Genomic DNA, 72,089 nt, shown 5'->3' on the forward strand with positions numbered 1-72,089 from the left:
GCACCTGCTAAAGGTAGAACGCGAAGACCGATGGAACCGTCCGAGGGATGTATTTTCAACCCTTTGTAACATCAACTGTAGACCAATGATGGTCACTTCCATTTATTATTTAAGGGAACTTGTGCCCTTGTTCTGGGCACTCCCTGAAGGGCCTTCCCCCCGGTAGATAAAGGGGGGAGCACTTTGTAAGAAAAAAAGAGAGACGAAAGGAGAGGAGCATTGACAACATACTGGACACACAGGAGTAGGGTATTACGTCTCCGCACGGCCTGAACCTGTATAAATTCTTGATGCATTCATTTCTACTAGCTGATGATCCATCCTACCTAAGTCCCACTCGCATTAATCTCGCGTACGAGGTAGTTCCAGGACCAGCCCCCCAGCCGAATCTCAAAGAGGGTCCCTCAGGATCCCTGCTCGCGGTGTTAATCCACCGACAGCTGGCGCGCCAGGTAGGGGGTTGTATCCCTGAATCCACCTCGTTCTTTGCAGAAAAAAATGATGGGTGGACATCGTCGTCAGCGCGCTGATTCGGACTCGAACAAGGAGATGCAAAACGTGGCCCAGGGGGTCCTGGCTCCTGCTCGTCCTTAGCGGCATTGATAGCTGGCTCATACGGCACCTTCTTGCGTCGGGGAGAATGGCGCTGGGCCTAGTAGGGCCGCGACCGCCGCGGGCGGGCCGCCGAACCCGCAGCAAGCAGCGATCGTCCCTGCCGCAAGATCGGCATTTGGACAACGCCGAGCGCCGACACGGTGCAAACTCAACTTTTTGACGCCAGCCCTGGGAGTGCCCTGCTTGCGGCGCAAGCACTCCTTAGGCACCTGCCTGTCCAGGCAGCGAGAGAAACGCCAGAGGGCCGTTGGCTATAGGAGGTAGCCGACTTGGTGGGCACAGCTCATTGGTGAGTACTTGCCCAGAGTTCCCGTACCATCTCCCTCTACGGTATAACTAAGGCTGGAGCATCTTCGGGTGATGGTGGAGCCGACCAGGGGGGCTCCAAACGAAATGCCACTCCTCTGAACACGACGGGAGCTCAAGATCTCCGCTTGCACATTAATGAGCGGAGGGCCAGCGAGGATGCGCGTGTCACCCTCGAGCGCCGCCGGGAGTCCCGTCGCAAGGCTGAGGCGGTGGAGGACCAAGCCTCCTCTATGCCGGCCTGCGACTGCCGGGGTTCCTCGGCGGGCCGGTGTTCACCCCCCAGGGGCACAACCATCGCCGATGTATACGGCACGGGCTGCCAAGCGTTCACCGGTGAGCTCCACCGGGTCAACTGGCCCACGAAGTTCCGGCCTGAACTACCGAAGAAGTACGACAGTTCCATCGACCCCGTCGAGTTCCTCCAGATCTACACCACCGCCGTCCAAGCGGTGGGCAGGAACAAAAAGGTGATGGAAAATTACTTTCACGTGGCCCTGAGGGGCTCTGCCCGCTCTTGGATCATGAACTTACCCCCAGGCTTTATTTGCTCCTGGGATGATCTGTGCCACCAGTTTGTGGCAAACTTTCAGGGCACCTTCGCGCGCCCTGGCCTGGAGTACGACCTCCATGCGGTCAAGCAGCGGGAGGGAGAGACGCTGAGGCAGTTCATACAGCGCTTCAGCCAGGTCCGTAATACCATCCTGCGGATCACCCCCCACGCTATCATCATCGCCTTTCGGCAGGGCGTCCGCGATGAGCGGATGCTCGAGAAGCTAGGCACGCATGTGGTCGAGACCACCGCGAAGCTTTTTGCGCTGGCCGACAAGGGCGCCAAGGTGGCGGAAGCTCGGGTGTGGCATGGTCCGCGCACTGAGCAACCTGCAGCTGACAAAATAGGTCCTTCCCTCTCCAATAAGTGGAAAAAGAAGAAGAGGAAAAAACGCAACGCTACCCTTATCTTGCCGGCAGAAGGCACTGCACGTAGGCCGGCATGCCTAGCGGCTGGCGAGAAAAAGCCCGCTCCCACGAGGCCAAAGGCAGGGAAATGGTGCGAAATCCACCAGACTGACTGGCACGACCTCACCAAGTGCTGGTCGATGAAGGGTCTCGCGGAGCAGCACCAGAAGGAGCGCGAGGAGGTGATCGAGTACCACCTTGCCCTGCACCTAGACGCACGGCCCGTGAGATAGAAGGTTTGCCGATAGGCACCTGAGCGCCAGGAGTTCATTCGGGAGCAAGTCGACAAGCTCCTTGACATCGGCTTCCTCCGAGAAGTCCTTCACCCGGAGTGGCTGGCAAACCCCGTCGTCATCCCAAAGGCCAACGGCAGGCTGAGAATGTACATCGACTACACTAACCTTAATAAGGCATGCCCAAAAGACCCTTTCCCTTTGCCTCGCATAAGATCAGATTGTCGACTCCATTGCGGGGTGTGATCTTTTGAGATTTCTTGATGCAAACTCGGGCTATCACCAAATTCTCATGGCTAAGCAAGATGAAGAAAAAACTTCTTTTATTTCCCCTGTGGGGACTTATTGCTATGTGTCTATGCCCTTTGGCTTGCGCAACGCTGGATCTTCGTTCCAGCGAGCCGTCCGCATTACCCTTAACACACAGGTTGGTCGCAACGTTGAAGCGTATATTGACGACATCGTGGTCAAGTCCCGAGAACGGGCCACCCTGTTGGAAGACTTGGCCGAGACGTTCAACAGTCTCCGCAGCACGCGCCTGAAGCTCAATCCCGAGATGTGCGTATTCGGGGTACCCGCGAGCAAACTCCTCGGCTTCTTGGTCTCCAGTCGCAGAATCAAGACCAATCCCGAGAAGATCCGGGCCATCGAGCAGATGCGTCCCCCAACTCAGCTCAAAGGAGTATAGCGTCTCGCTGGATGCATGGCAGCCTTGGGGTGCTTCATCTCCAAGCTCGGGGAACGGGGGCTCCCACTCTTCAAATAGTTGAAGAAGACCGGTCGATTCGACTGGCCGCTGGAGGCCAAGCAGGCCTTCCAAGACTTAAAAAAGTACCTCACCTTGCCGCCCGTACTAGTGGCCCCCGGCGAGGGCGAACCTCTATTGCTCTACATATCGGCCACTCCTCAGGTCATGAGCATGGTGCTGGTGGTGGAGCGTGATGAGTGCCCGGGGCAAGGTGCTGGGTCCGAGCTCCCGGCCGCCCCCGAGCAGCCTCCAGGACGCGGGACTGGTCCCGACCAGGGAGTTGAGCTTGAGACCTCGACAGGCTCCGAACTCTGCTTTGAGCTCGGGGGTTGTGGCAAGGCCTCAGGCGACGCCGCGGTCGGGGGCCGCCTGATATAGCGATCGGTGTACTTCGTCAGTGAAGTCCTCTGGGATGCCAAGATGAGATACCCTTTGTAACACCCTGATTTTCAGATTTCTCAAATTTCTAAAATCTTCCAAGATTGTTGAATAGCTTCACCAGTAGTATAGGTTTAAAACCTATTTTCATAAACAATCAATCAATATAGGTTATTTTTTTTCTTGTGCATTGCATGTTGAGTTTTGCTAGGAGCCAGGTAAATGCATTAGAGTTCTTTTTCTTTTCTTTCTCTGTGGTGTTTTGAGTGAAAAAGATTTTGAAAAGATTTTTACAAAACTCAGTAGTGAATAAGTTAAGGATCTTAATGGTTGGAATTCAAAATCCTTGAATTCATCATCTATTCAATCCTTGATCATACCTAATCCTTCTCTAGTTAAATTCAAATCTTATTCAAATCCTTGTTTAAAGCCAATCACTCCTCTTTCTCAAATTCACTCCAAACTCAATTCAAATTCAAATCCTATTCAAATTTCTCGGCAAAAGTTTCTTTTCTAAACCTTAGATATACCTAAAGTATTTTTGGGCTCAATCTTGCTCAAGTCCAAACCCTTAGCCAAGTCTTCTAGATGACCCAACAAAGGATCCACGAAATCTGCAAATTTTCGCGGAGTCCTGGACAGCCTCATTTTCTCATAACGTTTCGGAGTTCAAAACGGCCTAAAATATAAATCTTGACAATACCAAAGTTGTAGGTCTCGTCGAGAGCTTCGATTTGAACCTATGTAAGTCACCTTTTAGATAATGGACCTGGGAGTTATGGCCCCCGAAATCAGTGCTGCGCAGAAAAGTCCGAGTTCAAACAGTTTATCTTGTGACGCATTTTTGGAAATCAAGATGGCATTTTCAAAATTTCCAATGACTACCAAAGTTGTAGATATTTTCGAGTACTACAATTTAGAATCAAGAAACGTCCAATTTGAAGTCCGGACGATGGAGATATCATCCTCGGAATACAGAGCTACGAAAAAGGAAACCGTAACCGACTCGAACTCGAATCCAACTCGTGTTCGGTTTGGACTCCACCTCATCCAGCCGTCCCTAGCTCTATATATATGAGTTGCACGCCCTCTCCTACCTCTATTCCACGCCTCCAAGCCCTAGAAGTCGCTGCTTCCCTGCCTGTGCATCGCCGGAGCGCCGCCGTTCGCCAGAGCCGCCGCCGCCGCCGCCCGTGACGCGCTACGTCGTCTTCTCCGCGAATCCTTCTTCCTCGACCACCAAAGCAACATGAGGACCTCTTATTCTCCTCCCTTACTACTGTTTTAGCATCATACTAAGTCCCTAGCCAAGCCCTAACCCCGGCCAAAGCCCAATCTACGCCGCCACGGTCGTTGCCGTCGCGGACAGCCGCAAGACAGCCGCGCTGTAGCCGATTGACATCGATGTTCCTGACCGACTAGTGGTCAAATCACCAAGCCCTTTCACCGGTGCATGCCCCATGATGTTCCCCACGCCCTCACCAACCAGCTCGGCCATTAGAGTAGCCAAACTACCGCAATCAAGGTTGACATACCCGCTGTCCTGTTTCTGCACGTGTTCTGCACGCGCACCGGATTTGCATTCGCGTCCCCCGTCAATCCAAAAGCTGTATGGATGCACCAACTGCGTCACGGCGTGTCCCATGGAGTCTTCTACGTTACTCTAGGATCCCATCCCCTTTTGCGCAGCGACACGACCAGGACGCCAATGCCAACCACAGCATGTCGCAGCCATCACCCATCTCATCTATGCTGATTGTTCTTCCTCTCTATGGATGATTTACCAAAACCCATGCCATAGCATTGTGTTCCTGGGTTATATGAATATCCTTGTTCAAACGGTTCCTCAAAATTCATAGCCAATCTCCTGAAACGCGAGTGTCTTCGTTCCGGCATTTGTTCGCAGTCACCACCAAACCTAGAAGCAGTCATCGCTGTTTTGCCGCTACCTTGGATGATCCCTTCCAAAACCAACCATACCGCTGAGTTAGTCTTTCTGCGTTCGACGCCATGCTTCCCTCGTTTCACTGAAACACCACTGAAGCCGACCTCGATGTTTGTGACCACATGCCCGATCGCCATCTCCGATGAAACCCGAACCACCACCATTACATAGAGTCACCAATAGTATCCTAAACCTAGAAGCATAACCTTCAGCCTTTTTGATCCATCATAGGTGGTTGAGACTAGACCTTAGCGTATCCCTTCTTTAATCCAAGATGATACTTGCATAGTATGCCAAGTCAGCGCCACATTATTCTCCTTAGTCCAGCCAGCGAAGTCTAGTCTGCCTTACACTTCTTGAATCTTGCGCAATAATATTGTCAAGCCTGACACAATGATTGTGCGATAATGCCTTTCCCATAGGAAGATAGTTCCGGAAAATCAGTATTTCCTTTTCAGCCTAATCCATCTCCCGAAAGCTATTCTCTTTTCATCTTAACTTCAATTTAGACGATTCTTACGTCTAAATATTCCTAAAATCATCCCTATCCAACCATAGTGTTTTTAAAGTGTTTTAATGATGTTTGGTATGTTGTTCTTAGTGTTTGCTTTGTGTTATCTGTCGGTAGTTCTCGCGATTAGTCGATAACGATCCGGAGCAGTTCGAGGGACTTCAAGACAAAGATTTTGACAACACTGAGCAGCATTGGGAAAAAGGCAAGTGTCCTTGATCATATTGAACCTATGTTTTAAATGTTTTGTTTTACAAAATTGCATGCAGAGTCAATATGATGGGTAGTCACCTATGTTAGGGTTTTCCCTAGATTTTCCCTTATCATCCCTTGGAACCTAGATGGTTTATGGTTAGGAGTCTTTTATGGGTAGATTGCTTAGCCTTGCTTTTGGGATATTGGAAAGTGTCATAATTTTGACAAATGAACATATGCAGTAATGATGGTTAATATGATGATGTTTTAGCAACATGGAACCTTAGGTCTTCAGCATAGGGATGTTGGTGATAGTTGTCATGGTTATGACGTTGGTTTAGTGTTTGCTCAAGTAACCGAAGTAAGGACCAGTTCGTGGAGCGACAACCCAAGAAGTAACGTACCAACTACGAGGCTGATATGGGTAAAGTGTGACATACTGATTAGAGTCTGTCCAATGTGTGTTGGGTCAGCACAAAAGGGGGCGTGTGTTAAGTGTTTCGCGAACACGGCAACATGAAATTCACTGACTTGTGGGGAAAGTTGGACAACCTCTGCAGAGTGTAAAACTGTTATAACAGCCGTGCTCACGGTTATGAGAGACTTGGATCCTCACATGATTAGTTGGGTTGTGGTTATGAGTTAGGTTGTGGTTTTGGTTATAGTACAAGGAGTACTAGACGGTTATGGTGTGCAAGGTGGGGAGCCTTGTATGCTGGATGCTGAATTGTTTGAGTTACATTCATTTAATAACTGCTTAATGCTTTTGAGTCCAAATATGTTTTCACTACTCGCATTTACGCAAATTTACCATGTATTAGCCTATTCTTGGTATAAGCCTGCATATCATTATTTTCCCCCACTTGCTGAGTACTCTATGTGCTCACACTTGCTATTTTCCCTACACCATACGATATGTATGCTGCTGCTCAGTGAGTGAAGATGTTGAAGACTATCAAGACGAGGTTGTGACGTTCTAGGCGCGGTCTCCCGGTCAGTTGCCTGCGGTGTTGTTGGGCACCAGTGCTTCTGTTCCGTTGCAGATATCTTCATAGAAGACAATATATATCAATTGCTGTAAGAGTTTAACGTTTATTTAATAGAAGTATTGCTTTTGTTACTTCACCTGTGACGTTCTTATGTGTGTTGAACATCCTGGGCACACATAAGCCGCATCTGGTTTTAGCCATTAAAACCGGGTGTGACACCCTTAAGCACGAAAGATGCTCTACACAGTGCTTATCGCTTCCAGGAAGCTGCGACACTACTTCCAGGCGCACAAAGTCTCGGTGATGATCACGTACCCACTAGGACCAATCCTGCCGAACCGAGAAGGTACCGGATGTATCATCAAGTGGGCGGTCGAGCTCGCGGAATTCGATCTGCACTTCATCAGTCGCCATGCGATCAAAAGCCAAGCGTTGTACGACTTCGTGGCGGAGTGGACGCCGGTCCCCGAGATCGACAACGAAGAATTGTCCGTGTACCCTAGGCAAGACGGACCCGAGCACTGGGTCATGCACTTTGACGGCTCCCTCACGCTGAAGGGCGCGAGGGCTGGAGTGGTGCTCACCTCCCCGACAGGTGAAGTACTCCAATATGTCGTGCAGCTGTATTTCTGAGCAACAAACAACATGGCGGAATACGAAAGCCTCATTGCTGGACTCCGAGCAGCGGTGGGTCTCGGGATCCGGCGGCTGCTTGTCAAAGGTGACTCCCAACTGGTAGTCAACCAAGTATCAAAAGAATACCTGTGCGCGGACCCGCAGATGGTGGCGTACGTGGCAGAAGTTAGGAGGTTGGAGCGGCACTTCGACGGCCTGGAGCTGCGGCATATACCCCACTGCGACAACACCATGGCCGATGACCTCTCCCACCTGGCTTCCACCCGGGCACTCGTCCCAATCGGAACCTTTGAAGAAAGGATCACACGGCCATCTGTCCTGTCTGCCGACCAGGATGAAGGGGAACCCTCGAGCTCAGTCGAGGGGACCCAGGCTGCACCTTCAGTGGGAGGTCCCGTCAAGGTGCCGCCGCCCAGCGAGTGCGTTGCACTTGCCGGTAGTCCTCAAGAACCCTCATGGATCAACGAGATCCGAGGGTACTTGAAAGAAAACATCCTTCCCGAGGACGACGCCTCTGCAGAGAGGATTGCACGACAGTCCAAACGCTATGCCTCAGTAGATGGGGATCTCTACCGGCGCGGCATGGACGGTGTCCTCCTGAAATGCATCACCCGGGAAGAAGGCAGTGAGCCTCAATGAGATCCACGAGGGCGAGTGCGGTGGCCATGCATCGTTGCGCACGCTGGTCGGGAAGGCCTTTCGGTAAGGTTTCTACTGGCCAACAACCCTCCTGGACGCTTCCGAGCTGGTTCGGTGCTGCAGGGCGTGCCAGTTCCATGCAAAGCAGATTCACCAGCCAGCTCAGACTCTTCATATCATCCCCCTGTCTTGGCCCTTCGCGGTCTGGGGGCTGGACACCTTGGGTCCATTCCCCCGAGCAGTCAGGGAATATGAGTACCTGTATGTCGCTATCAACAAGTTCACCAAGTGGCCGGAGGCAGTCCCAGTAATCAAGGTCAACAAGAACACGGCGGTCCAATTCATCCGCGGCATCACAAGTCGCTTCGGCGTCCCGAACAGGATCATCACCGACAATAGCACCCAGTTCACAAGTGCCCTGTTCGGGGAATACTGCGAGGACCTCGGGATCAAGATTTGCTTTGCCTCTGTTGCTCATCCCCGTAGTAACGGACAAGTGGAGCGCGCGAATGCTGAGATACTGAAGGGGCTCAAGACCCGGACCTACGACATGCTTGCAAAGCATGGGAAAGGGTGGATCGATGAGCTACCCACTGTGTTATGGGCCAACCGGATGTGAGGAACCGTCCAAATAGTATTCTAATTAATCATCAGGAGGATCATTATTCATAATCACAACCTCGACAATTAACCAGAATACCATTCCGGTAGTCCCGGCACGTGTTTTGTGCCCAGGATCGAAACACATGCCTTCCAACTCAAATATCACAACACAGTTTAATAGAGAGCAAATAATTAAACTGGATTACCATTATTAAACATGCAACTGCTTCCACAATTTACAACAAAAGAGGAACAACAACAACTATGCAGCGGAAGAAAAACCTATACAACAAAAGAGTATGAAGCCGTATGCCCTTAGGCTCCATACCAAAAGCGCCGGAGTTCGGAGTAGAAGGTGCTACTCCTGCCCGCCACCCTGATCGGCAGGCACAAAGTAGCCGAACACCGCCTCTTCCTCGCCAACCTGCGGACCTGAAAACAACTTAAGGGCAGCACCCTTTAGTACGAAGGTACTAGCAAGACTTACACAGTATGAGTATATATATTCTCGACTCCAAGGATCATGCATTTAAAGCTGTAGCAAGGATTAAGACATGTTTAAGTTCATTAAGCAGTAAGCAACCTAGACTCTAGGTGTAAGCAACTGACTTAACTAACCACCGACTCAAACCCTGCCAACCAACTGATCAGAACAGATATATGAACAACAAGTGTATAAAAGCAAACCATTCCCACCAAACCACCAACCACATACCGACCAAACCACCCCAATCCAACCATGCCACAACCCACATCGAAACTCTATGACCAAAACATGGTCGCTCGGTGGAGATAAGCGATAGCGATGCTCATGACCGAGAGCGCGGCAGTTCGAACTGGTTATACACCCTGCAGGGGGATACTCCTGGACCCACACGACACAGGGACCATACGGCTTGTGCCACCCGCTAAGATGCACACAAGGGGGTACCCGTGACAACCTTTCCCAACCAGGCCCAACCATGTGGATCAACCATAGCTCGGCGAGGCGGTATTAGAACTACTCCCCGAGCAAACTAATACCGCTAAAAGCCCGGACTCAAACCGGACTCACACCGTCTATGACGAGGCCCACATGACCACGTCTGCGAAGGTAATCAGCTCGCCTACCATTATATCAGCATGTGGTGAGTAAGGTATGTGCTAAAGCCGACTACACCGATGATCGGTGCTTAACCGGTGCAAGCGGTCTACGGTGTCCGGGTTCCCTCCCCGAACTGCCTGAGGACTCCTCGTGAGCAGATGACACCCCTAACACCGCCCACACCTCGTCTCAACTCACCACTCACCAAACCGACTCATCATCAACACAACCATAAGTGTGAACAAGTAATAAGTCCTAGGCTCGCGACAACGGTGGACGCCGTCGTCGACTTCTACCGGAAAGCCTAAGTACCACTAAGCATAGCGAACTAAAATTAGACCTCGATGACACCACTAGGCTCCTAGGAACAACACATGACATGTGACCGAAATGGGATAATGCATCGGCATAGGTTCTACCCAACTCAGTACCCGACACATGCAATGTATACATAAGCGTAGATAACATATTAAATTTTCAAGTAGACACGGTGCAATATGAACGATGCTTGCCTTGCTGCCCTGGATCAGAAAGGTGGGACGCCTCACGATCGCCCACGGCCTCCGGGATCGACGGATCGGCGTTCACTATAGAGAGCAACGCGTGCAATGTAATGAGCATGTATGAAATGCGACCATATAAGAAAAATATGCTCCACAATACATGACAATACTTTTCCCAGATCACACTATCCAAACCAGAATTTTCCAAGTGGTCTCATAAAGTTTGGAGTTCGTACGAATTAACTACGAATTTTACAAGCTATCAGCTATCAGGAAAGCCTGATAAACCATGCTCGGGGTGCCGGGATGAACAGTACTCGCGGGGTACTCGGGATAAACAGTACCCGGAGTGCTCAGGTGAACAGTACCCGGGGGTGCTCCGGGTGAACGGTACCCTGGGGGGCTCGGGTGAACAGTAACCGGCGGTGCTCGGGTACTGTCACCCGAGGGGCTCGGTGAACAGTACCTGGGAGTGCTCGGCGTGATCGTAAACAGTACCCAGGGGATGAACAGTACCCCCGGGTGCTCGGGTGAACAGTACCCGGGAGTGCTCGGGGGTGAACCGTGCTCGGGTTCTCGGGGTGAACCGTGCTCGGGTGCTCGGGGTGAAGAGTGCTCGGGTGGACAGTGCTTGGGCGCTACAGTAAAATCAGCCTCGTGCAGCTTCAGAATAGCAGCTATTACGAAGGGAAAAACTAGGCTAAACTAACCTGGAAGTCTCTCTAAATCAAAGGTAAAAATGCCTAGAAGGGTGTACAGGGTCTAGACTTTGCTCAACCGTCTAGCAACATGATTCCTAACTCAAATCCACATAAATCCTCATTTGTTCCCAGACTGAAGAACTTTGCAACCCTAGTTCCAGATTCAAGATCTATCCAACCAAAAATGAGCATACTTGCCATGGGAGCCTAGCAGACTCACCCAAGGTCCTTTGCTGAGATTGGTGACCGCCAGTTGAAGGAGGAAACGATGGAAAATGGCTTGGAGAAGAGAGGAAAAACTGCTGCTTCCTTGCTTCACCCAAAGAACACCAAACAAGTTCAGAACCAGCTCGAATTCCTTCGGGGAAACTGAAAACGAATTGGATGGACGAGTAGTCCTTGAGCTGGTGGTCACGTGAGTACCACATACGTACCTTGATCTTGCTCCCAGAGGTAGGGATCCAAAGGGGAAAAAAAAGGAGCCTAAGAGAAAGAGTGAGAGACAGCCAACTCCAACTTGCTTCCTCAAAAAGCCTTATCTGGTGGAGTGGGTGAGTAGTACGTATGGGCAAGCTTTTTAGGGGGAGAGAGAGTGTTGTTGCCTACCTATAGAGAGATATTTTCCACCCAAGTGGGCCCCATTTACCTAGAGGAAAGTCCTGACTTGCTTCTAGCTCTTTTATTTCTCTTAGTTTTTCCTTCTCCCACCTCATTGATTCAAAGTGAGGTGCTCCAGTGACCCAAACTGGAACATGAAGCTGAAATTGCATGTTTTAGAATTAAAACACACAATTACGGATTTCAGGACGTGACACCGGACCACGCCAAGTCGAGCCACCGGGGAGACTCCTTTCTTTCTCGTCTACGGCGCCGAAGCTGTCCTCCCCTCCGAGCTTACGCTCAGCTCACCTCGGGTGAATGCATACTCGGTGGGTGAACAGGAACAGCGAAGACGCGACAACGTCGAGTACTTGGAAGAGCGTTGGCGACGAGCTGCCATCCGAGCCACCAGATATCAACAGAGCCTGAGGCGCTATCATCAGCTTCGTGTCCGGGCCCGGTCGCTCGAGGTTGGGGATTTGGTTCTCCGACGCGCTCAGACGCGCGAAGGAAAGAACAAGCTCTCCCCCATGTGGGAAGGCCCCTTCGTCGTGACCAGTACCCCACGGCAAGGCTCATTTTGATGGGCCACAGAGGACGGGCAGCCTCTCTCAAATGCATGGAACATCGAGCACCTTCACAAATTTTATCCATAGGTAAGCGTGTCTGTGCTCATGCCAACTAGGCCAGGGGTCTTTCCCCTGCCCAAGTTGGCCGGGGGCTGATACCAACGATGTAAGTTATCACTTGCTATTTAAATTTGTCACATCTGTATGAATCATTAATATAAGCCTATATTGCTCTTGTTCCGAGTTTTCCTCTGGAATCCATGTGTTAATCTGATTGATGAGATGCTCGACTCGTGCGCCAAAAACACGCTCTCTCTCATTTTCCCTCGGACAAAAATAGATGCCAGTCGGTATGCGGCACAGGCGGCGATCGCGAACCTAAGTCCTTTGTAGTAGGCTGTGGTGTCCGGCTGCTGTGGCAATACCCCGAGCACTACCGAGCCTCTGGGGTTCTCGGGTAGTTCTACCACTCGAGCATGAGTGGTCGGGACCACCTAGCCCCCGGGGCGGGCTGTCGGTGCTCGGCTTGGTTAGTCCTGGCCCACACACCACCGAACCATGGGATCTCTTGGTCGTATCTCCGTCTATGCACTTCACCGGTCCGGGCATTCGAGAGGTCACGGGTCAAAAACGAGAGCAAGCTATAATGAGTACCGCACCGACAAAGCGCACCAAGCAAAGAAACCTTGCCCATTTGAGCTTGCAGGGAAATGCTCGAGAACCAAGTGACCCAAGTACCAAGGCATCAGTACCCAGGGCGCTGTCGAGCCTCTGGGGTTCTCGGGTAATCCTACCGCTCAGGCATGAGTGGTTGGGACCACCTAGCCCTCGGGAAATGCTTGGGTGCTAAAAGGACGACCTGGGGGCTAAAGTGCTCTGCACAAGGGAATCCACGTTCCCGGGCGCCCTGAGCAACAGGGCATCCACCCTTTCCTGGCCTGGTCGGCTGGGAGGTTGACACCAACTCGGTAAGTTACTACTTGGGGTATCTTCATAAAAAAGTCATGTGAATTTCCGTTCATACATACGTAATAACTATTGTTCCCGAGTTATTCTCGGAACCCTCTTGTGCTAATCTGATCGGCGAGGCGATCTCCTCGCGCACAAAACCCCGCCGTCGTTCGCTTTTCTGGAATGACAAAGACGAACGATAATCGGTGTACCGCACAGGCGGCGATCACTGACCTAAGTCCTTTATGGTAGGTTGTGGTGCCCGGCTGGCATGGCAGTACCCTGAGCAATACCGAGTCTCTAGGGTTCTCGGGTAGTCCTACCGCTCGAGCATGAGTGGTCGGGACCACCTAGTCCCTGGGGTCGAACTGTCGGTGCTCGGCCTGGTCAGTGCTACCCCGGACACCAACGAGCCATGGGACTCTTGGTTGCATTTCCGCTTGTGCGCGTCTCCAGTCTATATGTTTGAGAGGTCGTGAGACAAAAAGCGTTCACGAGTCACGGCAGGTACCGTGCCAGGTGGAATCACTTCCCGAGCAAAAGAGTTTGTGTCTATTCGACTCAGCAGCTGTGTACCCGCAAGCGCTCGGGGGCTGCACGCCCTGAGCACAGGATCCTACGCGCGGGCTTGGGGGCTAGATGCTCAGGAGCTGAGTACCCCGAGCACTACCGAACCCCCGAGGGTCTCGGGTAGTCCTGCTGCTCAAGCATGAGTGGCCGGGGCAACCTTGTTCTCAGGGTAAAACTGCCAATGCTCGGCCTGGTCAGTGCCACCCCGGGCATCAGTACAAACGAAATCAAGGAAGGAGAAGTACAAAACGGAGTACGATTCCAAGGACGGCTTCTACTATATTGAAGGGAGCCAATCAACAAGGAATCACTTCCAGAATTACAACTTTCAAAAAGAAGAGAAACCCTAACTCATTGCGGGCTACAGAGGAGATCACGCGTCATCACCGCTGTCACTGTCTAGGCTCGGCTCCCGCACAAGAAATTCCGCCACTTCGGTGGCAACTTCATGGACGACTGCCCGAGCAGCGGCTTCCTCTACCTCAACCACGCCCTGCCACGCTGGCTCCAGTGGGAAGGCGGGGTCTCGGCTGTGGTAGCAGGCAAGAACGTGCTCGGCCACATCCTGGGCCAGCGCACGCCCCTCCCGGGTCGCCAGTTCCTGGACCGTGGTGGGGAGAGCCTCGAGGCACCGATAGATCTCTGAGAAGCCAAGGGCAACATGACCTAGCGTATCCAGCCCTTGGGAACCCACCGTCATGGACCCGAGCCCAGCCGCCTCCACAGAGCCCTGCGCCTGCTGAAAGACGTCCTGCATCATCACTTTAACATACGTCCGCTCTTCACGGATGGCATTAAGATCCTCCTCAGCTTTCTTTAGCAGAGCTTCAAGACCCTTGTTGCTGGCAGGGACATCCTTCACGGCCCGTGACTCCTGGAGTTGGGCAGCCACCTCGGTGCGGGCCCGCTCTATTTGCTCGGCCTGAGCCTCGATGGCTTGCTCTCGGGCAGTCACGCGTGCCTCCTGGTTGGCGAGGCTCTCCTCCCGGGCGGCGAGCGCTGACGACGCCAGGTCGGCATCCATCTTGCACAACGCAACCTGCTCCTCCCGGTGGAGAACGTCGGTGCGGCCGTGTCCGAGATCTTGGGCTTGGCGACAGAGGTACGTCTCAGCGGATAGCGAGCTTCCTCCCTCTTGCCGACAGCCTCCTCCCGTAAGGCAACCTCCTGCTCGCGTAAAGCAAGCTGGTCCTCATGAGCGGCCAGCTCGCCGACGTGCTCCTTCGACGCCTGGTCGCGCTTCTCCACGAGCTGCCCCAGGCGTTCGGCCTCCTTCTGTGCGGCGATGGCCTCCTCGCGCACCTCCTCCAAGGCCTCCCGCTCCGTGGCCAGCTCCTGTAGGGACCTCTCATAAGCCGTGCAGGCCATGGCCACACGGGTCTCTAGGAGCTTGCGGGCCTCCTCTAGCCGGCCCCTTTCATCAACAAGGGTGGCGCGCTCCTCTTATAGCTCGGTCCTCTCTGTCACGATGGCCGCCTCAAGCCACCCGATGACCTCCCGAGCACTCCCCAGAACCTCAGTGAGGGGTTCTGGGGCCTGGCCAGGGGATGGTCGAGAGTTGGATTCCCTCCGTGCCTTTTCAGCAGAGGCGCTAGGGGACCCCGACAATGGCCACGCCAGCGCCACCCTTGTCGCGACGGCCTCCCCTGAAGCCGGTAGCTCCTCCCCCGTCGTAGTGCTTGGTGTAGAGCCAGCCTGGCCTCTCAATTCAGGGCTGGGGGGAGGCCTCAGTTGCTCGGGAGACGCTTGGCTTCCTGAAGAGCCCTTGGGCGGCCTGAAACGGGAAGACATCAACCCCCAGCCAAAACACGGGCAAAACGAGCTTGAAGAAAAAAGGGGCTTACATGGTTTTTGGCCCACGGTACCGCCATCGGGACAGCGGGATTTGGAACACGGGGGCCTTCGTCCTGGGCTCCGGCCTTCTCCTCTTCGAGGGTGGGCTCTGGCCCCGGGGTCATTGTGAACTGGCCCCAGCATCTACCTCGGGACTTGCTCCCGAGGGCTGGCCAATTCAGCCGCCGATCGTCGTGCGATGGGCTACCGGGGACGCTTCCCCTTGCCCCCCTGGCTCGGTGATCTGCCATTGTTTACGGCAGCACCCCGCCCTCTGTTGTCGTCCGCCCTGGGAATGTGCAGTGCTCCGGGGTCTCGGCACCCCGTGCGGTCTGCCGGCCCCTGAGCGTCGAAGACCGGCATCGACTCCTGCAGAGCCATCCGGCCTGGGTCCGAATAGAGCGCCAGGTCTTCACATGGTAGGACCACCCGGGCGACGTCTTCGACGCCAGTTATCACCTTGAGCAGCGTCGCCAGGGTCCCTTCATCGAGGTTCCCGCCATCGCCTATACACGTCCTTGTCACATCGTTAGACCCGGTGTACATCCAGGCGGGATGGACGCGTTCCCTTAGGGGGGCCAGCCAACGACGCAGGAAGTCGGCGACCACCATCAGCGAGGTGAGCCCCACCCAATGTAGATCTTTGATGCGGTTCAGCACTGGGTGCTGGCGGGCATCCTCCGCGGGAGCGGACTCCCAGACCAGCTTGTTGGACTCCGCCGGCGACCGGGGTAGCAAAAGGCGGTCGTGGGGGCTAACATCGACATAGACCCAGTCCCGGCGCCAGTCGTACCACTTGCCAAGCAACACCTGCTAGATGTAGGTGTCGCCGACACCCTCCAGGAGGCGAAAGTTGCAGCAACCCATGACCTCCGCATCGTCCGACCCTTTCTTCTTCCCAACCGACCGGAGGATGAAGAAGTGCCAAAACAGCGCCACAGACAGTGGCACCCCTATGAACATCTCGCAGAGATGGGTGAAGAGTGCCAGGATCACCACCGAGTTCGGGCTGAGGTGGGCCAACTAGACGCCGTAGGTGTCCAGCACCTGCATGAAGAATGCCGAAAATGGTGGCACTAGACCGGCAGCCACGAAAGAGGCGAAGATGATGATCTGCCCGGGCCCACGCGGGGCGGGTGGATGGGTGGCCGGCGTCACCACCGATGCTCCCCACTGGCCAGCAGGGACCATAAGCCATCACACCTTCTACGCGCCCTCCTCGTTCAAGAGGCGGGATTTTGGCAGAATGGCACCGTCGTTCGACGCTCCCCGACGGTCGCCTCCTGCCCTTGTCATTTTTAGGGGTGGGAAATACGCTGGAAGTGGCTAGAGTCAAGGTGCACTGAAGGCTGAGAGAGGCTCCCAGTGCTCAAGAATGGCGAAGGCAGGAATGGCAATGAAGGAAGGCGACGGTCTGTTGCCTCTCCCCTTTTTTATCGCTGGGAGTTCAAACGCCTTATTCCTTGATGCAGTAAGCGAGGCATGTTTTCCTCGTTCCACGCGGAAGCCTGGGCATCTCCCACCTCATCATCGCCTTCCTCGAAAGTCGAAATGGCGCTTACCCTTTCGGCTCCTCCGTGGGTTTTACCAAGAGCTTGGGCCCAAAAATTGCAAGGCCCGCAAAGATTTCGGCACCAGGCGACAGAAAACCATGTGGCACCAATGCTGTGATCGACCTCGAAGAAATAGGGCCCCACCCTCAGTCTCTAGTCCATCGCCTGCCGATGGGCCCGGGGGCTGCTATCGGTGATATGGGATCCAGGGGTTCCCGAGTCCTGAGGCCAAGACAGCGCGGTATCACATGGCGCCTTCCGTCGGGGAGCACCTCCCCGAGGACCCGAGGGAAGCACGGTCCGGGAGTGGGTGCTCGGGGTCAAGAACAGGTTATCCCCAAGCACCCAGAGAGCCCTGAGCACCCGACAAGCCCCATGCCGGTGGACCCCGCAGGGACTCCACGATGAGGTGTCGGTCGGTGGGAGGCCCGATGCCACATTTAATGGGGAGCGTGGACGGTCACATCCAACCACTCTCCCCCACGCCTGCTGTTCTGAATACGTCAGTCCCTACCGCCGTCTGGCAAAAAAGCGTGGGTACAATTAATACGACAGGTCCCATCGCATGTCCCCTCACGGGGCCCATGAAGAAAGACGGCTTGAAGATATCTTTGATGGGCTTGAGGCTTATCACCCTGTTACATCAGACCACATCAGACCTACTCTGACCAAACGGGCATGAGAGAGTACTCAGAAGCTGGCCGGTGGGCGCCCCAGCGCCTGCTAAAGCTGAAACGCGAAGACCGATGGAACCGTCCGGGGGATGTATTTTCAACCCTCTGTAACATCAACTGTAGACCAATGATGGTCACTTTTCATTTATTGTTTACAGGAACTTGTGTCCTTGTTCTGGGCACTCCCTGAAGTGCCTTCCCCCCAGTAGATAAAGGGGGGGAGCACTTTGTAAGAAGAAAAAAAGAGATGAAAGGAGAGGAGCATTGATAACATATTGGACACACAGGAGTAGGGTATTACACCTCCGCGCGGCCTGAACCTGTCTAAATTCCTGGTGCATTCATTTCTACTAGCTGACGGTCCATCCTGCCTAAGTCCCACTCGCATTAATCTCGCATACGAGGTAGTTCCAGGACTAGCCCCCAGGCCAAATCTCAAAGGGGGTCCCTCAGGATTCCTACTCGCGGTGTTCATCCACCGACAGTCTCCAACTGCCACTGATGACCTCTCCCCCCTGCACGTTTCTCTTGTTTCCTAGTTGTATCCTGGAGCATAGTCATTATTTGGTCGCTATCTTCTCCCTGCAAACAACAGCAATGCATCCATATCCATATCAACAAATACACTTATATAAGAGCTCACTTCATCACAGACACTACGTGAAAAACAGATAAAGGAGATACGAAATTAATGACGGCTTGTAACATGACCGTCACTGATGATAATAGTGATGGGTTGTAGTTGTGACTCCTCACTAATAATGACTCATCAGTGAAAGGTCATCCTAGGTCAGCCATTAATGACGGGTCAAGTTGTGACCCATCACTAATGATGACTCATCAGTGACGACTCGTCCTAGGCCGGTCATTAATGACGGGTCAAGTTGTGACCCATCATTAATGATGACTCATCAGTGACGACTCGTCCTAGGCCAGTCATTAATGACAAGTGACCCGTCACTAATGACATTTTTACAAATATTTTTTTATTGTTTCTTATTTTTCTCACCTCGGCAGCACTACTTAGTGTATAAATGATGTTATCAATAGACTCGTACTTCACATATCTTTTAGTTATATATCGGTTTCTTAGTAATTAGTATTATATTGGTTTCGTGGACTTGGAAGAAATGCATGTATGCTATGGAGATGGTAGCTGAGTCATCACCATAAAGGTGTTTTCATAATTAGCAATGGTATCCATCTTTTACAGTTAGATGCCTCTGGAAGCTCAAGTTGATGTAAACAAACCAAAATCTTGATGTCAATGCCAAGTTGAATGTGCAGCTGAGAAGAGAGAACTGAAACAGAATATATTTTTTATCTTTTATTTTTCTCTTATTTTTTCTCACCTTAGCAGCGAATAGGAACTATTGTACATTTCTGCTTAAATTTGATGTAAGGGGTAACAGCTATGGACACAAACGCACGTTCTGAAAATAGTGTAGAAACTTCGGGGGGGGGGGGGGGACTCAATCTTCTAGACCGAATTTGGCCTCGAAAAAATTGTTCAACCGATAATGTCGGGGAGAAACAGATGTAACTTTACTTGTATATGTCCGTAGAGTAAAAAATATATAACATCTTGAGTTCTAGCATTTTAGACTATAGCAAAATGCACCCCAATTTAAAATTTTCTAATTATTAAACCACATAAAATCAAGAAAATATGTATGAATATATATATATTTGTATGTATATATTCATATATATTATTTTGGCTAAGTATTCCAGAGTGCACTAAATTAAATTCTAAAAAATTTCGTGCATTAATTGATTCATATGCAACGTTTATCATTTTTATGGTTCTTTAAGTGGAGATTTGAATTTGAATGTCTCTCAAATTTAAATCCATTCTTAGTTTCTTTTCGGCTCAAATCCAATTGAATTCAAATCCTCTCCTAGATCTCAAGGTCCAAATTCAAATTATAAATTCAAATACACTTATTTGAATTAATGCCAAGACCAAAGTCAAATCAAAATTCAAATACTCCATTTGAATTTATTCCAAAATCTTTTCGCCTTTTTCCTTTTTCCTTTATCTTTTTCTCCCCAGGCCTAATCCATTCTCTTCTCCTTGTGCATCCCACAAAACCGACCCAGCCAACCCGATTTTCCTTCCGCCTCTGCCCGCATGAGCAGGCCACCGCGACACCTCCCTTGGCCCAGCTCCCACACGAGTCAGTCCATGGCGCTGCATGTGCCCACGCCTGCACCCTCACGCTGGCTGACACGTGGTCCGCACCGACGCCCATCTTCTCCTCCTCCACGCATGCCGTTGCGCTGTCCCGCCACCGCCAACAGCGCCATTAAGATGCCACCAACTTCCATGTCACCTCCGCGCTCTCTCTCTCTCTCCTCTCTCAGCTCCCTCGCACGTAGCCCAAGCTGCCTGACACCCCGTGACTTCGCTACCCACCGCACATGCATGGCCGACGCAAAGTAGCCATGCCGCGCGGTTTATGGTGGTCACCACCTCGCCGTCATCCTGCTCACTCGGGGACTACGCGATGCCACGCCGCACTGCCTCTCTGCTTCTCTCTCTCTACTATAAATAGAGCATCGACTTCCCTTTTCCTTTCTTTCATTTTTCCCCACCTCGCCGTTGCCACTAAAATCTGGTGAGCCCGAGCACAAATCAGCTAAGTCAAGCTACATGAAGCGAGGAGAAGAGTCGCACACGGCTTTCCCACCTGCATTGGTGCATCTTCCCCACCTAATTCGAGCTCGCACCTCCTTCTTCCTCGTCTCCGGCCACCACCCGAACTGGTCGCACGTCGAGCCACCACTACAACACTCCTTTCTACCAAACCACCCCAAGGTGAGCTTCCCCTATCCCGCCTCTCTCTTATGCACGCTTTGTTTTCCCTTTGACCCGACCTTGGCACGCCTATCCGCGGTGGCCGAGCGCCATCGCACCTCCACCGCACACTGTTGGTTGGGCCACGACCAAGCCATCGACCCATGAACCCCACAACTAGACTCCACGCGTCGCGCCACACGTGTAGCAGCCCTTAGCCGACCGAGTCCCCCTCTCATTCCTCCCCTCCGTCCACTACGGAATGACCGCCACCATGGCTGTCTTCTGTCATCGACTATACCCACTTCGGTGGCTGCTTGCCATCGTTGACCCCAAAATGGAACCCCATGCTCGCATAGACCACCGGCCCTAACACCTTTGACCCAAGCCACAATGGTGTCTCCCAACACCTTTGGCCCACATAGACTACTATACAGCCCAGCCCAGGCCCAAAACCAAGACCATCTCAGCCCAATCCGTGTATTGTGCAGTGGACCCCACTAACTACTATTTAGTGGGCCCTATCTGTGCACCCACCCATGAATAGTGCAATTTGGTAATTTCTTGCTTTAATTTTAGATTAAATCTTCCGAGAGTCATAACTTCTCCATTCTGACTCCGATTTCAGTGATTCTTTCGTCTAAAATCACCTAAATTTGAGATCTACCTTTCTATCACAGTGTGATATCCATTAGGGATCATTTGGTTTTCCATTTGGTGTTATTTGATTCTTCTCTAGTATAGTTCGATATTGCTTGTAGTCGCGTTTGCAGAATTGGAAGACTTCATGGAGAGCTCGAAAGATCCTGACTACGACCGAGGTTTAGAGGAAGAATTTGGAGAAGGCAAGTCCTATCTCCTTGATCATATTGAACCTATTTTTTGCAATAATTTAATCGATCAACTTAAAACATGACTTATTATCGCATGTGCTATGTATTGCGCTATTTAAACTGTTTGTAGTAGTTAATCCTATCTAACAATTATCATGCCTTAAATGTCATCATCCAGAATACATATAACTCTAGGATTACCTGTTGTTATCTATATTAACGTCAGACGACGCCTTGATATCTAGCATGCTTAGGATGGAATACGTGTCGCAAAGATGTTGCTATGGGAATGTATCTCTTCAGAGATGTCACTTCACTATTTATCAATTAACTCTATACCATGAATCTTTGATGGTTGTAAAATCCTTGATGTCGTATGGGATATAACGGGTGGTGTGTAAAATGGGTGAAAACTATTTTTACGGAGGCAGGTAGAGTAGTCCTCCGATCGAGGATGCTCTTGGGGGCTTGAGTTACATTTATGGTATTAATTGCTAACGGTAGATGCCTGCCCTGGCCGCTCCGCGCGCAGCAACCAGGGTTCACAAATTCGAATGAGCACCAAAATGCGACCCTCAGCAAATTACCGATATTCGCAAAATGCGAGAAATGCGAGCGAAATTTCAAAAAATTTGAACGAATTCGTGTGGTCAAACCTAGTTGACCGAGGCAAAATTCGCTCAAATCAGGGTCTCGATATTCGATCGGTTTCATCAATATTCAATCGAATTCCACCAATATTTGATAGCATTCTTTGGATTTCAAACCATGTCAAAAACCGATCAAATTCTTCAAAAATTGCTCGCATTCTTCGCATTTTAGTGAAGTTCAACAAAAAAACCAAAAAACAACTCAAACTTGTAAAATAATAACTAATTCATCTGAGCTTCAAATCAAGTAAAACAAATTTGTTGGTTTCCTTGTAACATTTTTGTATACTACAGACGGGTCCATTTTTTCTTAATCGGAGTTCTGGGTATGGGCTTATATGGTTCTAACGAACCAAGATTAGATTTGGAAAGATTGATTAATCAATCATACCCTGCAACATTGGAAATACTACTTTATTTTGGCAAAATTCTTTTATTTTAGATAGAAGAAATGGATCTAGAGGGACCCCCTCGACATAATGGTTGGTGTATATATTTTACAAAAACGTGAAATCAAAGTTGGGGATAAAGTAGCTGGAAGACACGGGAATAAGGGGATCATTTCCAAAATTTTGCCTAGGCAAGATATGCCCTATTTGCAAGATGGAACTCCTGTTGATATGGTCTTCAATCCCTTAGGAGTACCCTCACGAATGAATGTGGGACAAATATTTGAAAGCTCGCTCGGATTAGTAGGGGATCTGCTAAAGAAACATTATAGAATAGCACCCTTTGATGAGAGATATGAGCAAGAGGCTTCAAGAAAACTTGTGTTTTCGGAATTATATGAAGCCAGTAAACAAACAAAAAATCCATGGGTATTTGAACCCGAGTACCCGGGAAAAAGCAGAATATTTGATGGAAGAACAGGGGATCCCTTCGAACAACCTGTTCTAATAGGGAAGTCCTATATCTTAAAATTAATTCATCAAGTTGATGAGAAAATCCATGGACGTTCTACTGGGCCCTACTCACTTGTTACCCAACAACCCGTTAGAGGAAGAGCCAAACAAGGGGGACAACGAGTAGGAGAAATGGAAGTTTGGGCTTTAGAAGGATTTGGTGTTGCTCATATTTTACAAGAGATACTTACTTATAAATCTAATCATTTTATAGCTCGCCAAGAAATACTTAATGCTACGATCTGGGGAAAAAGAGTGCCTAATCACGAGGATCCTCTAGAATATTTTCGGGTGCTTGTTCGAGAACTACGATCTTTGGCTCTAGAACTGAACCATTTCCTTGTATCTGAGAAGAACTTTCAGATTAATAGGGAGGATGTTTGATCGGAATAAATATAAATCTTTTCTTATTTCTATTTTATGATTGACCAATATAAACATAAACAACTTCAAATTGGACTCGTTTCCCCTCAACAAATAAAGGCTTGGGCTAACAAAATCCTACCTAATGGGGAAGTCGTTGGCGAAGTCACAAGGCCCTCCACTTTTCATTATAAAACTGATAAACCAGAAAAAGATGGATTATTTTGCGAAAGAATCTTTGGACCCATAAAAAGCGGAATTTGTGCTTGTGGAAATTCTCGAGTGAGCGTAGCTGAAAACGAAGAGGAAAGATTTTTCCAAAAATGCGGGGTAGAATTTGTTGATTCTCAGATACGAAGATATCAAATGGGATACATCAAATTGGCATGTCCAGTGACTCATGTGTGGTATTTGAAAGGTCTTCCTAGTTATATCGCAAATCTTTTAGATAAACCCCTTAAGAAATTGGAGGGCCTAGTATACGGCGATTTCTCTTTTGCTAGGCCCAGCGCTAAAAAATCTACTTTCTTACGATTACAAGGTTTATTCGAAGATGAAATTTCATCCTGTAACCACAGCATTTCTCCTTTTTTTTCTACCCCAGGCTTTGCAACATTTCAGAATCGGGAAATTGCGACAGGAGCAGGTGCTATTAGAGAACAATTAGCAGATTTGGATTTGCGAATTATTATGGAGAATTCCTTGGTTGAATGGAAAGAATTGGAAGACGAGGGATATAGTGGAGATGAATGGGAAGATAGAAAAAGACGAATAAGAAAAGTTTTTTTTATTAGACGCACGCAATTGGAGAAACATTTTATTCAAACAAATGTAGAACCAGAATGGATGGTTTTGTGCTTATTACCGGTTCTTCCTCCCGAATTGAGACCCATTGTTTATAGGTTTGGGGATAAAGAAGTGACTTCGGATATTAATGAAATTTATAAGGGAGTTATCCGTCGGAACAACAACCTTGCCTATCTATTAACAAGAAGTGAATTAGCTCTAGCAGATTTAGTAATGTGCCAGGAAAAATTGGTACAAGAAGCCGTGGATACACTTCTTGATAGTGGGTCCCGCGGGCAACCGACGAGGGATGGTCACAATAAAGTATACAAGTCACTTTCAGATGTAATTGAGGGTAAAGAGGGGAGGTTTCGCGAGACTCTGCTTGGGAAACGAGTCGATTACTCGGGGAGTTCTGTCATTGTTGTGGGTCCTTCACTTTCCTTACATCAATGTGGATTACCTCTAGAGATAGCAATAAAGCTTTTTCAGCTATTTGTAATTCGCGATTTAATCACGAAACGTGCTACTTCTAATGTCAGGATTGCTAAAAGGAAAATTTGGGAAAAGGAACCTATTGTATGGGAAATACTTCAAGAAGTTATGCGGGGGCATCCTGTACTGTTGAACAGAGCACCTACCCTGCATAGATTAGGCATACAGGCCTTCCAACCCACTTTAGTAGAGGGGTGTACTATTTGTTTACATCCATTAGTGTGTAAGGGTTTCAATGCGGACTTTGATGGGGATCAAATGGTTGTTCATCTACCTTTATCCTTGGAAGCTCAGGCGGAAGCCCGTTTACTTATGTTTTCTCATATGAATCTCCTGTCTCCCGCTATTGGAGATCCTATTTGCGTGCCAACCCAAGACATGCTTATTGGACTTTATGTATTAACGATCGGAAACCGTCGAGGTATTTGTGCAAATAGATATAATAGTTGCGGAAACTATCCAAATAAAAAAGTAAATTACAATAATAATAATTATTATAAGTATATGAAAGATAAAGAACCCCATTTTTCTAGTTCCTATGATGCACTGGGAGCTTATAGACAGAAACGAATCGGTTTAAACAGTCCCTTGTGGCTCTGATGGAAACTAGATCAACGCGTCATTGGGTCAAGAGAAGTTCCGATTGAAGTTCAATATGAAGCTTTTGGGACTTATCATGAGATTTATGCCCACTATTTAATAGTGGGAAATAGAAAAAAAGAAATCCGTTCTATATACATTCGAACCACTCTTGGTCATATTTCTTTTTTTAGAGAAATAGAGGAAGCCATACAAGGATTTAGTCGGGCCTATTCATACACTATCTAAACAAGGAAGTTAGATTCGGCGATGCCCCTTTCGGGGGGCATTCCGATTTCGCTAGTGCCATCTTTTTTGCCGCGCAAATCCAGATTGAGATTAAGGAAAGGGAGTAAATTATGTTTTCGAATCACTGACTCAGGCCCATTGTCGAATCCTACTTAGCAATTGTCGAATCCTACTCAGCCAAAAAAGGGGGTACTTATGTATGGCGGAACGGGCCAACCTGGTCTTTCATAATAAAGAGATAGAAGGAACTGCTATGAAATGACTTATTAGCAGATTAATAGATCATTTCGGAATGGGATATACATCCCATATACTGGATCAAATAAAGACTCTGGGCTTCCATCAAGCCACTACTACATCGATTTCTTTAGGAATCGAGGATCTTTTAACAATACCCTCTAAAGGATGGTTAGTCCAAGACGCGGAACAACAGAGTTTTCTTTTGGAGAAACACTATTATTATGGGGCTGTACACGCGGTAGAAAAATTACGCCAATCCATTGAGATATGGTATGCTACAAGTGAATATTTGAAACAAGAAATGAATTCGAATTTTCGGATAACGGATCCTTCTAATCCAGTCTATCTAATGTCTTTTTCAGGAGCCAGAGGAAATGCATCTCAGGTACACCAATTAGTAGGTATGAGAGGGTTAATGGCAGATCCTCAAGGACAAATGATTGATTTACCTATTCAAAGCAATTTACGTGAGGGACTTTCTTTGACAGAATATATAATTTCCTGCTACGGAGCCCGCAAAGGGGTTGTAGATACTGTTGTACGAACAGCAGATGCTGGATATCTTACACGTAGATTTGTTGAAGTAGTTCAACATATTATTGTGCGTAGAAGAGATTGTGGTACTATCTGAGGTATTTCTGTGAGTCCTCAAAATGGGATGACGGAAAAACTTTTTGTCCAAACACTAATTGGTCGTGTATTAGCAGACGATATATATATGGGTTCACGATGCATTGCTGCTCGAAATCAAGATATTGGAATTGGATTAGTCACTCGATTCATAACTGCCTTTCGAGCACAACCGTTTCAAGCACAACCAATATATATTAGAACCCCCTTTACTTGCCGGAGCACATCTTGGATCTGTCAATTATGTTATGGGCGGAGTCCCACTCATGGCGGTCTGGTCGAATTGGGGGAAGCTGTAGGTATTATTGCGGGTCAATCAATTGGGGAGCCAGGGACTCAACTAACATTAAGAACTTTTCATACAGGTGGAGTATTCATAGGGGGTACTGCCGACCTTGTACGATCCCTCTCGAATGGAAAAATCCAATTCAAAGAAGATTTGGTTCACCCCACACGTACCCATCATGGGCAGCCTGCTTTTCTATGCTATATAGACTTGCATGTAACTATTCAGAGTCAGGATATTCTACATAGTGTGAATATTCCGAGTCAGGATATTCTACATAGTGTGAATATTCCGTTAAAAAGCTTGATTCTAGTGCAAAATAATCAATATGTAGAATCCGAACAAGTAATTGCGGAAATTCGTGTTGGAATGTCCACTTTGCATTTTAAAGAAAAGGTACAAAAGCATATTTATTCCGAATCAGACGGGGAAATGCACTGGAGTACTGATGTTTACCATGCGCCCGAATATCAATATGGTAATCTTCGTCGATTACCAAAAACAAGCCATTTATGGATATTGTCAGTAAGTATGTCCAGATCTAGTATAGCATCTTTTTCGCTCCACAAGGATCAAGATCAAATGAATACTTATTCTTTTTCTGTTGACGGAAGATATATCTTTGACCTCTCAATGCCTAATGATCAAGTAATCCATAGACTGTTGGATACTTTTGGTAAAAAAGATAGGGAAATTCTTGATTATTTAACGCCAGATCGAATCGTGTCCAACAGTCATTGGAATTTTATCTATCCTTCTATTCTTCAAGATAATTCGGATTTGTTGGCGAAAAAGCGAAGAAATAGATTCGTCATTCCATTACAATATCATCAAGAACAAGAGAAAGAGCTAATATCCTGTTTGGGGATTTCGATTGAAATACCCTTTATGGGTGTTTTACGTAGAAATACTATTTTTGCTTATTTTGACGATTCACGATACAGAAAAGATAAAGGGGTTCAGGAATTGTTAAATTTAGATATAGGACCTTAGAGGAAGAATATCGGACCCGAGAGGAAGAGTATAGGACTCGAGAGGAAGACTCAGAGAACGAATATGAAACCCTAGAAGAGGAATATAGGACTCTAGAGGACGAATATGAAACCCTAGAAGACGAATATGGGATCCTAGAAGACGAATATAGGACTCTAGAGAAAGACTCAGAGGAAGAATACGGGAGCCCAGAGAACGAATATAAGACCCTAGAGGACGAATATGGAACTCTAGAGGAAGACTCAGAAGAAGAATATGGGAGCCCTGAAGATGGCTCAGAGAACGAATATGGGACTTTAGAAGAAGACTCAGAGGAAGACTCAGAGGATGAATATGGGAGCCCAGAGGAAGATTCTATCTGAATAAAAGAGGGTTTTATTGAGCATCGAGGAACAAAAGAATTTAGTCTAAAATACCAAAAAGAAGTAGATCGGTTTTTTTTTCATTCTTCAGGAACTGCATATCTTGCCGAGATCCTCATCCCTAAAGGTACTTGACAATAGTATTATTGGAGTGGATACACAACTCACAAAAAATACAAGAAGTCGACTAGGTGGATTGGTCCGAGTGAAGAGAAAAAAAAGCCATACGGAACTCAAAATCTTTTCGGGAGATATTTATTTTCCTGAAGAGGCAGATAAGGTATTAGGTGGCAGTTTGATACCACCAGAAAGAGAAAAAAAGATTATAAGGAATGAAAAAAAAAAGGAAAAATTGGGTTTATGTTCAACGTAAAAAAATTCTCAAAAGCAAGGAAAAGTATTTTGTTTCAATTCGACCTGCAGTCGCATATGAAAGTGACAAAGGGAGAAATTTAGCAACACTTTTCCCGCAAGATCTCCTGCAAGAAGAGGATAATCTCCAACTTCGACTTGTCAATTTTATTTCTCATGAAAATAGCAAGTTAACTCAAAGAATTTATCACATGAATAGTCAATACGTTCGAACTTCCTTAGTAGTGAATTGGGAACAAGAAGAAAAAGAGGGGGCTCGTGCTTCTCTTGTTGAGGTAAGAACAAATGATCTGATTCGCGATTTCCTAAGAATTGAGTTAGTCAAGTCCACTATTTCGTATACACGAAGAAGGTATGATAGGACAAGTGCAGGACCGATTCCCAATAATGGGTTAGATCGCAACAATACCAATTCCTTTTATTCCAAGGCGAAGATTCAATCACTTAGCCAACATCAAGAAGCTATTGGCACCTTGTTGAATCGAAATAAAGAATACCCATCTTTGATGATTTTGTCGGCATCCAACTGTTCTCGAATTGGTTTATTCAAGAATTCCAAATATCCCAATGCAGTAAAAGAATCGAATCCTAGAATTCCTATTCGAGATATTTTTGGGCTCTTAGGCGCTATTGTACCTAGTATATCAAATTTTTCTTCATCTTACTATTTATTAACGCATAATCAGATTTTGTTAAAAAAATACTTGTTCTTTGACAATTTGAAACAAACCTTCCAAGTACTTCACGGACTTAAATACTCCTTAATAGATGAAAATAAAAGGATTTTGAATTTCGACAGTAACATCATGTTGGATCCATTCCATTTGAATTGGCACTTTCTCCATCATGACTCGTGGGAAAAGACATCAGCAATAATTCACCTTGGACCATTTATTTGCGAAAATGTATGTCTATTTAAATCGCACATAAAAAAATGAGGTCAAATTTTCATTGTTAATATGGACTACTTTGTTATAAGAGCAACAAAGCCTTATTTGGCCACTATAGGAGCAACTGTTCATGGTCATTATGGAAAAATCCTTTACAAAGGAGATAGGTTAGTTACTTTTATATATGAAAAATTGAGATCTAGTGATATAACGCAAGGTCTTCCAAAAGTAGAACAAATCTTCGAAGCGCGTTCAATTGATTCACTATCGTCGAATCTCGAAAGGAGAATTGAGGATTGGAATGAGCGTATACCAAGAATTCTTGGGGTTCCCTGGGGATTCTTGATTGGAGCTGAGCTAACCATAGCCCAAAGTCGTATCTCTTTGGTTAATAAGATCCAAAAGGTTTATAGATCCCAAGGGGTACAAATCCATAATAGACATATAGAGATTATTATACGCCAAGTAACATCAAAAGTACGGGTTTCCGAAGATGGAATGTCTAATGTTTTTTTACCTGGGGAATTAACAGGACTATTGCGAGCAGAACGAGCAGGGCGGGCTTTGGATGAATCGATCTATTATCGGGCAATCTTATTGGGAATAACAAGGGCTTCTCTGAATACCCAAAGTTTCATATCTGAAGCAAGTTTTCAAGAAACTGCTCGAGTTTTAGCAAAAGCTGCCCTACGAGGTCGTATTGATTGGTTGAAAGGCCTCAAAGAAAACGTAGTTCTGGGGGGGATTATACCTGTTGGTACCGGATTCCAAAAATTTGTGCATCGTTCCCCACAAGACAAGAACCTTTATTTCGAAATTCAAAAAAAAATCTATTCGTGTCGGAAATGAGAGATATTTTGTTTCTCCATACAGAATTAGTTTCTTCTGATTCTGACGTAACAAACAATTTCTATGAGACATCAGAACCCCCATTTACCCCCATTTATACGATTTAAGGATACATAAAGCAGATTTTTTTTACTTTAATTTAATTTAAACTAGACTTTTGACCTTAGAATGCTAACAGGTCTTATTTTAGATTTTGTATTTTAATCTTTTAACTTTTATTTTAATAAGTAAAAGAAGACAGTGTAGAAGGTTCCATCGGAACAATTATTATTTATTTCAAGCTATTTCGGCTCTTTCTTAATCTTCAAAAAGAAATCAATTCCGTAATGGTAAGACGAAAAAAAGATAAAAAAAAAAGGAAGTGTGGAAAAAATGACAAAAAGATATTGGAATATCAATTTGAAAGAGATGATAGAAGCGGGAGTTCATTTTGGTCATGGTATTAAGAAATGGAATCCTAAAATGGCCCCTTACATCTCGGCAAAGCATAAAGGTACTCATATTACAAATCTCGCTAGAACGGCTCGCTTTTTATCAGAAGCTTGTGATTTAGTTTTTGATGCAGCAAGTCAGGGAAAAAGCTTCTTAATTGTTGGTACCAAAAAAAGAGCAGCGGATTTAGTAGCATCAGCTGCAATAAGATCTCATTGTCATTATGTTAATAAAAAGAGGTTCAGTGGTATGTTAACGAATTGGTCGATTACCAAAACTAGACTTTCTCAATTTAGAGACTTAAGAGCAGAAGAAAAGATGGGAAAATTCCACTATCTCCCAAAAAGACATGTGGCAATCTTAAAGAGAAAATTATCTACCTTGCAAAGATATCTCGGCGGGATCAAATATATGACGAGGTTGCCTGACATTGTGATCGTCCTTGATCAGCAAAAAGAGTAGTTTACATACCTTTGTACTGCCTCTGCTTACTGCCGTATTTATGTTAATGCACTTTCCAATGATACGTAAGCAAGGTATTTCGGGTCCTTTATAGGGAAGGCATATCATAGAGAATTCTTATTTTCATATATCATATCCGGTAGGTTGTGGTATTTCATTGCTACAAACATGGGTTATTGTAAAATAAGACATGTCATTTGGATACTTCTCTTCAACTCCGAAGTATTTTGATACAAATACTTGAAGTGAATTTTACGAAAGAAAATAAGGCGGATTATGGGAGTGTGTGACTTGAATTATTGATTTGGCCATGCAGATAGAGAATTATCTACATGATAAAAGTATTTATACGTATGAAAAAGTTGAATATTTTCTGTGAGAAAATGTATTTGATAAATCTAGTTAAATGCATAGTTAAATATTTGCTAATCCAAAAATCATGAAACCAATTTTGTTAGTCTTCTTACATGATCCTATGCCTTTTACAAATACACGAACTCATGAGATAGTTATTATAACATGCAAGATTGTGTAAATGTGTTGCAACTAGATTAATTCATAACTAAATGATTCAAACCTCCAAAATTAGTGAAACCAATTTTATTAGTTTACTTACACTATGTTTTATGTAGGAAAAATAATGGTGGACATGTAAAAGTTAATTACAGTGATGTTTCTTAACATGTTCACTTTATACTTGTGAACTTTGTAAAAATCATGGAGACATTAATAAAACTCTAAATGAAGTGAAATAAATTTTAAGGATTCTTTTAAGATACACCCTACATAAAAAAAAATAAGTGTTTGCATGTTAAGCTTTTTCTTAACATGATGGGCCAAATCATCCTATTCATATAGCCCATTTCACCCTACATAAGAAAAATAAGTGTTGGCAGACATCTAGAGAGAGAGGGAGAAAAGAGATAAGGATATAGCTAGAATAGGATGCCATGCAAATTAGTAGATAGGAAGTAAATAATTGCATTGACTCATCTCAATACCTCTTCGACGGGATCGTAGTCGGGACTACTTACCCGACGTCACCTCTCCCACTTGCACGGAACAAGGCTCGGGCTCCGCCACGAGCGTTCTCCTTCGCTGCTGTCGAAGGAGGATGATGAGTGCGGGCTTAGGCTCCTATCCGGCCTTCTACTTGCATCCACCCCATCTTGTGCCAAGGCACCCTCTAGTGTGAGCATCCTTTGTGCTTGTGGTTTCTTAGGGGTTGTTGTCCTCTTCTGCCCCATGATACTTAATCGACCACTAGATTATTATTTGCGTAGAAAAAAATGAGAAATTTCACTTGGTTGATATTAATTTTCATTAAGATGTGTATATATGCATTAGTATACTTGGTATGCTCCTACAGTACAAAGAAACATCAACCATGAAAATAACATACGGAGGTTTGGAAATACAATAACAAGCATCAAATATATGGAAAGAAAAATACTTAACGAGTGGGCATAAATGGAAATTTGGTACTCCACCATGGACATAGCACAAATGCAATCCTGGTGATCCGCCACTAGTCCACGCGTGTCAATGGTGACCCGTCACTTATCTACTTGTACTCCACCATGGACATAGCACAACTGCAATCAATTTTGGTGCATACATTTGTAACCAAATAGCAACAATGGTCCTTGTTTATTTGAAGTCATTATTTTCTAGAGACAAACTTTCCAAAGCCCAAACTAGTTTCTATCAGTAGTGACATACATATTAACTCAACATCACCGTTCCAATCTTTTTACCAAGATCTGGGCCATATGAAAACATCTAACACAAAATTTGAGCACTAACCTCACCATGATAATGATACTACTCAAATGATACTAGCAGCTAGTAGCTACCAATCATCCCCAGCAAGCTCGCACGACAAATTCCAACTAAACCTCACTCAATCAATCATCTCACCAATTAAAATGTGAGCTAGCTTCTGCAGACCTCGCCTCGATCAGCATCAAACATGAAGTCGATGTCGAGGAGTTCTTACCGGAGTCACGACGAAGGGAAGGGAAGTGGGGAGGAGCACGTGGCGGTCGGCGGTCGACGGGGAGGAGCGTGCAGTGGTCGGTGGTGGGCGGTCATCGGGGAGGAGCGCATGGTGCTCGATGGTCAATGAGGAGTTCCTGGTGGTGATGTCCTCTTGTGGTGGTTGGTCGGAGTCGTGGCGAAGGGGAGGGAATCGGGGAGGAGTGTGCGGTGGTTGGCGATCGGTGGTCGTTGGGGAGGAGCACACGGAGGCCGGTGGCCTGGTGCTCGGAGGCGACTTAGGGACAAGTAGGCTGGAGGCGGCAGCGCCAGTTAGGGCTATGCAAGATGATACGGAGGAGGATTGGGACTCAGTTTATACAATTATATAGTCATAGGTGATGGGTGAAGACTGTCACCGGTCACCTTTGATCACCACCCGTCACTTATAATAAGTGATGGGTGAATAGTATCCCCCGTCACCTATGACTTGTAATAAGTGATGGGTAAATATAGTAAAAGGTGACAGGTGAAGAGTCGTCACCTATGATTTGAATGCAGGATAATACGCTACAAACATGACTGAGTGCTAGATAGTAGGATGGAAAATTTGCTCAAACCAGATAATCTGGTGATGATAAAATTGAACTCGTCGGACGATTTTCAAGAGATCAAAGAGAGCTGCCAGATATCTTAACACTGGATGATCCCCTGAGAGCGTCGGATCCTCCGGTGAAGAGAGAAGTCATAAGTGACGGGTGAAGACTGTAACCCTTCACCTATGATTACCACTCGTCACTTATAATTAGTTATAGGTGACGGGTGAAACTCTTCACCCGTCACCTATAACTTAATTCAAATTCAAAATCATCTAACTTATTATATGTAAGCAAACACTTAATATATGAAATTTGACACTTAATCCAAAACCAAATAACTTAAAACCTAAAATTTCTCAAATTCAAATTCATTACTTTTTGTATGTAATTTGACACTTAATTCAAATTCAAATTGGACATGGATATTACAAATTTGACATTATATTACAAATTTTACACTCAAATTCAAATTTGTTGTTTTCTTGCTTTCTTGACATGGATCCCTTCATTATGGTCAAAGCGCAGGTATGGAGTTTTCTCGATTAGTGAAAGGTGTGGCACGATTGCAGTAGCAAAAGGAGGGGATTTCATCGAATTGATTGAACTCCTCATCAACGATGTTTGCAACTCTGATGATGCATCTTTTCCCACCGAGAACCACATGATGTTTCTTCTTTGTTGTGGCAATCACAAAAAACACTTGGCGAACATCTTTAGCGAGCACAAAGGGTTCTGACTTGTATCTGACATATTTGAGATCAATGCTAGTGAATCTATACTTGTCATTAGTGATGCCCTTTGACTCCATTTACCCAATGACACCGAAACAGGGCTACCTTGAATCCTAATTAGTAGTTCAGCTCCTAAATCTCCTCTAGTTGACATAGTATGTGCCCCTCTGTATGTTGTTGTCATAAGCATCTATACGGACACCACTGTTCTAGTATATGCTCTTCTCATCTTGGGTAACCGTGTACAATGTGTATCCATTTATATCGATCCTTGATATGTCATAATTGTGTATATAGGGCCACATGCTAGTTTTTTTTATCAGAGCACTTGTAGGAGTACTCGATTGTCTGATTCGATCTCGGAATCAAGTGGTGAACCTTTGCATATGTTGCCTCGAAACCCAAGCTTCGGTCTACCCTGTATTCTCTTCAAGTAGCATCTACTTGTGCTCATAGATATATAGGCACACTTCGTTGATTTGTTGTAGCACGAGGAAATGAGCTTGATCGTATGCCTTCGGATCAGGAATTATTGCCATCTTCCCCAGAACCCCTACACCTATGAGCCTCCCCTCATGGCGAGACTTAAGCACGCCAATTGGGTTATTTGGGTCAATGTAATCAACAGACCACTCCAATGCCTCCTCCGTCTCGCAATCCTGCATAATGCATCCCTCGAGAAAGGCTTGATTCCTTATGTACGATTGAGAACACCCATAAATCTCTCATATGGAAACATGTAATGTAGGAACACGGGACCAAGGTAGTGTATCTCCTTCACAAGGTGAGCAATGAGATGGACCATGATATCTAAAAAGGATGGTGGCAATTGCACCTCAAGAATACATAGAATCTCAAAGTGTCTTTTTTTTAGCTCCTCCAGCGAGTCTGGATCAAACATATTTTGTTCAATTGCATTGAAGAAAAAACACAGGATCAGAATAGCCTCCCGAACCTTAATTGGGAGGATGTTCCTAATAGCTACCGCAAGCAGTGATGTTATCATCACGTGACAATTATGGAACTTCATCATGATGAAATTCATTTTCAGCTCTTTCACCAAAACAAGTCTTGCGATGTTGGGCGAGTAACCAAAAGGAACTTTCACACTATGCAAGAACTCACATAATTCTTTTTTTCTCTTTCTTGGAGAGAGTGATAGCTACTGGGGGTAGGTTTTTCCTTTATCCGTATCATGTGCATGAATCTCTGACCTTAAGCCCATTTCTTCAAAGTATGCTCGTGTGTTCCCATGATCCTTTCCTTTTTGCTTCATTTGGAGCAACGTACCGATCAAACTCTTGTAGATATTCTTCTTTATATGCATGTTGTTGATAGAGTGGTGAACATCTAATTTTTTTTCAATACTCTAGCTCGAATAGTATTGATTTCTTGTTCCACATTCATTTTTGTCCATCATTCTTGGAGGATCATTTTCACTTGCCAAGGACAATATTGATATTCTTAACCTAATTGTGGACATCTTCCCCGCTGAAATACCTTGGAGGTAACACTTTCTCCCTTATGCCATCAATTTGCTTGTCCATGTTTCGGTACGGGTTCTCTTGGGAAGGAAACATCGATGTCACATGTACACTATTTTCATTGAGTTATTCAACCTCAAGCTGCATGAGCCATCTAAGCAATGGAGGCAAGTTTCACATTTTCTTTTGCTCTGACCTGACAAGTTACAAAGTGATGGCTGATCATTAATCGTGACAAACAACATGGCGTGTAAGGTAAAGCACTATTGCTTGCATTGATCCCAAACCTCGACGCCTTCCGATCAGAGTTTCTTAAGATCATTGACTAAAGGCCTGAGGTACACATTGATATTGTTGTTAGGTTGTTTCAGTCCTGATATCAAGATTGACAACATAATGTATTTCCGCTTTTTACAAAACTCTGATGAAAGGTTGTAGATCGACAATACAACAGGGCAAGTGCTACATGAGGTACACATGTTACCGAATGGATTTATGCCATCTGTTCTCATAACAAACCTAATATTTCTCAATTTTTTAGCGAACCAACCAAATATGGAATCAATGGTTTGTCACTGAGCGGAATCCCCTGGGTACCGTATCATTGAGTCATTGTTACGACCCTTCTTATGCCAATGCACCAATTGGACCTCTTTTCTGTTGGCAAACAATCGCTTCATATGGGGAATTACAGGAAAATATCACACCACCTTCCTAAGAGGTTCTTTACTTTTCTTTGCTCCATCCCCGTCACCACCATCATTTCTATGCTTATATCGATGGATTTCAGAAACGAGGCATTGATCCAGTTCTACATACTCCATGAAACAAGATACCATCATACTTACATATATGTATTTTTTTCTATTTCCAGTCTAAAAAACAAATTATCTTCTTCACGTTGTACACGCCCTCGGGCACCAATTTTCCCTCTGGTAGTAAATCCCTTAGCAGATCTAGCAATGCTTCAAAACTCTTGTCAAACTAACCATAGGTTGCCTTCAGTTGTAGAAGCTTTAGGTCCTCAAATAGCCACATGTATTTTTCCTTACAGTTATGATAAAAGGACGCCTTGAAATCTCACACAAATTCCTAAAATTTAGCAAACTAACCATTATTATACTCATCGTACCGCTAGACATCCCGCACCATATGGTCCACATTCTCCACAAAATCCACGATATTATTATCATTGAAACATAATATGTTCTCGTCCTTAAGATCATAATCCATATCACCGGGTGTAAGTCCTTGATCCACACTGTTGGCATTTAGGCCCCGATCCATCTCTCCTTCATTAAGGCCTACCTCTCTATTTTTATTCCAACATGTATAATTCCCTTTAAATCCATGTATGACCAACTATGCATGGATATTGTCTGGTTTCAGAAACTTCTTATCGTTGTTGTAATCGCGACATAGATAATGCATTACCGTTTTACCATAATCTTTCATATCCGCCAATGCAACACTCATGAAATACTTCACCCCGCTCAGGTACTCCGGACAAGTCTGGGTCTCAAGATACATCCAACTTCTATCCGCTATCTACAATGTAAAAACATTCATTCTTCATTAACAACTTAATTGCATGAGTAAACTTGCGATTAAAAATTTCATACAATTACACTAGATCTGTGACATCTCGTGGTAGATCGGACAAACCTAGTATCAAATCAACATTAATACAAATCACTTGTACTAATATTTTGGATAAAGATGTAAAATAGTCGATTACAACTCAAAGCACAAAAATCTACCAAATAGGGGTTAGAGGAGGAGGAAAGAAGGAGACACAAACCTTCGAAGACCTAGTAACAATTCAAACTTCAAATCAATAAGATATTAGATAGTCTCTAGCAAAACCGAAGAAAATCGCCAAAAGTTACGCTCTGTAACTACAGGGCGCGCAGTAGCTAGCCAGCTCTAATAACAGAGCTAAGTCACAAGTGACGGATGATGTTACGACCCGTCACATATAACTGGCTCAGGGACACCCGTCACTAATAACAAGTTATAAATGACGGCTCGTAACATGATCCGTCTCTGATGTCTGACCTAGTAAGGCTCATCATTAATGTGTTATATATTAGTGACAAGTTATAGTTATAACATATCATTAATGCTATAAGTGATGGGTAACTTTATAACCAATAACGGGTCATGATTCGATCTCGACTCGAGACTACATAAATGACGGGTCATAGAATAATATATCACTAAATCGTGTCTTATTTATCTGTTTTTCACATAATGATTGATGGTTAAGTGTGCATGCATACTGAATTTGTACATCTTGGTTATTCCAAGCTCATTTGTTAACTAAAGATGTGCATGAAATAGCATGAACCACGACGTTGCAAACCGGTCAGGGAGGCCAGCTTGGAGCCTACTCCCATGGGGCATCCCATAGCGGAGCGGCATCGCATTAACTGCTACAGTGACTCTGTAAACCGTTAGTACTGTTTATCAGACTTATTTTATTGTATATTTCGATGACTTTGTGAAGCAATGTTAGAGGATGCGCGTCCTTCACCTTTGCGCCACACTCGATGGGCACACGCATTCTCAAGCAAGCCCACTTCAACACTCCACCCCCGGCCTGGCCCTTCTCTCTCTCTCTAACACTCCACCCCTGGCCTGGCCCTTCTCTCTCTCTTCAACACTCCACCCCCGGCCTGGCCCTTCTCTCTCTATCTTCCTCTCTCTCTCTCTGAGGTGTGTGTGTTCCGGCCGGGGTCTCGTCTTCGCGCCTATATAAACCCAGCAGACATTGTTCGCTACTTGTACATTCTCCACTGCTTGTTTGCCTGATTAGCTTGACTGCCAATTACATATACACCTCTTCTCTTCTCCCCAGTCATCTTCTCTACAGCTACAGCGCATGCAATTGTAGTTCAGGCCTGCATGCTACCTCTTCATGCGCCGGGTGTTCTTCTTGTGCTTGGTGAGAAGGTCCTTGTTGGAGAAGCAGGGCACGTGCAGAGACATACACCGGAGCACGCACGTGTGCGATGGCGGTCAAAGCGAGCTTGCTTGCTCCTGCACGCGCTCCCCTTCTCCACCATGGCCTTCTCACCACCTCTCTTGCTAGCCGCGCTTCATCGACCTTATAGCTCGACGAGCCTTCTGACCTCCGATGGACTGTCGACTGGTGATTGACGGTGAACTGCCTGCATGCAATTTTGTTCAGATAGCAGCAACAAGCAAACAGCATTTAGGTCTCTCTCTCTCTCTCTCTCTCTCTCTCTCTCTCTCTCTCTCTCTCTCTCTCTCTCTCTCTCTCTCTCTCTCTCTCTCTCTCTCTCGTTTTTTTAAAAAAAGGAACATTTAGCATATACTGGGGTATTAGTTACGGCTGCACATATACGCATTTATATACGCATTTATACAAGTGCTACCACATATGTTTTAGACTTTTAGTACAGCTCGTAAATTAGTTATTGCGCTCTTTACGAACGAAGCATTCTCAGCATTAGGTACCAGTGTTGCAGAACTGCTGTCGTGGGGCATTAGAACCAAATCTACATACACATGGAAACTTCCTATCTCAGCCAAGCTATAGCACCTTCATCCCACCAATGCATTGTACGACTCTCCACTCTCCTCCTCGCCTTTTCCTCCCTCATGAAATCCAAATTTCCCGCAATGAAATTCGATTTCGCTCATGTCGGCGGTTGGCGAAACGGCCCTTAGATCCGGGACCGGTAAAACATGGGTGCCCAATTTTCTTTTCCGGAAAGGTTCAAAACCATTGCTCATCTGTCATCTCTGCATGAAGATTATTATATTTCGTAGACTCAACGACTATGGTATATATATGATGTGTAATGTACAATTTGAAGCACTGTGTGTAAATTTCAAGTTCCAACAAATGCTGTCACCACTTACCAACATCTTAGCGATATAAATAATCTTTTGGGAGATTATCACCAACAGGTTAGCTCTAATTAAGCTTCTAAAAATTGACTTGCTCTGGGCTAGTTAGGGGCCTATGTACTCTTCTTTTTGGGCCCAAGAAGAAGCACATTTTCTTGCCAGAAGTATGGCATGCCAAAAATTTTATGACGAACAAAACGTTGTCGATAAAAATTGATAAGAAAATGGGTCACTGACAGATGGGTTCCAGTGAAGAGAAAGTTTGGTACATGTAAGTTGTGAATGCTAACCAAACACATATCACAATTAGTCAAACATGACCATCTAAGGTGTGGCAAACTGTGCCTATGAACCAAACATGTCCCTAAAACTCTGTAGCTATTACTTAGCAGAACATTCTTTTTAAAAAACGAAAAAAAGAGAGAATGGTATTACTTGCTACTCAGAGAGGGATCGATGGCTAGCTCTGAATGGAGTGAAGGAATATTGGAAAATGTGGAAATGTTTTTATGTTCTTGGAACAAACAAATCTGGAAGTGTGGCTGCAAAGAAACACTAGTTCTGCTCCTGCAAAATACTGCAGATTGGTCCTGTTAAATACTTCGACATACTCTCTTGCTCTCCGCTTCTATATGATTCAGCACTAGAAATTTTATTCATCCATATTGAATTTTAGGATATTCATATTGAGTTGAATTGAGTAAATATTCAAATGTGGATTCAGATTCGAACTATCCGATTCGTATTCGCATTTGCATTTGAGTATATTCGGATTTATATTCATGTTTATATTAAAGTATGGCAATGTGGAAAATTGAATATTTAATCCGTATTCGATCCGTTTCCACCCCTATTCAGCACTTTCTTCAATAGAATCGCGTTTGGTTCATCCAAGTTAATTACTTGCACATCAGTCATCCATTCTGACAAATAAATTGTCAAATGAAATAGTTGACTGGAGTTCTAGAAGCGCAAGAATTTCTGTATTTCCGTATCACGATCATTCAGTCCATGACTGCATAAAACTAGCTACAATTCAGCTAAGTAGCTTACCCTCACAAGAATCTAAAAGATAACCACAGCCCTGTTTCTAATCAAATCGTTAGCAAGCCGCAATGCCTAGCTGCAACTGTTGTTAGCAATTTCACAAGCTAGTCATCACAATCCAACAAAGGTGATCTGCTTGGTCCCATAGAAACCTAAGACGTAGATTAATCTCATAGAATTTCAGACTAGGCAGCTCAAAAAGGAGATCATGTGGCAAGGAGCTAAGGAGTAAGGAGTAACACATGTACATCAGTCGTACACCCTTTCTGAAGAAGATCAAATTTGGAATAAGAAAAACAAACATCACTAAATGTTGTAGATGGCAACTCGGTATTAAGTACAATGTGCTCATCCACTTGGAGATCATTGAAGATCACAGAGCCACCAAAAACAACCCTTTCGTGTCCACCTTCAGCTCTATTGGGACAGCGGCGCCGATGCTCGCACCGTCCAAGTGCATGCTGACCTGGAGGTACGGTGTTGTTGATGGCGCATAGGCTGACGCCCCTTCAATGGTGTCGGGTCACCACCCGCTCCCTCCGCGCCAACCTGACGACAATGACATCGGCCGCGAGGACAGATGCCCGATACAGAGCAACCGCTAGCACGACGGCGATGATCACCCCCGTGGTGACCTGACACGGCATTGCCGAGACGACGATGACAGTGAAGATAGGCGTCACCATCAGGACGGCCGTGAGAGTGCCCATGATCACGCACGCTCGACAGCCACAGACGACCGTGCTCCATGCAGAGATCGCATGTGCTCTCTGCGTAGATGTCACTATGGTGGAACTACGATGGGGGCTATCGCTGGCCAGTGGAGGTTTGGGCCGGATCTCGACAGCTGATGCCCACCAGGGAAAATGAAGCCCGCTCGCATCAACAATCGGTGGAGATCCCAATCGGATCCTGGCTACCGACGCCCGCCAGGGAATGTGATGACGGCCTGCATCAACATCCGATGGACTTCCGCGACTTCAGACCCTCCCTGCCGATGGTGAAGGAGTTGCGCGAGAAGGAAATTCGTGACCTCCAGAGAACCGTTGCACACCATGCAGCCATCTTGCGCAGCGAGGTGTGAAATATGCTGACCATGCAGGTGTGCAGGCACATCACCGAGTTCATCTCCCCTCTGTAGGTGTCCATGGAAAAGTGGCATTGGGCTAGCGAGGCATGGTTCTGCCAGGCAGAGGATTACATTATCAAGGCATGCTCCCTAGCCGATCGTCTGTGCATCGACGAGTTCCCACTCCTGTCAACACCGGACAATGCAAATGGAGCCTGTCCTAATAGCAACAAGGCTCTGAACCATGACAACCCTGCTACCACAGCGCTTGCAGGGGAAGCGCTGAAAGAACATGCTCTCGCACCCGGACCTTCCATTGGTGACGTCGATGAAGCTCTCAATAGCTTGCTCATTGCCTGCATGTCCCCTAGCACACCAGAGCAGAGTGCGCCTGCGACGGAGAACATCACAGTTGGCATGGCGGTCCCGAAGAAGCCTGGGATCCCTACGTTGTCAGCCTCTTAGACGGATGAGCGCGACCCGAAGGTGTCCACCACACCTCTGCCCAAGCCGGCTGTCACAGTAACACCTGTGGGGCTGGGGATCACCCATGACCAGCACGCACCATGAGGCTCTACACCACCTCCCCCCATGGCCCCTAGTCTGTCGAAGCTGATTGGGGAGAAGACCTGGTCTGAGAACGACGATACGGTGCTGGCCCTATGTGCCTACGCGCTCACTGCACCTGTGCCAGAGTTCGCTGCTACTCCAGCACTTGCTTCACCCGATCAGCACTCTCTAAGCACCCCAGCGTCTCCAACGTAGGTCCTTGTTGAGGCATTGATAGCCGTTTAGCATGCATATTCCAGGCTAAAGCTGCAACTCAGAATTGGAACCGGCCCCCAAGCGCTACTGCCCCCAATGGAGTCCCACCATGCTTTGCCACTGCTGCGTCACGAAGAACACCTCTTCACCAAGCCCACTTCACCGATCCTGAACCAGCTGCCCGGTCCGCTACCAAAGCCTAAGTTTGTCCATTGCAAAGGTTGCATCGCGAATGCCTCCACTGTGCATTAGAGCGCAAGGCTGGCAGGGAGAACTTCCATGCCGACCATTCAACGCGGGCAGCTAAACCTCAGCAAGAAGCTGGGCCTTGCTGCCTCAGAGCTCACACCGACAGAAGAGATGCTACGGGCGTTTGTCGCCCTCTTCCAGGCACCTATGCCACTGGAGATCATCGTGGCACTCACGACGATCTTTGAGCTCAACGACAACGATGCAGAGCGCAATAACTCTACACTTATGTAGATTGTCAGTGAAGGAATTGTTGGCCTTCAAGAGACTGTGAGTCCGAAACGGGAATGAAGATCGACCTGCAGTTCATCGCAGCCGGATGGACCAGTGAAGCCTCATCAGTTGTCATGTTATGAGTGCACCCTCTCCACCTTTTGCAGCCTACGCACTGTACCTACTTGTTTGTCCCCTGCTTCTATGTACCATGCTGTTCTACACTGTCGAATGACTCTATCTTGTGCTCTACGCATCTCCCAACATCACTGATGACCTACAACCCTCGTGATGCCTCCGAACGTTTTCTTCCGCACGCTTGCGCTGAGACCGCGCGCATCTTGTTTCCGACATGATAGGGCCGAACATCGATATCGTCTGCTAGAATGTACGAGGGTTGAACTCAATTGTGTGATGTTCTGCAGTCCACAAAATGCTCTCGTCCACTGCATGCCACCTCACTTATCTGTAGGAATTGAAACTGTAAAACATCGACTCTATGACTGCAAGCTATCTGGGGTATCGCCTCATGGGTTACGTTGCCAGGCTTACAGTGCACATGAGGGGAGGCATCCTGATTCTGTGGAATGAAAACTTCCTTGAGCTACACGACATTGAGTACCACACCTATTCCATCTTTGTCACTGTCACCATAAAAGAGTGTGACAGCTCCTTCCACCTCACAACCATGTACGACCCACCGTGTGTTAGGAACAAGGCCACCTTCCTGCAGGAGATACATTCTCAAAGGCCGACACTTGACACCAAATGGCTGTTGTTAGGAGATTTCAACCTAATCTACCGTGCAAGTGATAAGAACAATAACAATCTCAACCGCCAGCTCATGTGCCTGTCTAGGAACACTCTTGATGAGTGCGAACTCAAGGAAATCCATCTACAAAATAGGAAATTCACATGTAGTAACGAAAGATGAAACCCAACTCTAGTGCGAATAGACCGAGTTTTTTGCAACGACGCCTGGGACATGTCCTTTGAACACTATGTTCTGCATGCTCTGTCCTCATCGCTCTCGGAACACTGCCCTCTCCTTCTTGCAAACCAGAGCAGCTCACGGCTACCTCAAACATTCATATTCGAAAACTTCTGGCTCAAAATCCGGGGTTTCTTCGATGTGGTCAAGCGCGCATGAAGCCAGTCGACTCCACATCGGGAGCCATGCCACATTTTGTACCATGGGCTCGTGATAATAGCTAATCACCTAAATTTTGGAGTCAAACCATCATTTCTGGCGCAAAAGATGAAACTGTAGATGGCACAGGAGGTGGTCCGATGATTAGATATCACACAGGAGAGCCAAACCCTCACCTAGCAAGAATACCATCTTCGTCAAAATCTAAAAAGAAGGATCTTAGGCCTGGTGGTTATTGAAAGATGCCGGAAGAGGTAGGCTTGTAGGATCACTAATATCAGGGTGGGAGATGCGAACATGAGATACTTCCTCATAAGTGACGGTGAGTCCGCCCAGGCGCCAACATGACATGAATTGGGACACAATCCAACTACAGTCCCACGGCCTTGACTGCTTTAAGGACCCTTTCCCAGTGGATGAGATTCTCCAGGTCGTGAAACAACTGCCACCGGAAAAAGCCCCTGGATCGGATGGTTTCACTGGAGCTTTCTTCAAGGTCTGTTGGCCCATCATGAAGGATGACCTCACTGCGCTAGTCAACGCCTTCCACAGCCTCCGCTGCTCCCCGCTTACCTTAATCAACATGGCCAACATCACCCTAATCCCGAAAAAAGAAAGTGCAGAAAGGGTAACAGATTACAGACTAATCAGCCTGATTCATGTTGTGGCCAAAACCATCTCCAAGGTTATGGTCCTTCGTCTGTCCCCATATATGGACTCCATCACCTCCCAAAGCCAAAGAGCGTTCATCAAGCGCCGCAGAATACACGGCAACTACATGTACGTCCGGGCTCTATGTCGTCGCCTTCATCAAACAAAAACCCCGATGCTTTTCTTCAAGCTGGACATTTCAAAGGCCTTTGACTATGTCCGCTGGAATTACCTTCTCAACCTCATGCAGAAAAAAGGATTCCCTCCCAGGTGGCGTGACTGGATTACTCCGCTACCCCCAACTTCGACATCACATGTCCTTACGAATGGAATCCCCTCTCCACCCATACAGCAGGGTCGGGGCCTCAGACAAGGTGACCCGCTACCGCCCCTTCTTTTCATACTAGCAATCGACCTGCTAAACAATATCCTAGACAAAGCAACGGATGCTGACCTCTTGACTCCACTTCGAGGGAGATCTGCCAGGCTAAGAACTTCGCTATATGTTGAAGATGCGATGATCTTCATTTTGCCGAGTCAGGAGGATGTTGACTCCCTCTCGCGAATCCTGCACTACTTTGGCGATGCCACTGGACTATGGACGAACCTTCAAAAAACAATTGTTGCATCAATAAGATGCGAGGGCATCAACCTTTATCATGTCCTTTAAAGTCTCCTTGTCGTGCGATCGCACTTCCCGATCAAATACCTTGGCCTGCCACTCTCCGTCCGGAGCCTACGCAGGATTCGCCTTCAACCGCAGGTCGACAAAGCTCCTGGAAAAATATCAATGTGGAGAGGCAAGAACCTGACGTCAGTAGGGCGCTTGACATTAATCAAGTCGGTCCTATCCTCCCAACCGATCTACTTCCTCACCGCGCTACAGGTGCCAAAAGGGACAACCGATCTAATTGATAAAAAAGGAAACAATTCTTATGGGCTGGCAATGAGGCTATCACGGGGGGTAAGTGCAAGGTCAACTGGAAGCGATGCACACGACCTACAAGCTCAGGAGGCTTAGGTGGCTTAGGCATTCAAGACCTGCAGGGGTTCGCGAGGGCTCTGCAGCTTAGATGGTTGTGGCAGGAATAGAAAGCCGACCACAAACCATGGGTGGGCATGGACATCATGTGTGACCAAACCAATAGACGCCTTTTTGCTACGGCAACCATCATCACCCTTGGGGACGGGACCAAGACCAACTTTTGGCACACAGCTTGGCTTCGCGATGGCATGCCAAAGGACATTGCACCCGACGTCTACAGCATCACAAAGAATAGGAAAAAATCTATAAAGGATGCCCTGGATCAGGAATCCTGGCTACGTGACATTCTGACATATCGTCTTAGCCTTCAGGCTCTCCAGAAGCTAGTGCAACTATGGGTGCAAGTGAACGCCGTCCAACTGCAACCTGACTGTCAAGATACCATCATTTGGAGCTCTCTGACAAAGGAGAGTATACAGCAAGCTTTGCCTATAACGTGTAGTTCATCAGATGGAGAGAAACCAACTTCCACGCGTTGGTCTGGTCAGCTTGCCCCCCCCCCCCCCCCCAAATGCAAGTTCTTCACCTAGCTCACCCTTCAGAATCGCCTATGGACTTCTGATAGGCTAGCCAGATGACAATGGACCAATAACTCCTACTACCCCTTAGTGATGGCACACTTGTAAGACGGCGCTTCATATCTTCGCTGAATGCAGATTCAGCAGACGAGTATGGGACTCCATCGTGCAGTGGCTTTCGATGCCGGGGATTGCTCCAGCCTCTTGGACACCGACGGAGTCAGTTCACGCTTGGTGGTCCGCCATCGCAGAGTCCATTGGCACCTAAAAAAAATTATGAAATCCATCTTGATGCTTGTGATCTGGATCCTGTGGAATGAGCGAAACACGTGAATTTTTTTACCATAGGGCTTCCACTGCAGCCGCGATGATTTCCAGGATCAAAGAGGAGTTTAGAATCTGGGCAAGTGGGGGAGCGAAACATCTCGCTCACATTGAGCCGATGTAGATACCCTGATGTTTTTGTAACCGTATTTTTTAGTCTATACCTTTGTAGGTCACAACCTTTCTTTCTTATTTAATATAATAAGCAGATCTCCCGTCTATTCATTTCAAAAAAAAAATTACAATGAAAATTGCTCCGTGCTAAAAGCTTTCATCTACAATTTACGCGAGGGATACTACAGACTACACTGGAGTTCCCTTTGCATACACTTAAGGCACTACCGCTACCAGTTCTTTTTTTCTAATGCTTTATAGATCTCAGGGCGACATTTTGGAAGCATGCAACTTTCATTTGTTGGTACCTGAGATAGCTGATATTCTAGCATAAGTGCATCTCACCCTCGTCTGCTGTTGAAATCTGAAAAAGCTGGTATCACGAAGCTCATTTAGTTATTTCCTTGCTCAGAATTCACATACAAACAGTTAGTAATTTCTTAAATGTCACAATTCAGAACCCAATGCTCCTTACAAAAGCATGCGAAGTTTCAAACCAGCATAGCTCAAGCTTAGGACGCTGCTCCACTGTGAACACCAAAAATCAACATTACCATATATTCTCGGGAATCAAAACTGCAATCAGTGGCACAAGCCTTGTGTAAAACATCGATATGACTCAAGCATGCTCATCACCAAATGAAAATGGCCAACTGGCCATCAGTGTTGGCAGAACAACAGCCATATAAATGAGCAGGTTCAATTGCTACAGAGTTGACTGAACAGCTTACATCGTCACTTTTTTTAAAAAAAGAGGAAGCTTTATTAACTCTTAATGTTACATCGAGGTGATACAATCTAAGAGTTTTCTCCCGATCTTTGCATAGTTCAGATACACATAACCAAAACAAAAGAACAAAATAGCAAAGCCATAAAAGAAACTAAAAAACCAGAATGAAAACACTTAGGCATGATTATTGAGATTGGCTTCGATGTGTATTCTAGATTGTCATCCAACCGGATGAAGAACTCCCGAGACACTTGCTCCAAACTTGCCGCTGCAGTAGAAACTAGCAAGTGATGCTCCTATCGGTGGAGCCAGTGTGTATATGTAAAAATAACTTGTAAAGGGGAGATAAATTGCAAGTCACTTGCACAAACAAATCATTAAAGACTCAAGATTGTATGGATGGGCTATGTCGGCCAAAATCAGTCAAACAACCTTGGAATGCGATGAGCAGACTGACAACAATAAGCTGAATTGCAAGAGTCAGCTCTCAATACTAAAGCGCTAACCAAAGCATGCCACTTTCAGACTTTTAGTAGATTATACATCACTGAGAACTACACCACTGAATTCCAGCAAACTAGGTAATTTCTACATGTCCATCTCACAGTCGGGACGACGAGCATTTTTCACATGGAATACATCAGTGCATCACACCAAAAAAGAAAAAGAAAGAAAGAAACTGCACCAGGGTCCAGGGTGCTACTCCATATTGGCAGAGCCGGTAGGTAACTACAAGTACCTTTGAAGCAAATAACCTCATTAATCAAACCAATTTCACTACTAACCGGTGCAAAGGTAATATCACTCAATTTTCAGCTAGTTTAAAGACCAATTAAACAGACATTGCAAGAGAAAAAAACAGAGTTGGGAGAACAATACTGTAGTTTTGAAACCGCTATAGATTCAACCTATACTGTTCGCATGCTCTCAAGTTTAGGAGATATGACAACGATTTAGGAGAAACCAAATACTTAGTGATCAATGCCTCCATAAGAAGTCATTGAGCGGCCAAGATTATCTTTGTGCAGTATGCTCATATATTACAGGGAAAATGGTTCATAACAAGTTTAATGTTGAAATTACTCAAACTCACATGATAGATCATAGACGCATCATGTATACGATTTGGGTGTCTTTCAAACACTTTACCATTTGCACCCCGGTGTAGCTTGCTTATCACTTAAGAAAATAATGTCCAAACTCCAAAGTACTAAGTAGGTGATGAAATTCCCAAACACTTGGTGCATATTAATTACAACTAAGATGCTGGCAAGCAAAACATATGCACATCTAAAAGATAATTTTACATCACCTTTTCAGCCAAGGCAGCATTTTACCAGATCTAACAGTACAATCATCTCATATATTGCTCAACATTTCGGCGCTATCATCTCCACCACAAACTTCCCAGATCCACAAATAAAACAAGTCCAATAAACCAATCAAAACTAAGGAAAGCCGAATGGATAAGATAGAACAAATGTGTGTCAATAAGATTCAGATCAACCTACTTTTATATATTCATGTAAACTATTTTCAGCTGAATTGCTAGTCAACACTTAAGTATGCACATGAAGAATATTTCAGCCACCAAATACAAATAATAGTTGGGTTTATTTACTTCAGCAATGCGAATATGAGCTATTGCCGAGCCAAGTAGCGACGGGTTGTGACCCGAGCGGGGGCACTAAGTTGCTGTGAATGTCGACTGTGGCGCCAGGACCTGGGCTTGGGGGTTGCAATTTGTGGCCCGCCCGTTCCAAGTTATGTAGTGGGCTGTTGGGCGCCTCAATGAAAGCCTTGGCATCCGAACATCTAGAGTGGTGGGCAACGAGGACTGCCTGCTTCCAACGGTGGAAGGATAACGGGCCACTGCATTCCAGGCCCGCTTAAGCCCATGCGCCCTCTCTGGCAGACCACGTCTTTTCAGAATAAGTGTAACTTAGCCTAGCTTAGTTGGTGGGAGGTGTATACCCCTTTCAACTGGGCTCGAGTTCTTTTAATTTGAATTTAGATGTATATTTCTTCTTATTTATAATGTCATCTAGTTTTTTCTAGATTGGTCAAGTTTTTTTTAATATGAGCTATTACCAATATATTTTTATGATATATTTTTAAATCTAAAATTTTTAAATATATGCATCTATTTTTTTACAAACCAATTATACTAGCCATGAGATCTAGTTGTGGACATATGTTGGGCATCAGATTTAGAATTTAGTGATATTAGATCTAGGTTTTTTAGATAGTTGTAATTGTTTGATGTAGTTTTTTTAGATAGAGATACTGTTTTTAGATATATATCTTTAGAGTAAGGTACAGTAATTGTTAGACTTATGTTTTCTAGAGATAGTTATAACCATTAGAACTAGGCTTTTTTTTAGAATAATTGTGCTGATATTAGATATAAGTTTTTAGAGCAGCGTAAAGTAATTGTTAGATCTATGTTTTTTAAGAATAGTTATACTATTATTAGATATAGGTTATTAGAGTAATATAGAGTAACTTTTAAACCTAGGTTTTTATAGTAACATTAGCTATTTGTGTTTTCTTATGTTGTTGTAATATGAAATAATAGTATTATTTTTTTTCGATCGTGGGCATGTATGGCTACCGACCACCCGAAGCTGCTTGAACCACGCGTGGATGACATGCACCGCTCCTAACTGACCGCTATTAAGGTGGATGAGCTCTCAGTACTCTGACCAAGTGTTTCAGACGAGCTCATGAGGTTGGATGAGAGTTAGATCCTCAGGTTTGCAATACATTCTCTTCATGTGCTTATGTTGTTTATGAAGTCTTGTTCTTACATTATATTTTGTTTGTAGGTTGCGCAGGGTTGGGCTTCTCCCGCAATGCAGTTTGTGGAGGTGGATGTGGGGCTCGGGCAAGTAGAGTTCGTGCGGCGGTTCAGTTTCGACCAATCCTTACTCGCTGCACTTGTGGATAGGTGGAGGTCGAAGCTGCATATGTTCCATCTCCCTGCACGGGAGATGACATCTACACTTGACGACGTCTCGCTCTAGCTTGACCTACCTTATGCAAGCCAAGTGGTGGCAGACTCTGGCGATTCGAGCACCCAACAGTGAGTGTCCAAACTCCGAAAAAGACTACCAACCGAGCCACCACCGAAGACCAATGGGTCACCAGGGCTCAGCACGACCCGACTCACCTCAAGTGATGAGCCTATCCACTGCGAGCACCAGCTTACTGACATTGGGTCCAGCCGGACTTAGATTGGAAGGATGAAAGACGGTGACAGAGGGAGTGCGAGGTGGAAGGAAGGAGGAAAAAATCATATGATCTCATGGGGATAAGGTTGGGGGCCATCCATATATCAACCAAACCGAAGGAGATGAGGCATACACCTCCAATGGCTAGAGCCGAGAGGACGTGCTGGGTATGGCGGAGCTACCGATGGTGACGCCGCCACCCTCCCACGGAGCCTCCTCTTTTCACAAATGCGGATGATCCCTCACCTTTGGTGCTGGGCTGCTCGACCCATGAGCCTTGTAGTGGGCCAGTGCCAAGGTGAAACCGTGCACCCTTTTTTTGTTTTTGGAATTTCTTTATAAACCCAAATTTGGTCCTAGCCAAATTCAAATTTAAAATAGAAAACCCCTTAAATTCCAACACATTACACAATCAACGAGCGGAAGATAAGCATATTCTGCATGGAACACATCAGTACATAGAGAGAAAAAAGGGAAATTAAACTGAACCACCCGGGTGCTATTTCTTCATCTTGGCAAAGCAGGTAAGCATCTAATTATCTTTGTGGGCCCATACCATTTAACTCTTATACACAACAACGAGGGATAATAGCGAGGGAATAGGAACTAGAAGATGACTGTGGACCAAGATAAGAAGAAATCCTAAGGACTTGGTCTAATTCTACTTTTTTCAGCCTTCCTCTTACTTCGACATGTCGCAAGAACCAGGGGCGGATCCAGGGGCTCCACCCCCTACCTGTTCACAGCCAATAGTGCCCTCTAAGCTTCTCAATATTTTTTACCATGGATAAAGAAGAGGAAGAAAAACGAGAGAATGAGAAGAGGAGGAAGAAGAACAGGAAACAAGAGGTGGATGAGTCTCCCTACCTGGCTCTTCTGCATCTGCCAATGTGTGTGGCTATGAACAAATTTTGTCTCGACCAAAATCAGTCAAACCAAACTTGGAGTGCTGGCATGAGCCTCAGTAGAGCTCAATGCTTAGCACACTGCTCTACTGTGAACGTACGCCAAAGAGCCAATATAGAGGCTTGCGTCAAACATCAATACGACTCAAGCATCCTCACGTGACAGCATGCAAATAGTCTCGAATGGAAGATGATTTACTCGGCTGAATGAAATTAAATGGCCATCAGGGTTGGCAGAACAGCAACATCTGAAATTAGCACGCTCACGTGTTGCTCAGCGAGATTTCCTTATTTCTGATGCTCAGCGAGATTTCCTTCAATCAATGTTGGCGAAGTTCCTGGAAGCTCTCTGGCTGATCAAGATGACACTTCTGGGGCTAAAATTCCAGAATACTTCCTCTTGCCACCTGAATCAAGGAACCTTACCGCATAAATCTCCTTTGATGTCAACAATGCTTCTGACATGTCAGATCCAGCTACCAACAAATGAAATAGCTGCAGGTATTGATACACAGATGATTTCTCAGCTAACAAATAAGGAAATGCCGTATTATAGCTCCGATAAAACAAACCTATGATGACACAAGCAATCGTGCGACACTTGAATCTCTTTAATTATCCGGTGGAATTCCTCCTCAACACGAAATCTCAACCCATTACCAGATCACCACCTCCAGCTAAAAGTAGGGGTTAAGATTGCTTTTGCGAAATCTCAACCTATCAAAGGTCTCCGCAATTGAATAAGACTTACAGTTACTCAGCTCACTCGTCTTGTGATCGAAGGGGAAATAATCACAGGGAAAGCAGAAGGATATAAAATAAAAGTGATGTCAATTTTAAAATTTCTGTTCAAGTTTCGAATGCAATGACTATAAATAAAAACTAAGGACAAACATTAAGATATGGATGGCATACCTGTTCTGATAGAAAATGGCCTCCCAAGCACGAGTACAGCACCCATAATGCTATCTACAATTAATTGTGCTGTATTTTATCGAGCTATTGTCGTATCAGACAACACATTAAGCCTTTTTCATTCATGTTCACTCTAATTTTATTTCATGTTTAAGATTGCTTCAGGACGCCCGCACATTATGGTTGTTCCACGAATCACGACTCCCACGCGAGGTTCTCCCTAGTTATCATCTAAAATGGCAACATCCAGCAAAATGTTACTGTTCAACTCAACTCAATTAGATTAACACTAATGCATCCATTGGATTTCCCAAAAGCAAATAGTAACAATCATTTCCCTAGGATTTTAAATCAACATAGTTAAAATTTAAAACTTTTTGGACCAGTGACCTTTTACCAGCTCGGGCGGCCAGTTACCACCAATATTCTTTTATCCCTGATCACAATAATTAGTTGGATGGAAATAAATTGTAACTCCAAGGCGGCGAATAAAAGGGCAATATGTACGTCGTCAAAAAATAATGCGGCTGATTATGCATATTTAAGAAAACTTAGAGAGACAATGTACAGTAAATGTCTCTCTTTACACAAGATAACGTTGGCCTGCACTGACGGAAAGTAGTGTCCACATTACTTCAACTTGATCCTGATCCATCGTCTGTTGTATAGAGCAGTATCAGAGTTCATCAACAGCTCCAACACTAAGGGTGAAATGTCTTTCATTAGCAACAAATTGCTTACGGTGGTCTTTGATTTTTCATCTGCACCAAAGCTTCTTTGCAGATAGCAAAATTCTTTTTGCATCATCTGTGTCAGATAAATGGATAATCAGTACGGAAAGGCATAAACAAATCATAAGAGCCCTGATGGTTGGTAAACACGAGAGGTTATAATTGCATAATTAAGGCATTAAACATTTGGAAGACAAAATTACAAAGCACTTCTCGTACACGTCTAGGATCTAATTAAATTTGAACATCAACACTAAGATCTGATAGGCACTTTCATAAATGCACTTAGCTCAACAGCGGAAAGATTAAGGGTTGAATTTCTAGTTCTGGTCCTCCAATTGATCTTTTACACATTGGACAGGACAGCGAGCTTTGACCCAAGAAAATATGCTCATCACGTTCATCATGCTGCTAAATGTTGATTGCAGGAATTGCTCAAACGGTCAAGAATTAATTTTACGAAAGAAAGAAACCGGTTGAAGGTTACTTCAGCAGACCTGCAACACTTGCAGCACAAATATTATCAGGTATGTTGGCTTCGGATTCCACAGATGCCTTTGCTATAGCAACCCCAACTGCAACACTTCGGATAATATCCAAGCCTCCACATAGACCTGAAAGGACACCACCAACAAGGCAATCACCAGCACCTGTGAGGCTGATCACTGAGGCGGATATTGCAGGTAAATGAAAAACACATGTTCTTGAAGATCTTTCTCCACACAAATTAACAGGAGTGTTGGATAGAAAACTCCCTTCCAATTTTTCAAGTAGCTGTGTGGAGAAAGGTGTCTGTTTGCACTTGCGCTGATCTTTCATGAAGTTAGTGTGCTCTTTGCAACAAATAAAAACACCGTTCGAGCCGAGTGTCACGATAAGCAACTTGATGCCATTTTCAAGAAGAAAAAACATTGCCGGGCTAAGCATTTCAAACAAATATTCTACAGCCTCTGCTTTGTCCTTGCACTGCTCCATTTTGTGAAAATTATATTTCACCGATGGGGATAATGCATTTGCCATGGCAACAAGCTCAATCTCATTTGGGGAAGTGCAAGTTATCTGAATCATCACAGAAAATTTATATGAATAGGTAAAACTTCAAATGCATACTTATAAAATAGTTGTCCAGTCCTTCACACTCACATATTCTGCAATTGGCTCAATTCTTCGACTCTTCACCACTGAGACAGGCTCAAATAACACAGGCACCCCTGATTCATATGCCACTGGGAAAAATAACTCAACAGAGTGTTACCATCGACCTTTTGTTCTGATCAATATGATGAAGATATGGAAAACATAATAGTGTAGATAACTATGAGTCTAGGACATAGTTGCTGAGTTTTCTAGGAAGGCTATTGAAATATATGGTCAGAAGAGAGATGTGGAGAGTCGTAGCATACTGAAAGACATAGCAATGCAATAATAACGCTTTTCACAAAATAAATGTCGTGAAGTGTCACGGGCCTCAATCAGAGAGTTCTCTGGCGATGACCGGAGGGCATAACTGTGGCGGACGTGAGGTCGAGGGCGGTTTGCCCCTCGGTGTCCCAGCGCCATGATGGCTGAGGGGGGGGGGGGGATAGGAGAATTACTTTGCTGCCCTTTGATGATATGCACCCCTCCTTTATATTGGAGAGGCCCCTTAAAACTTAAGGGAAAGTAATAATTTGATATCCTGCTAAAGTAACAAATCTGATTCTAGAGAGATATATTTGGCAAGGCTTGTTATGGAAACCTAGACACTGTGATCAGGACTTGCTGCACCTGGCTTGGGGTGGCAGCTATAGGTTTGGCCCCACATGACACTGGATGAATTCTTCATAGTCTAGCCATCATGCATCTAGTGCCGCTGCTTTGTCCCATTGAACAAGGAGTTGAAGACAGTCCCTGTGTGGCGGGATTTGAGGACTTTGGCCAGTTGAGGGCAGACACGGCCATGGAGGGTGGGCGGTAGCTGTGGGGTAACGTCAGGGGGGGGGGGCAAGAAGTTGAGAAGACCCACATGGAAGACGTCATGGATGCACGTCGAGGGAGGGAGCTGCAGCTTGTAGGCGACCTGCCCGTTGCGTTGCACAATCTTCTACGGGCCGTAGTAGCATGGTCCCAACTTGCTGCGGCCTTGGGCGGATGTGGCGTGGTGGTGGAGAAGGCGCAGCCATACCCATTAGCCCACGTCAAAGGCCACCTCACGATGGTCGGAGTCGTAGTGGCGCTTGTGGTGCTGCGAAGCTTGCTCCAGTCGATCCTGGTCCACCGCAGGGAGCTAGGCCGCACCTTCCTAGTAGCTGCGCAGCGCTGGAGGCTCGCGGCCGTAGACGACGCGGAATGGCGATGTCTTCAGGGAGGCCTAGAAGGAGGTGTTGTAGGCAAACTCTGCCCAGGGTAGCCATCGAAGCCATCGCCAAGGGCGATCACTTGTAAGGAAGCGAAGGTACATGGCGATGATCTTGTTGATGACCTCCGGCTGACCGTCTGGCTGTAGGTGATAGGCCGAGCTGTGGTGTAGCTTCACGTCAGCCAAACGAAACAGCTCCTCCTAGAAGGTACTAGCGAAGACCGGATTGTGGTCGCTAACGATGGAGGAGGGTACGCCGTGGAGGCGCATGATGTCGGAGAAGAACGCCTGAGCCACCGAACGGGCCGTGTACGGGTGGCTCAAGGGGATGAAGTGCGCCATCTTAGAGAAGTGGTCGACGACTGTGAGGATCACCGACTTGCCGTGGATGCACAGTAGTCCTTCAACGAAGTCCATGGCTATGTTGGCCCATACTAAAGTGGGGACGCCCAAGGGTTGGAGGAGCCCTGTTGGATGCAGCTGTTTGGCCTTGTTACACTGGTAGGTGGTGCAGGTGCGCACATAGTCGAGGACGATAACGCGGGTGTTGGGGATGTAGAAGTCAGCGCGGAGACGGTAGAACGTCTGTTGAACACCCTCATGGCCCAAACCATAGGCTACCGCCAAGATGGAGAGGTGGCCGGCACAAAGACACACCCGCCGAACGTGATGAGGCTGTCGGTCACGGCCTAGGGACCTGGAGCGGGATTGGTGGTGAGCGCATCCCGATGGACGCGCAAGGCATCATCCTGTTCCACCTTGCGTCGAATGTCATCGAAAACGACGAACTGGACAGCCGAGAGGGCGCACAGGGCTGGTGTTGTCAATGAGTTGCGACGTGAAAGTGAGTTAGCCACAACATTGGTGCGGATGATCTTGTACTCGATGTTGAACTTGTAGCCCAGGAGCTTGCCGACCCAGTGATGCTGCGGGTCGTTGACAAGCGTTGGTCAAGTAAAAATTTAAGGTTGTGGTGATCTATGCGTACCACAAAGTGACGACCCCATAGGTACGGACACCAATAGCGTATGGCCCACACTAGGCCGATGAGCTCCCGTTCATAAGCGACGAGGTTGGCGTGGCGGGCTGCCGCCTGCCGGCTAAAGTAGGCGATGGCACCCTAGCCCTGGTGAAGGACGGCACTGATGCCATGTCCCGAGGCGTCGCATTCCACCACGAAATCGATGGTGAAATTGGGGAGCGGCAGAATCAATGTAGTCGTGAGGGCCATCTTGAGGTTGCTGAATGCGCGATCGACGTCCCGTGACCATGCAAGGCCTCCTTTTTTAGGTTGGTGAGGGGCACCGTGAGTTCGCCAAAGCTCCGAATGTACTTGTGGTAGTAGCTTGCCAAGGCGAGGAAGGCACGGACTGCTCGCGCCGAATGGGGGGTCGACGAGTCCAGGACCGCTCGCACCTTCTGTTCTTCCATTGCCACTATGTCTATGGATGACATGCCCAAGCTAGCTGATCGATTGCTCGACGAAAGCGCACTTGGATTGATTGAGGAAGAGGTGGTGATGCCATAGTGTGGCGAAGACTTGACGAACGTGGCAAAGATGCTCATACCAGGAGGCGTAGTAGATGAGGATATCGTCGAAGAAGATGAGGACGAAACATCAGAGGAAGTCACCGAGTGCTTCATTCATCAGGGCCTGGAAGGTAGCTGGAGCGTTGCTTAAGTCAAAATGCATCACCAAGAACTCGAATAGCCCTTCATGTGTACAGAACGCCATCTTCCCAATGTCATCAGCGTGCATGAGCACCTGATGGTACCCGGCGCGGAGGTCAAGCTTGGTTAAGAACTTGGCGCCGCGCAATTCGTCGAGCAGCTTGTCCACCACTGGGATCGGGAACTTGTCCTTGATGGTGGCGTTGTTCAGGGCGCGGTAGTCCACGCAGAAGCACCAGGTCCCATCCCGTTTTTTCACGAGCAGGACGGGGGCCGAGAACGCCGTGTCGCTACGGCGGATGAGCCCTTGGTGCAGCATGTCGCGGCATTGGTGCTCCAATTCGTCCTTCTGTAGCTGGGTGCACCTGTAGGGCTGGACGGACACCGTGTTGACACTGGCCTTGAGGTAGATGTGGTGGCTGCAGGTGCGGGCCTATGGCAGGTCGATTAGCGCCTAGAACAGGTCGGCGTAGTCGTCGAGGAGGGTCAGCATCAGATCGGTGTCGACGCCTGTGATGGCGTGGATGCGGGAGGGCCGCCTGGAAGGACATGCCACAACACGCGATGGTCATCCCGGGTGAACATCATGGTGAGGACACTAAAGTCCCAAATGATCGAGCCAAGCGAGCCCAGCCACTGGACGCCCAAGACGAGGTCATAGCGCTCGAGTGGGATCGTGTGGTAGGGGATGATGAAGCACTCGGTGTCGATGTCAATGGGTAAGATGCGGCAGAACCCCGTGCTTTGCACCTTGTCCTCGTTGGCGACGATGACACAGGCCCGAGCGGTGGTGCAGCATCATGCCCGTGTGCCATACTGCGTTTTCCCCGATGAAGTTGTGCGTGGAACTAGAGTCGATGAGGGTGAGGAAGCGTTCGGCACCGATCGAGATGGCAACCTTCATGGTTTGCCCGACACAAGGCTCGATCTCGTTCAAGGCAGCCAGGGATATTGTAGGGCCATCGTCGTTGTTGGAGTCAGAGGGATCGGGGTCGTATGGTGCGTGCTCCATGACAAAAAGGCACTTGCACTGGCGATTTATGGCTGGGGACGAACTTCTCATCACAATTGCAGCAGAGGCCCTGGTCGCGGTGAGCCTGCATCTCCCCAGGCTCCAGAGTGCGCTAGGCGAACAGGCCTCAAGGTGGGGCGCTTGGCTCAACCCATATGCCATGCCCCCCAATAGTGTGCTGGACGGTTGGGCGTGGTGGTGCGGCTCCCCGAGCGAGGAGGTAGAACAGAGGTGTAGCGCTCGTACGCCTAGGCGAAGTTCATGGCGTCTTCTAAGGATTTGGCCACTTGGAGCTCAACGTCAGCCTGAAGGGGCTCCTGGAGGTCAGCCGTGAAGAGATGGATTTGTTGCCGTTCGGAGAGCGGGTCGACTTGGCACTGGAGCCCCATGAACTGCTTGCAGTAGTCCACCACCGAACTGAGCTGTCGAAGATGTGCCAATCCTCCTAGAGGGTTACTATGGATGGAGGATCTGATGCGGTTGTCGATGAGCTCGACGAAGCGTGGCCATGTTGGGGTGCCGTTGTCGCGTTCGTAGCGGTGGAACCATAGCTAGGCACCCGTGGTGAGATGACAGGAAGCTAGCCACACCTTGTGTTCCAGCATCTGTTGACCATGTAAGAATTGCTCACGACGGTTCAACCATGGTAGTGGGTCGCCGTCGTCGTCGAAGGTGAGGAAATTCAACTTGTAGAGGGGGCCGTGTTGGACCACGGTTGTCGGGGAGGATAGGGTGGCACAACAATGGTGATTGCTACCCTGAGGATCCTCCGGAGATGCCATGGTCGGTGGAGGTGCCGGACATCTCTGCCACCATCTTGCCGCAGCTATGTTCTAGGCGGTTGATGGCGTTGGTGTGAGCTTGTGGCTGCTGGTCAATGTCACTGATGCGCCGATCGATCTCCCGCCAGTCGACGCGGTCGATGGAGGCGCAAAGCATCTGTTGGTTAGCTAGGAGGTCACGAAGCATGTCTTCGAATGATTGAGGCTCGTTGGAGGTGGACATGGTGCATGGAGGGTTGAGGAACTTGGGCTCTGATACTAGGATGTCACGGGTCCCAATCAGAGGGTTCTCCAGCGATGACCAGAGGGTGTAACTGTGGTGGATAGGAGGTCGAGGGCGGTTTGCCCCTCGGCGTCCGGGCCGTGATGGCTGGAGCCAAGAGAGAGAGAGAGAGAGAGAGAGGCCCCTTACAACTTAGAAAAATATACGAAAGGAAATACATAATAAGGAAGCTAACATCTTGATTTAAGGGAAAGTAATAATCTAATATCCTGCTTGAAGGGAAAGTAATAAATCTGATTCTAGGGAGATATATTTGGCAAGGCTCGTTATGGAAACCTAGCCACTGTGATCAGAATTTGCCGCACCTGGCTTGGGGCGGCGGCTAAAGGTTTGGCCCCACATGACATAAAGATACAAAAATTAGGAGTGTGTATTGCGTATAATAAAAATTGCATAGATATTACAACAAGGCTCCCTTAAATACACTCCCACGAGTTCTGGTTTATATAATTTACTACAATTAGCTTGTATGCGAACTAAACAAGTTTAGAGGATTGTTTTTATAGAAGATAAAAAAAGAAGAGCACTGGTATACATACTAAACATTTTCTTACAAAAACTTTACAAACAAAACTCTCAATCGTTAGATTTATTCAGTGCAACTTAAGATAAATCAGGATGAGTGTTTTTACGTCCTTAGGAGGTATCATGAGGTACTATCAAATTATACCTTAGGAGGTACCGAAATTTGGTACCTCCCTAGTTATAATTTTTGGTACCTCCCAAGGATGGTAAAAAGGCTCAATCGGATTTGCCACATCATCATCTTTTAAGCGTTTGTAAGAAAATTTTTAGTGTGTATATTTTTTCCCGACAAAGCTTAAGGTGGAACAACGTACTTATGCAAGCTGCTTTAAGTGACTCAGGAGGTAAATTTGCATCAAGCATTAGAAGAGGTGCATTGGTGATTTGAAGACGGAAGCGATATATCCAGCTAGGAATAAGAAAATTTTCCTGCCCAAAGGAAAATGTAGGCAAAAACAGCAATAATTCATAAACAGTACTGTACTTTTTTTTCCTGGTAACAGTACATATTGTGTTGTAGAAATCTTACAACTGCCCCAACACTTGCAACTCCAGCGATTAATTCTCCACTACTATCAAATACATTTGATACTACTGGGGTTGTAACATCATGAACCTGTAGTATTCCTATGTAATTATTATGAAGTAACGTTAGCAAATAGAAAAACAACAAAGTATTGTTTGAAAAGAGAAGAAATAATTTTGAAAAAGGATGTTAACACTTCATAAAAGGCAAGAGTGAGATAATAAATCAAATAGGCTGCCATAAAGAGGACATCACAATAACAATGGCAACCCTCTCTGTGGTGCATCATTTGATGTTAAATTTGAGACAAGTGGAATGGAGTTTTAGTGTTAAAACAAAGGAACAAGGAAAACGCCTTCAGAATATTTAGTGCTGGACAATTATTCATACAAATTATCACTTGATTGATCCGATTAGTTAAAATATCAATTGTTTTAGAACACTAGGATCCACCCATAACATAGCATTAAATTGCCATTACAAATAAAAATTTACAGATTGATCTGAAAAATCCCATATCACGTACAATCCAGCAGGCTATATAGGGGTTGGGTCAAGGCCCAACAAGGGCAGGAGAGCAGATAGCCTTTAAGTCATTTAGCAAGTTATCATTCATTTCATTTATTTAAGATATTTCCTCATTAGTTAAGGTATTTCCTTATCTCCAAGATTAGATCGAGATTGTTAGGGATTTATTAGCATCCATTGTTAGCGGCAGCACCACCAGCAATGCTCTGTCATTAAGGGAAGCAAGAAATAAATCAATCTAGTCCTAGACTCCTAGTACTTTTCTTTCCCTGCCCTGCAGTGCCACTGCCATCACCGGCACCATCGCTCTGCAGGGGTTCCAGGGTTACCGCATCTAAGGCCTCAGGGCCCCTATCTAGCAAGGTCATGACAGCCATTACTTATTATCTATGTCTAGTTCAAAGTACCAGAATCTCTTTGGCGCACGATAGTATGTGGACTAGTTCAACATGTCTACATGTAAGACATCCAACACACTGTTTGTACAGCAGTATCTACAACCCATAGCAGACTCTTTAGCAGGGAATTACATAGTCTAGCGAAAGAACTCCAATTTTGCCAGCTGGGAGAAAATTTTCTAGCTAGGTGACAATGATTAAATTTATCATTAAACAAATACACTCGGTTTTGTTGAGCTCACAAGGAAACTATTGTTATTGTCGGCTTTTTAAGGTTTTATAGGATAATCATCTGTCTGAGGAAGGTCGTATGGTGATGACTTGAGGCAGAAGCCCCTGCCATAACTATGCAAGTTTTCTTTAAAACTAAGTGTATGCACAAGTTTCATTAATTGCAGTAGTCTATAAGTAGACAGGTAAAACAGTATGTCCTCTTCATTCTATATTAGTAGAATTCCATCTTGCTTCCATTGCATTTACGAAATCCACACTATTTCAGACAAATTGATACTGCATTGAAACATGATGGCTGTAACTCTTTGACCACAAAGAACAATGAAACTGCTATTGTCAGAAATTTTAGCTTTGGTTTGTTACACCAAATTATAGGCCTACGACCTTGCATAACAAATAGGATAGAAGTAATGGCAAACAACACATACAGTGCAGAACCGGCAAGTCAATCCAAATTTTAAAAATAAACAGTAGATTAGCAGCAAAAAGAAATTTTAGAACTGGTTTCAAAATACTCATCAAACTATTACAATGGTACACCTGAGTTTTGCAATATAATGGATTCATACCAAAAGGTGGCTATCTTCAAACTCACCTTCTGTACATAATCCAGCTGACCTCCAGTATTTTAATAGGAAGTCCCCTTCAGTAGAGTAAAAGAAGTATTAGAGTATATAGATATGAGTAAACAAAGCATAATACAAAGTAGGCCACTATAAGTAATGATATCTTTCCTCAAAAGAAAATTATACGATACCTGCCATATCATTTCCAACAACGCTTATCATGAAGGGTCGTGTCCCAAGCTTTGACATGCACTCAGCAATATTTCTTGCTACTCCCCCACTGATGTACTTAACCTAAAGAATGACAAACTCATTATTAAGATGGCTCCAAAAAAAACTCATTATTAAGATATTCTACTTGCATTTGTACTATTTTAATGATTGTCATATAAAACTACTACAAGCTCGCAAGCCACATAGCGCAAAACTATGGATGAAGAAAATGTATATAGTAAGGACGAACACAGTAAACTAGAACAAAAGGTATTAAAAATTGTATGAAGACAAGAAACAAACATGGAATCACTGAAAACTAAAGGATAAAAATGGCTTGTAATTTGTGTAGCTCACAACTCTAGTTTCCATTCCACAGAATTATCCGTTGCTCATGGACTCATGGTCGATCTACTCCGTCACACGATTATGCCTCTAACAATGATTAGTCAATTAGTGGCAAAAGAGGAGTGTGATGGAAGCGAAGAGTGACACCATTCCAGGGACAGTCGTGCCGGGATGGGGCGGCACGGAGGGCTTGGCATGGATATCCAGCACCATCCCGCCGATGATCACCGGGCTCGGCTCCACCACCGTCACCGCGAGGCTGCTTAATGGATTCTGCGACGAGGGGGGGGGGGGAATCAGGGAAGAAAAAGAAACATCAAGGTTAGGAGGTACTGATCTGAGCGAGGGATGGCAGACAGGGCAGTCGAGCAGAAGATATTCGAGAAAGGGGAGTGGCACGTACCGGGCTAAGGACCGGCGGCGGGGGGGCCGAGGGCGGGAGGAGGTGGCGGCGGACGGCCTCCATCCTTCGGCCGGCGGGCTCGGCCATGTGACGAGGCCGAGATGCAGAGGACAGAAAGGCGGCGCCGTTGGTGTGCGGAGGAGAGGATTCCGGCGGCGGTGCGGCGCACGGCGGGGCGGAGATGGGACGGACTAGGATGGCCGATGGCACCGGGTCGGGTGGGCCGGGCGGAGCTGGAACAATGGCCTAGTAGTTCGCGCACGTGCGCGAGGACGCCAACGAGTGCACGATCCGACAACCCGTTTCTGGTAAGGCTATCCCCAATCATTTTTTTTCATTATTTCGTTCTTTACGAACGGAAAAGAGAGAATACCAAAATAAAAGAAATGACTTTAGAAATCCCTGTATAAAAGGAACTGTGTAGACAAATTGTTAGAACGCTGAAGACAACGAAAATCTTTTCGTGAAGAAAATATGACTCACAAAGAGAATCCGTTAGAGATGATCTAAACATGCTCTGTCTCCCTTAGTTTCCTTTTTGAGTAACCAAAAGTTCAAACCTTGATTTTCAACTGAATTTTTTTTTGCCAAAGTCTCTTTCGTGCAACTATGAAAACAATATTTTAAATCGAATTCTTCAACGGAACTTTGTGCACAAAACTATGAATCACAAATTTCTGTCGAAACTTTGTACACAAAGTTTGGTCCATGTGGTTCCGGAATAAAAATAACTTTGATCCGAAAATTTTGAACAAACTTTTTGACCTGGAAACTTTTGATCCAAAGATTTACAGTAAGGTCCATATAAACAATTTATATAGACCATCCAATTATGCTCAAAATAGTTGTCCACTAAGTTATACAACTACAAGAGGAGGGTTAAGAGAGTCCTTGGAGCTAGAGTTCTAGCGAGTCGAGGTGGGTTTTGGTGACTAGGGTTTCCTCTTCCTCTCTCTTTAATCTGTTCTTCGTTCTCTTTTTCTTCAAACTAGCCAACCCTTTCCACGTAGAATGTATTGTAGTGTTAATGATTCCGAGTAATGCCACGTGTTGGTAAGGAGCAATCACAAAACTTGCACAAATTAAATGAATACATAGCCATTCCACTTCTGTCTTCTGGTCCCTCCTTCGCTTTTTCTTGCATCCAGACCAAAGGATTCTTGTGACTTCAACCCTCATCCTCCATGCAACCGTCCCTCATTGGTTTAAAGAATTTTTTCTTTGCTAGTTTGCTGCAACCATGAGCCCTAAAATCAAAATTGTTAGCCAAAAAATAATTGTTCTGCAACATATTTAGCATCCACTATTCTTTCCAATTTATCGCATACTTATCCCAAATCATTAGTCTTTTTTGTGATTGTATATTGTGATATTATCGGGTTGTTGCATATTTGGTAACTTCTAAAAATAATAGGGGGTTTTGCGACAAGCAGCAGTGCTCGACAAGCGAAGGGAGGGCAACGCTCCGTGAGGCTCCAAATCCAAGCATGATTAGTGATAGTATATGACAGATGATAAGGGACTTAATTACTTTCTGCTTTATACGACAGTTATATCTTTTCAATTATTGGTTTTAATTAGGTTCCTATTTAAGCAGGGGGTGCATTGATAAAATGTTTTGTTGTTGCTTGGATCATCATTTTACATCCCAATGCAGCTTTTTCAGCACTGAAGAAAATATTAATCACTAGTAGATGATGAAAATCCTAAAAGTTGGAACTAAGATGCTGACAAGCAAAACAATAAAACATACCAGAAGAACAATTAGCATCCCTTATTCAACCAACATGGCATTTTACCAGATCTAATGGGGCACTCGTATCATGTATTATTCAACATTTCACCCTATCACCTCCACCACCAATGCCCAATCTTACAAGCAAAACAAGTACAATGAATCAGTGAAAACTAAGGAAAGCCCAATCCATAAGATAAAGAAAATGTGAGATAATAATATTTAGATCATCCTTATGTTTTACATTATTGCAAATTGAGAAAATTTGCAAGCTTTTGTTAAATGACCCGTGACATCAAGAATTTGGCCTGGGCATGTTGCTCTGAGCAAGTGGTTCGGTGCATGTCCCAAGCTTCAGTATCCATTCAGATAAGAGATGGCTCCGACTCTCTATTTTGGACGTATAATTGGATCAATGGTCTTCCATTGAATAGGTTGCACCAAACTTAACGCTGAATCAAAACTAGATGGTCACGGAGGGCCTACTGAACATGGCTTTTTTTCTACTACCTTTCATACAATTAATATATATATTTTTATTTTTTATCCTCTGTTTCTTGTCATTCTTGAAGGACTTATCTCTAGCCTATACTAACTTACTTGGGACTAAAAGGTTACCTCCGGCGTGCCGACGCCATCACCGGAGAACAATGCAGCGGCGATGTGCGTAGAGAGCAAGGGATGGGCGAGGCGTGGGTCCACATGTCATGTAAGAAGACAATCTGGCCGGTATGGACTGTACTAAATGGGCCTCAAAATGCTAAGGTCTGTGCTTAAAACTTTGATGGGCATGCTTCCAGTCCAGGCCGAGAAAGGTCCAATAATACCTCTCGTTAGTCTGTCTGATTCCTGATATCATTTCGAAACTTTTTTAAGATCAGTATCATTTCGAAATTTGATCGTGCATGCAAGTACTCGAAGAAATCCTCTAAAAGAAAGTACTCGAAGAAAAAAATCATTCATGCAATATATGGAATCAAGGGCGCACCTACAATGCCAAATGGGTCACAAACTTTTACTGCATTCGAAATTATTCAAAAGCATAAAATTGTTCTAATATCTAAAATTATTTGAATTCCCATTATAAACTTTAAGTTAAAATCAGTCATGTAGTTTCTCTATTTTTCATTTATATGAATGGTACAAGCATGGTTGACCTTTCGTTTTGATAAAAAGAAGATGAACGTGAAAAGTATTGAGTAAATTGCACCGTGGCTTCCTATGAACTTACGCCATTGTATCACCTAACCATCTCAACTTACAAATTGCTTTCTCGGCTACCTTTTCCAACCAGCAATATAGACAAGATCTTCTTGGAGATTCCGAGATTGTTATTCATGTGCGTGTAAGCTTGCTAGCCCCATTTATCATAACATGTAAACCCACGGTAAGCAAGAAATTACTTGAGTTCATTGCCCTCAAAATTTTAAAAAGAAAGTTGAGTGGCTCAGAAGCTATGTAGGCGACAAGAATGAAATGCTCATCAATTAGATAGCTGATTTTCTTTTATGGCTCCCTTCTTCGACAAAGAGGGCAATATCTATTCCAATAGGAAATCCGGCATTCCTAGATCTTCCAATAGGGAATTCAGCTTTCACCAAGGTAGCTCCTTATTGGTAGACCTTGGTACCCGTACACTTTTCACGTACAAATTCCAATCAGAAAATCAATACAGTTTCCTGATATTCTAGCATGAGTGCATAAATGTTTCATCTTGGTCGGCCAACAAATAGCTTGCCATCTGCACCACACCCTGCTTGTACCAAGGATCTTATTCTAACATTTTCCTTACTCAGAATTGAGATTGAGCCCACATACAAGCACCCATAAAGCAGGATTAGCTAGCATTTGTAAGTCACGTTGGAACCTAATGTTCCCTTGTTAAGGTAAACACTCATCAGAAAGATAGCTGGGTGACGGTGACTATTAGAGGAGGGATTAAGTCATAGACTGAGAAGATAGAATATTACCACAGATTTAAAAGAAGAGAATATGAACTAGATGATTTCTCTTACTTAATTATAATAAATATGAGTCGATCCTAACAATCTAAACTAATCAATCTTATCTTAAAGACTAAATAGTAGATCTTATCCTTAACGACTAATCTTATCTCTAACCTGACAGTGCACACGGTGCTACGCGAATGCTACAGTATCTGCCGGCACTACAGTCCTTGATTACTGTTTGCATGTGTGAACTGCATTTTCAGCTCATAACATCCCCACTAGAGCCCTAAAGCACTCGAAGTTTCAAACCTGCAAAGCTCAATGCTAAGGACCCTACTCCGCTGTGAAAAACCATGTGTTTATGGGAATGAAAAATTGCAAGTATTGCCCAAACCTGGGGCAAAATATTATCAGTACGGCGCAAGCATGCTCGCTGCAAGACCATAGAGGTTGAGTCTCCAATTTATGGAAGATGTTTTTTTTTTTTGCAGTGTGGAAGATGTTTACTTAGCCAAATGAAAATGGTCATCAGTGTTGGAAGAACAACAACCATCTGAAAACAGAAAGCTCTATCGCTGCATACTGAACACCTGACATCGTCTGGTAAAATTGTACAAACAGGGCACCAAAACTGATCAAGTTCGGATAGCTGGGCAGTGTAGATCAAATCAGCTAAACAACATGGGAGTGCGATGAACCAACTAATGTTAGAATATAATAATTTGTTGGTACCGGTGTCTTTATCTTTTCTTTTATGTTTTGAGTCAAACGTACATTGTTTTACTTGTGTCAGGGATGTACGAGTAGGTATAGGATTGAGACGTGGGACATGACTTGTGTCACGTTATCACGACTTTCATATCCCACGTTAGCTGTAACATGCGATGCAACACAAGTTGCGGAGTATGGATCACATGTAAGGGTAGGTCTGTAAGAGTCTATAAATAAGAAGAGGAAAAAAATCGAAAAGTCGTGGTGGTTGTGCAACATAAAAAAATCTTTCTCATTTGCATTTGAGTGCTTCCTGTGTTCCTCCGACTAGTTCATCAGAGTGGTGTGCGAGTAGTCGCACATCCTCGTGAGTGGTCACTAGTTCAGCTTGAGTGGTCGAGGACCACTCGTGGAGTGGTCATTTTGTGGTAGCGTGGTCATGAGGAGTGGTCGTGCGTCTCCTTCAATATGGTTGTGAGCGCACGGAAAAGATCCGAGAGGCCAACAATTGGTATCAGAGCTTAGCTCCCTAGTTTTCTTTGCTCCTGCAACATGTCGCAATCACAGGCTCTGGAAGGCTCGAGGCTTTCTCGGACTCCACCGCAGCGGGGACATTGCGGGTCTCCCTCTCCTGTTCCGCGTCGAGGATGGAACCGTGATGACGGTGGTCGTACGCTCGTGGTGCAGCGGACGGTGAGAGAGATTGGAGGCTCGGTGGCATATCCAACTCTCACCCGGACGAACTACAGCGATTGGTCGCTGATGATGAAGGTGATGCTCCAAGCTCGCGGGCTTTGGGAAGTCATCGACATTGGTGACGCCGAGGAACAAGAAGATCGGATGGCGTTAGAGGCCATTCTCCGGGCGGTTCCGTAGGAGATAATTTCTACGCTGGCAACCAAGCCAGCGCCAAGGAGGCTTGGGACAGCCTCAAGGCCATGCGCATCGACACCGATCGTGTGCGAAAAGCGAAAGTCCAGCAGCTCCGCAAGAAGTATGAGGCGATCCAGTTCCATGACGGCGAGGCGGTGGAGGATTTCACGCTGCGCCTGAGCGGTCTGGTGAACTAGATGGCGACCGTCGGCGAGTTCATCGACGACACGGCTGTTGTCGAGAAGTACCTGCGTGTGGTGCCTCCCAAGTTTGTGCAGATCGCCCTATCCAATGAGACTTTGCTTGAACTATCCACACTATACATCGAGGATGTGACCGGTCGGTTGAAGGTAGTCGAGGACTGCTGCATGACAAATGCGAGCAAGAAACTCCTGTTCACTGAGGCGGAATGGATAGTGTGTCAAAAGGATCAACAGCCTGGAGAGGGCTCTTCCTACTCTGACAAAGGTGGTGGTCGCGGACACCGTGGCAGCAAGCCGAGCCGGAAGAAGGGCGACTCCAACGACCACGATGGCAAGCAAGAGTCTGGGCGCGATGTTAGAAATGAGAAGTGCCGAAAATGTGACAAATTTGGCCATTGGGCCAAGGACTGTTGGCAACCGAAGCGCAATGAGAAAGCACACCTCATGCAGGGTGACGACAACGAGTCGACCCTGCTAATGGCGCAGGCATGCGCCCTCACCGACTCGACGAAACTGACGTACCCTAGGTGCTTGAGCTCAATGAGACGCATGCGTAGGTAAACCTTAGTTGCGAAGGCAAGAGCCGGAGCGATGTGTGGTACTTGGACACTAGAGCCAGCAACCACATGACCGGCGACGGCGATGCGTTCGTGGTGCTTGATACCGGCATTGTCGATTTGGTCAAGTTCGGGGACGGCTCCATCGTTGACATTCGAGGCCACAGCACGGTGTTGTTCAAGTGCAAGAACGGCGAGCACCGCACCATCACGGACGTCTACTTCATCCCCAAGCTAAAGAGCAACATCATCAGCATTGGTCAGCTCGACGAGTGAGGCTGCTAAGTGCTGATCGACGGGGGAGTGTTGTGGATCCGTGATCACAAGCGCAATCTTCTTGCCAAGGTAATGCGCTCCAAGAACCGGCTGTACATGATGAGGATGAACATCATGCAGTCGGTGTGCTTGGCCGCACATCATGATGACGAGGCATGGCTCTAGCATGCCCGATTTAGTCATCTGCACTTCGATGCGCTGAAGAAGTTGGCACGCCACGACATGGTGTGCGGTTTGTCGGCGATCAACCACATTGGAGAAGTCTATAACAGCTATCTTGCAGGCAAGCAATGACGTGCTGCGTTCTCACAGAAAGCCAACTACCACGCTCAGGGTCTTCTAGACCTCGTGAGCGGTGATCTGTGCGGGCCCATCACTCCGCTGATGAACGACGGGCGGTGCTACTTCCTGTTGCTGGTAGATGACCACAGTCGCTACATGTGGCTGCGTCTACTGACCAGCAAGGATGAGGTAGCCACGGCGATCAAAGAGTTCTAGTTGCGCATCGAGACGAAGATCGAGCGGCGACTGTGAGTACTGCGAACTGATTCGGGTGGTGAATTCACCTCGGTTGAGTTCAGGCAGTACTGCGCCGAGCAGGGAGTCGAGCACTACCTCACAACACCCTACTCCCCACAGCAGAATGGTGTTGTGGAACGTTGCAACCAGACCATCGTCGAAATGGCACGCTATCTGCTCAAGGCGAAGCAAATGCCAACGATGTTTTGGGGAGAGGCAGTTACCACAAAAATCTTCCTCCTCAACCGGTCACCAACCAAGAGTCTGAGCGACATGACCCAATTCGAGGCTTGGCATGGGCAGAAGCCCGTTGTCTCATTCTTCCGCACGTTTAGCTGCGTGGCGCATGTCAAGGTGACCAAGACAAACCTGCGGAAGCTTAATGATCACAGTGTTCCAATGGTGTTCCTCAGGTATGAGCTGGGGACCAAGGCGTATAGATTGTTCGACCCCGAGCACGTCGCGTTCACGTCTCCCGTGACGTGATCTTCAATGAGAAGAGGTGCTGGGACTAGTCGACGACAGACGAGTCAATGACCACAAGATTCAACATCAACTTCACCGTTGAGTACGAAGAGTGCCAAAGGTTCGAGGCGGTGAAGGAGGCTCCAGCTGGCGCAATGACCATGAGTTGACCTACTGCGACCACATGTCCACCAGGTGCGACCACATGTCCGGGAGCGGTGACCAGTCCGCCTGCTGGGACACCAGAGCGACGAGCGGTGATGACCAGTCCGCTTGCTGCGACACCAGGCCAACCAGCATCCACTAGCTTCGTCACGCCACCGATCGATGGCGACCAATACCTCGATGCCGAGCATGATGACGGGTCGCTCCATTTTCGCACCGTCGAGGACATCCTAGGCGACGTCACGCCACATGGGCAGGCAACCCGAGAACTCAACGAGCACGAGCTGCATTTTGTGAGAAGCCCCCGGCCTTGCTGACCTGAGCCGCGAGCACGACCATCTACGGGTAGAAGCGTCGGAGATGCTCGATGTTCCACGGATTCGGGAGTGGCTGTCCTTCCTCCGTCGCCAACCTGAAAGAACCTGCCCGGGGGACCGCGATCACGGTGAAGGGACCTTCCCACACAGGGGACAGCTTATTCATTCCTTCGCGCGACTGGACGCGTCGGAGAACTAGGTCCCCCACCTCGAGAGACCGGGCCCGGACATGGCGCAGCTCCCAGAGGCGAAGTACTCGGGAGCGCGACGCCCTCTGGGAGCTGGGACCCCCTTGAGCGGGAAAAACCGCGCACGCGGATGGCGGCTGCTGCTGGCATGCAGCAGCGACTGGGCTCCTTCTGACGTTGGGCAGCGCTCCGTCACTGGAAGTGGAGCCGGAACGCTGGAGACGGTGTCCACCGGCCATCTTTTCCTGCGGAAAAAAGTGAAACAAACAATCCAGGGATACTCCCCCCTACCTGGCGCGCCAGCTGTCGGAGGATGAACTCCTGTCGCAGGGATCTCGAGAGACCCCTTTTTAGAGATTCGGCCGGGGGGATGATCCTGGATAAGCTTGTTGGGAAATAAGCGGGAACGGAAATAAATGCAATGGCTGGTGGGAGATGATCGCCCTGACGGGAGAAAAATGGGTGCACTGGGGTTTAGACAGGTTCGGGCCGCACGGAGGCGTAACACCCTACTCCTGTGTGAGTGTTATATCTGCCCTTGAAGGGAATTCTTCAAGGATGTATCTGATTACAAGAGAGAGAGACCTACTGAGAGCTTGAGGCTCTCGTGTTCTAGCTTGGCTTGAGCGGGTTTGAGCGTCTGCGTCCTCTTCTTCACACACCACCCCCTTTACGTGTTCTTCATTCTTTCCTTTTATAGGCGTGCCGACCTCGACATATCCTGAATGGGAAAGAGGGGATGCGAATGCCAAGGTGCCACGGAGAAAGGCGTCATCATTTCGTCTTGGCGAAGTGACAGGGGCGGTGGAGAAATGCGGCGCGCATCCGACCACCCGCCACTGTGGAAGCCTTCGGGCGCCATAAAGGGGGCCCACCGGGCAGCCTCAGAGGTGCCCAGTGCGCCCACCCTGTCTTGTCTTTCTACTAGGGCAGGGTGGCCGGTGGAGCGCGTCGATTCTGGCAACGTTATCCCGAGGCACCCGGGTGAAACGGGACGGGACCCGTG

General features: G+C 46.4%; 2 protein-coding genes across 4 annotated transcripts; one reads left to right on the forward strand and one right to left on the reverse strand.

Annotated features, from left to right (window-relative positions):
- The first annotated feature begins 24,235 nt into the window (after positions 1-24,235).
- LOC133885621 (DNA-directed RNA polymerase subunit beta''-like) lies at positions 24,236-28,324 on the forward strand. The gene is given in 2 exon segments (XM_062325352.1): positions 24,236-27,561; positions 27,564-28,324. Coding segments are annotated over 2 exon segments (2,310 nt in total). The 5' UTR covers positions 24,236-25,652; the 3' UTR covers positions 27,965-28,324.
- Positions 28,325-53,035: 24,711 nt separating this feature from the next.
- LOC133884298 (pseudouridine kinase) lies at positions 53,036-63,424 on the reverse strand. Of its 3 annotated transcripts, XM_062323655.1 has the most exons (10): positions 63,126-63,424; positions 62,870-62,995; positions 62,353-62,455; positions 62,191-62,238; positions 60,439-60,536; positions 60,224-60,338; positions 54,442-54,524; positions 53,796-54,357; positions 53,309-53,374; positions 53,036-53,225 (listed from the first exon to the last, which is right to left on the reverse strand). In XM_062323655.1, exons 1-9 carry the CDS (start codon positions 63,210-63,212, stop codon positions 53,325-53,327), a joined length of 1,272 nt encoding a protein of 423 aa, XP_062179639.1. In that variant the 5' UTR covers positions 63,213-63,424; the 3' UTR covers positions 53,036-53,225; positions 53,309-53,324. The 3 variants fall into 3 exon arrangements, with proteins under 3 accessions (XP_062179639.1, XP_062179638.1, XP_062179640.1); XM_062323654.1 differs by having other exon boundaries at positions 53,036-53,374; positions 63,126-63,423; XM_062323656.1 differs by lacking the exons at positions 60,224-60,338; positions 60,439-60,536 and having other exon boundaries at positions 53,036-53,374.
- Between the last annotated feature and the right edge of the window lie 8,665 nt (positions 63,425-72,089).

Source organism: Phragmites australis, chromosome 11 (genome assembly GCF_958298935.1).
Source record: "Phragmites australis chromosome 11, lpPhrAust1.1, whole genome shotgun sequence".
NCBI classification, from domain to species: Eukaryota; Viridiplantae; Streptophyta; class Magnoliopsida; order Poales; family Poaceae; genus Phragmites; species Phragmites australis.

What these genes read in the sequence shown, in the direction of transcription:
- LOC133884298 (XM_062323655.1), bottom strand. Translation starts at nt 63,212, where the DNA reads ATGGCCGAGCCCGCCGGCCGAAGGATGGAGGCCGTCCGCCGCCACCTC. An exon ending in TTGAGCCAATTGCAGAATAT is followed by an intron (nt 54,358 to 54,441) that starts GTGAGTGTGAAG and finishes GTGATGATTCAG; the next exon opens with ATAACTTGCACTTCCCCAAA. An exon ending in TTGTGCTGCAAGTGTTGCAG is followed by an intron (nt 53,375 to 53,795) that starts GTCTGCTGAAGT and finishes TATCTGACACAG; the next exon opens with ATGATGCAAAAAGAATTTTG.